Source organism: Humulus lupulus, chromosome 1, assembly GCF_963169125.1.
Source record: "Humulus lupulus chromosome 1, drHumLupu1.1, whole genome shotgun sequence".
NCBI lineage: Eukaryota > Viridiplantae > Streptophyta > Magnoliopsida > Rosales > Cannabaceae > Humulus > Humulus lupulus.
This window is the reverse complement of record NC_084793.1, coordinates 51,213,128-51,284,748: the sequence shown is the minus strand read 5'-3', so window position 1 is coordinate 51,284,748 and position 71,621 is coordinate 51,213,128. Positions and strand designations below refer to the sequence as shown.

At 38.7% G+C, this 71,621-nt stretch overlaps 5 protein-coding genes across 7 annotated transcripts; 4 read left to right on the top strand and 1 right to left on the bottom strand.

Annotated features, from left to right (window-relative positions):
- Positions 1-36,486: 36,486 nt before the first annotated feature.
- Positions 36,487-39,747, top strand: LOC133792319 (uncharacterized). The gene is made up of 5 exons (XM_062230225.1): positions 36,487-36,764; positions 37,152-37,332; positions 37,893-38,304; positions 38,656-38,736; positions 38,836-39,747. The coding sequence occupies exons 1-5, from the start codon at positions 36,672-36,674 to the stop codon at positions 39,332-39,334; spliced, it is 1,266 nt and encodes a 421-aa protein (XP_062086209.1). The 5' UTR covers positions 36,487-36,671; the 3' UTR covers positions 39,335-39,747.
- Positions 39,748-40,277: 530 nt separating this feature from the next.
- Positions 40,278-44,495, bottom strand: LOC133792310 (elongation factor Tu, mitochondrial). Its single transcript, XM_062230217.1, has 12 exons — positions 44,211-44,495; positions 43,781-43,856; positions 43,536-43,628; positions 43,325-43,399; positions 42,938-43,042; positions 42,733-42,823; positions 42,434-42,639; positions 41,982-42,065; positions 41,801-41,866; positions 41,651-41,713; positions 40,963-41,203; positions 40,278-40,700 (listed from the first exon to the last, which is right to left on the bottom strand). Exons 1-12 carry the CDS (start codon positions 44,390-44,392, stop codon positions 40,630-40,632), a joined length of 1,353 nt encoding a protein of 450 aa, XP_062086201.1. The 5' UTR covers positions 44,393-44,495; the 3' UTR covers positions 40,278-40,629.
- A 1,427-nt stretch (positions 44,496-45,922) lies between these two features.
- On the top strand, positions 45,923-48,036 carry LOC133792289 (GDSL esterase/lipase At1g54790-like). Its single transcript, XM_062230196.1, has 5 exons — positions 45,923-46,326; positions 46,462-46,662; positions 46,797-46,963; positions 47,062-47,332; positions 47,572-48,036. Exons 1-5 carry the CDS (start codon positions 46,083-46,085, stop codon positions 47,847-47,849), a joined length of 1,161 nt encoding a protein of 386 aa, XP_062086180.1. The 5' UTR covers positions 45,923-46,082; the 3' UTR covers positions 47,850-48,036.
- Positions 48,037-48,803: 767 nt separating this feature from the next.
- LOC133792295 (E3 ubiquitin-protein ligase SP1) lies at positions 48,804-52,643 on the top strand. 3 transcript variants are annotated; one of them, XM_062230210.1, is made up of 11 exons: positions 48,804-49,413; positions 49,549-49,601; positions 50,020-50,141; positions 50,249-50,344; positions 50,481-50,582; positions 50,710-50,775; positions 51,347-51,459; positions 51,545-51,655; positions 51,899-51,945; positions 52,037-52,145; positions 52,256-52,643. In XM_062230210.1, the coding sequence occupies exons 1-11, from the start codon at positions 49,340-49,342 to the stop codon at positions 52,356-52,358; spliced, it is 996 nt and encodes a 331-aa protein (XP_062086194.1). In that variant the 5' UTR covers positions 48,804-49,339; the 3' UTR covers positions 52,359-52,643. The 3 variants fall into 3 exon arrangements, with proteins under 3 accessions (XP_062086194.1, XP_062086187.1, XP_062086183.1); XM_062230203.1 differs by having other exon boundaries at positions 50,481-50,618; positions 52,043-52,145; XM_062230199.1 differs by having other exon boundaries at positions 48,805-49,413; positions 50,481-50,618.
- A 1,708-nt stretch (positions 52,644-54,351) lies between these two features.
- Positions 54,352-56,126, top strand: LOC133826138 (agamous-like MADS-box protein AGL75). Its single transcript, XM_062258790.1, has one exon. The coding sequence runs from the start codon at positions 54,865-54,867 to the stop codon at positions 56,023-56,025; it is 1,161 nt and encodes a 386-aa protein (XP_062114774.1). The 5' UTR covers positions 54,352-54,864; the 3' UTR covers positions 56,026-56,126.
- The last annotated feature ends 15,495 nt before the right edge of the window (positions 56,127-71,621 follow it).

The following is a 71,621-nucleotide window of genomic DNA, read 5'->3' as shown; positions in this document are numbered from 1 at the left end:
TGGATTTCGTGGGAGGTTTACCCAGGACAGTGGTGCTACATGACTCGGTGTGGCTGATAGTAGACAGATACACCAAGTCAGCTCACTTTCTACCAGTGAGGACGACCTATACTGTGGACCAGTACATGGAGTTGTATGTGAGGGAGATTGTACGTCTCCATGGGGTTCCTAAATCTATAGTATCGAACCGGCATCCCATTTTTACCTCCATGTTTTGGAGTGATTTGCAGAAGGCTATGGGGACTCAGATGAAGTTCAGTACGACCTTTCATTCTTAGACAGATGGGCAGTCTGAGAGAACAATTCATGTATTGGAAGACATGCTTAGAGCGTGTGTATTAGACTTCGATAGGTCTTGGAGTAAGTACCTTCTGTTGATTGAGTTTTCGTATAACAATAGTTATCAATCAACGATTGGAGTAGCTCCATACGAGATGTTGTATGGAAGGAGATGTAAATCGCCCATACATTGGGATGAGATGGGTGAGGGAAAGTATTTGGGACCGGAGATGGTTCAGAAGACTAACGAAGCTATTGAGAAGATTTGAGCTCGAATGCTTGCTTCGCAGAGCAGACAGAAAAGCTACACCGATCCTAAGCGTAGGGATGTGGAGTTCCAGGTAGGGGACCACATTTTTCTGCGAGTTTCACCATTACAAGGGGTGAGGAGGTTTGGGAAAAAGGGCAAGTTGAGCCCTAGATTCATAGGACATTTTGAGATTCTGGATAGGATCGAGCAGGTATCCTATAGATTGGCTCTGCCACCATCATTATCAGGAGTTCGCGACATATTCCACATCTCTATGCTTCAGAAGTACGTCTCGGATACGACTCATGTGCTGAGATATGAGGATCTGGAGTTACAAACGTATTTGTCATATGGAGAGCGACCAGTTCAGGTCCTAGACAGGAAGGATGAGATTCTATGGAACAAGACGATTCCTTTAGTCAAGATACTTGGAGGAATAGCAGGGTCGAGGAAGCAACCTGGGAGCTTGAGTCAGCTATGCGGGATAAGTATCCCAATTTATTCAGGTAAATTTTGAGGACGAAATTCTCAGTAGGAGGGGATAGTTGTAACGACCCAAAAATGCTAATAGGTTTAGTGCCTTTATTAGCGTGCCAGGAGGGCATAATTGGATATATGAGTGTTTAATTGGTTAAATGCATGACTATGTGGCATGCACGATATATGTGATTATGTGAATATATTATATGCATGTGTTATGAGTACTAGATATGCAAGTGGGCTTTAGATTGTTTACAAGGGCATACCTGTAAGTTTTGGCCTGTTAGGGCATAAATGCGATTATATGTGATAAATGGTTGAGACCATAGTATTATGTGGATATATCTGTAGTACACGGCTCGAGGCAATCCTAGAGAGCAGATTAGCGAAATAGTCACAACGGGGATTAATACTCGGCTCGGGGGAGCCTAGGGGTATTTTGGGAATTTAGAGAATATTTTGGGATTTATTGAATAATGAATAAGTATTTGGTAATTATTTGGACACGACAGGATTAATACTTGAGGAATTAGCGAGAATTGGGAAAATGACCGTTTTACCCTTAGAAATCTTTAGAGGGCTGAATTTTGTAGAGGAGCATTTCTGTCTTTTGAGGTTAAATTTATCCTTAGACACTTTAGAGTTTAACATAAAGTATTAGGAACCATTAAGTCTTCAATTCTCTCTCACTCCCTCCATCTCATGTTTTCCTTCCCCTCTCTAGAACTAAAGGAAAATTCTGAAATTTGAAGGAGAAAAAGTCAGGGAATCAAGCTTGGAGAAGCTGGGGAATTAAAGCTAGGACTAGCCAAGGAAAACTCTGAGGATCAAGCTACAATTGAGGTGAGAAATCTTGTTCTCTTCTGCTGGAATTTTAGGTTGTTAGGTTGAATTGTCTAGGTTTTAAGTTTGGTTTGTAGATGAATTGAGATGATAGTTTCAGTAGGAATTTTGGTGTTTAAATGTTTAAGAAATGCAAGTAAGAGACCTGGACTCGTTTCTGGGCTTGGTGTGGTTTTGGGTGTGTAATTGAGGTTGAACTTTGAGGTTATAGCTAGGGAAAAATGCTGGGAAGAGAAGGATTTTATGGGTTTTGGGGCTCGGGTCGCGACCCTGTTCTTCAGGCGTCGCGACCCGCATACTTGTAGAGGCTGGGATGCCTCTATTCGTCAGGCGCGCCGCGACCCAGGAGGGTGCAAGCCGCGGCCCGTGTAATGCCCCTAATTTCCTAATAAGGTTTAGGACCTTGATTAGGAGGTTGGGAGGGCCATAATTGATTTATTATGTTATTAAATGATAATATGCATGTTTAGGTGTATTAAATATGCATGTGAACTCATTTCTGAGTAATCGGGTGATTTTCATATTTTGGCCATTTCAGGCATATTTGGCATATTGTGATATGTGTGTGGTGCTTTATTATTATTTGGTTATGCCAGGGTTACTCAGCACAAGACGATCCTAGGAGGTAAGCTAGTGGGAAAGTCACAACAAGATTTATTCTTAACTCGGAGTGATTCAAGGGGTATTTAGAGCATTACCGAGTTATTGGGTAATGGGAATTAATATTTGGTAATAAATTGGGAGTTAGTAAGATCAGGGGGAAATTCTTGAGGTTTTGACTATTTTGTCCCCGGAAGTGTTTTCGGGACCCCGAGCGTTAGGTTTTGGTTGAGGCTACTTAAGCTTGAAGTAACCTTTTAAGAAATAAAAAGAATGTTCTGTACATTCTCTCTTCCTCAAAGTTCCATTTTCGTCTCCCAATTGCATTTTCGAAGGTAACTTGAGATCTAGGACTCGGATTCAAGCGATGATCGAGGCATAGCGATCCTAGGAAAGATTAGAGCTTATTGGTTGAAGGATTTAGTTGGAAACAACTCAATCAGAGGTAATTCAAGTTTTAAGTTTTTTAAAGTTTTTAAGCTTGAATTGGACTTTGTGTTTTGATGAGTTTTTGATTGAATTGAGGCTTGGGTTTTATGGGTTTTGGATCATGGGGATGTTTGGGAACTTTTATTCTTGAGTTTAGAGATGTTTGGATATGTTTTTGGAAGGTTTTAAAAGGTTAAAATCGGGTTCATGGCTAGTTCTGGGTGGGGGGTTGCGGCCCTGTTCTTGGGCGCCGCGGCCCAAGCTTGAAGAAGCAGCTGAAGAGGCTTAGAGCGTGCTGGGCGCTGTGGCCTTGGGTATGGGGCACTGCGGCCCTTGCTCCTGATGTGGTTGGGGGCCGCGACTCAAGGTGTTAAGGTTGCGGCTCAAGCATGGTGTTAAGCCCGTTTGAGTGTTTTGACCTCAGGAACTTGGTTTTAGGCCTCGGAATCATTCCTACTACCTGGATTAGTGGGGTTTGATGTCTTGGAGGCTAGGTCTTGGTTCCAGGATTGGTTTTAGAACTTGAGCTCATTGGATCACCATTTGTGGTTGTGACTAGGTTATCACTAGAGGCTTGGAATCAGAATCGCGCTTGTGGCTCATTTATTGGTAACCTGTGCTTGGACTAAAGGTAAGAAAACTGCACCCCATATGTGACATGCATGGTTATTCTTGATGCATGTTGGATGTTTAAATGTGATGCATGTGATGCACGAGAAATATGTGATTAGGGCATGCCATGAATATTGAGTATGAGATTGATCAGAGCTTGAGTCTCTGTGTTTGTGCATGATTCCAATTATGCTAGCAACTGTTAAGTAAGCATGTTGAATGCCCTGTATTTGGATATTTGACATATGATATATGCTTGGTAGCATTGCTTACTTGTGTGTGGCACTGACTCATTAGTCAGAATTGGCAAAGGTGTCAGTATCAACTGTGAAGCTGTGACTCATTAGTCAAGTTCGGCAGTGGTACTGGGCACCGGTCACACAGTGCTGACTCATAAGTCAGGAACAGCCTTAGCGTACTCAACGCAAGCCAACAAAGATTCGATTTAATCGACATTCTGCATTAGATGACTCAACAAGAGCATTAATGCCGGACCGACCTCAAGTTCGATGAAAACTAAAAGTGCTTGTGTGACTTACCCACCAGTCACTCATCTGTTTAAGCTAGTGACTACCCATCAGTCACTCATCTGATTAGAGCCATTGCAGGAAAGCCCAGGTAACGGTTCCGTTACACGGCTATTGTAACGCCCTGGTTACCCCAGAACCGTTACAGTGAACCAGAAATTTGACTCATTGCCCGAGTCCTTTGGTTAAAAACGTGTTCTAAGTGTTATTAACAGGCTAAGGTGAAAAACCAATAAAAAGGAAAAGATATATTTTATTTAATACGTAAAACTGTTCATGGGCCCACAAGATCATTTACAACTCAAAAAGGTCATTACTATTTCAAAATTACAAACCCGTCGACCTAAGCGGCAAAAATAGGGTAAACCCCCTAGCTCCTCTAAGAACTCCTTGGCCGTGGTGGTCAAGCGGCGGCATAGGTACACATCACCACCTAAGCTCTCCACTCAAGGTTGGGTGAGCTTCTCTTTCCCTTTACCTGCACCACATAGCACCCATGAGCCAAAGCCCAGCAAGAAAACACAGTATTGTATACAAACATTATCAAATGATTATCATTATAATCACACAGAGCTTATAACTCTTAAACAGATGAGTGAATATCACTTGAGGTTCTAGTAAACCATTCTGAGTGACTGACAAGCAAGTTACTAATTTAAACAGAAGAGTGGCTGCTAGGTAAACCACTAGCCTTAAACAGATGAGAGACTGATAGGTAAGTCTCTAACTTAACAGATGAGTGACTGATGGGTAAGCCACACAAGCGCTAATAATATTCATCGAACTTGAGGTCGGTTCGGCATTAATGCTCTTTAAGTCAACCAATGCAGATGTCGAGTAGATCTAATCTTTATTGGCTTGCGTTGAACATGCTAAGGCCGTCCTGACTTGTGAGTTAGCACCGTGTGACCAATGCCAGTACCACTGCCGAACCTGACTAATGAGTCACAGCTTCACAGCTGATACCGACACCTTTGCCAATTCTGACTAATGAGTCAGTGCCATACACAAGTGAGCAAGATTTGCTAAGCATTCAATAATCAATCCATGTCCACATTACACAATCAACATGCCTCAAGAATAACCATGCATGTCACATATGGGGTGCAGTTTTCTTACCTCTGATTCGAGCTAGAAATAATAATAATAATAATAATAATAATAATAATAATAACAATAATAATAATAATAAGAAGAAGAACGACTCCTGAGAACAATCGACCTTTGCTTCCTTAGCGGTTACCTAATCACAACCAATTATAACCTCCATTAATGAAAATCAACATGGATAGGGTCTTAACCTAAGCACCACTCTCGGGACCTCGAAACATGCCCACACGGTGAGTAGATTCGATCTCGGGCCTTAAGGATTGAAACCCCAAGTCAAAAACCCTTAAAAACACTCAAAACGGGACTTTGAAGGAACAGAGTAGCGCTACAGCGCTGATCCCTAGCGCCCCAGCACTAATCTCAGAACCCCCAACAGACCCCTGTGTAGTGCTGTAGCGCCCTAGGGTGGGCGCTATAGCGCTACCTCCACACCTAATGCCCCCCCTGAAACCTCTTTCTTCATCTCCTTCCATTCCAACCTGTTTCCAATGCTTCCAAATCCCATTTTTGATGCCAAATGAACCCAAAAACCATCCTAACATACCCCAAACATCACAACCATAAAAACCCTAGCCAAAACTCCCAACAAAACCAAGTATTCAACTTAGAAATCATAACTGTAAAACATAACTAAAACAGGGCAAACCAGGGATTCCAATGGTTAGAAACTTACCCAAAGCTCAGCTTATGATGCTCTTCAATGGAGGAACACACTCCCTAACTCCCAAGGCTTACTTCCCAAGCTTGAATCCTCAAAAATGATTCAAAAATCACAAAGAAAACTGAAGGGAAGATAGGTACAGGAGAAGCTTCAAGTATACTATGTTTTCTTCTTTTCTTTCAGTTCAAAAATGGTTATATCTATCTTAGGGGTGAAATGGCCATTTTAGCCCTAGGTCAATTAATAGTTTCTAAAGGCTCCCAAGGGAAAAATTGGTATTTTCCACCTATCTCGTTAATCATAATTAACGCTCTCCAATTCCCGCTATTCTCGATAATCTCAAACACCAATAATTCACATCTCGTTACCCTTTAATTCCCGGTAACGCTCTAATCATTAAAATCACCCCGAGACTCATCCCGAGCCCCAAACTCAAACCTGTTATGACTAGACCGCTAATCAATATTCCAAGATCATCTCATGCCGAATAGCTCGAACAAACCCACATTATAATGTGGTCTCAACAACATATCACCGACATGCATACAATTATACAATTATACCCTCAACGGGCCAAATTACCTTCACACCCCTGTAATTAAAATGTGGACTCACATGCATGCATTTAACATCATATTATAGTATAATTCACATATACATGCGTAATATCATTTAATGGCATAATTAAGCAAGTATGACCCTCCCAGCCTACTAACCCCGCCATTAAACCACACCGGAGAATTCGGGGCATTACAGCTATGGGCACCGAGCCCCATAGTGACTTGCTTGTCAGTCACCCAATATGGTTAACAGAACCTCAAAGTGATATTCACTCATCTGTTCAGGGCTATAAGCTCTGTATGATCATTCTGATCATCATTTGCATGGCTTTGGGTACTGAGACCCGTAGTGACTTGCTTGTTGGTCACTCAGTATGGTTTACCAGAACCTCAAGTGTTAAATCACTCATCTGATTAGGATTGACTTGATAGTCATCCAATCAGGAGGGCAGGATTTCTTATCCTTGATTCCCCAGTATTATCTGAGTTTATTTGCATGCTTGAATAGAGCGATGTTTGCTAGGCATGCCATATATGATTTGATATCATGATATGACTGTTCATGAGCATATTGAGTTTTCTTGTTGGGCTTCGGCTCACGGGTGCTATGTGGTGCAGGTAAAGGCAAAAGAAAGCTGGACCATCCTTGATTTGGAGAGCTTAGGTGATGATGTGTACATATGCAGCAGCTCGACCGCAACGGCCGAGGTTTGAAGGAGAGGAACTAGGGTTAAACCCTATTTTGCCGCTTAGGTCGGCTGGTTGTAAATATTTTCTTGGAATAGACTTTTAAATTATATTTTTGGGATCCCAATGTATATAGTAAACGTTCTAGTGAAACGTTATGTCTTAACCAAAATTTTTAATCCCTAAACCGTTAATCATACTTAGTTACACGATTTTGGCCAAATGACTCGATTAGCGAGTTTAGCACTATTTACAAGGCACACCGTAATGGTCCCTGGAGTTTAGGGTATTACAGCCCGTGCCCTCCAGCAGGGAGGACTGGGTCTTTGTCTTAGGGGCGGGCCGCGGCCCTTATGGGCAAGTCGCAACCCTAAAAGGGAAATTAATGGAAACCAAGGTTTTAGGCTCGGGGATTCAAACCTAAGCACTCGGGGCGAATTCTACTACCCAGTTTAGTAGAAATCGAGGTTCCGGAGGCTAGTAATTGTTTCCAAAACATTTATTTGAATTAGAGATTGATAATTATCCATGTTTATTTGTGACTAGGATTATCGTTAAGGCTCAGGACTGAGGATCGTGCTCGGGATTGCTTCTTATTTATCGTACGGGATTCAAGGTAAGAAAACTACACCCGTGTGGTTGTGAACGAGACTGAGATTCCCTATTATTAAATGAATGTATTATGTAATTATATGATTGTTATGCATTATATAAGTGTTCGGCCTAAGGGTGTCGGGGCTTATTATAAGCATACTGAACGCAGCTCTGCCTAAGCGAGCCAAGATCAGCTATATAACCAGAGGGCTCGGCCTAAGGGCGCCGACACCTAATTGTCTATGCTATTGATCAAAATATATGTTTATCGCTTTATATCTTTATATCTGTATTCTGCTAAATAATTGATTTAGTTGGATTAAAGTTGATTGACTGCTACTTTTACTATATGTGTTCGCTGTTTATGGTTTTCTTGCTGGGTCTTGGCTCACGGGTGCTACGTAGTGTAGGTAAAGGAAAAGGGAAACTGGACCAACCATGGCCGAGGGAAAGCTCTAGAGGCAGAGTGTACATCATCAACTACTCGACTGCCATGGCCGAGGGAAAGTTACAGAAATAGAGCTCTAAATTGTATTTTGACATTAGACTTGCTTTTGTTGTATCAGCTTTTGAGACTTGTATTTACCGCATTAACCCTGCTTTTGGGATCCCATGTAGCAAACATTTGTTTTAATGAAGATTAACCCTTTATGATCAAAATCTTTTAACCCTGACCTGTTAGTTAACTTTAGAATCACATTTATGTTTAAACGACTTGATTAGCAAGTCCTGCACTATTTTAAAGTACACAGTGTAACGGTCTTGGTTATCTAGGGTGTTACAACTATTGTGACAGTGAGAATCTCGTGATCCGCAAGGGGAAAGACTGGGTAAAAACTGTGCAATCCTACATCGCCTAGAGAAGGTCAAGTGTGATGATTCTAAGATTGTGTAGGTATGGGACTACACAGTTGAAGAGGGCTTAAATGGATTGATGAGTACTACCTATGCCAACAAGATGCATCTTCTCTTTGGTAGCCCATCACTTGAGAACTCCAAAGTTAAGCATGCTTGACCTGGAGTAGTCTCATGATGGGTGACCTCTTGGGAAGTTTTCCCATGAAGCGTGTGAGTGAGGACAAAGCACATTGGAAAGACTCGTGTTGGTTTGCAAGGCCAGTCGTCATTCCAGGAAGCATCCATAGTGACGTGGGGCGTTACATGAATACTTTATTTTTATTTTGAACTATTGGACCCAAACTTGCATGTTTTATCAAGACCTCACTGAGTTTATCTTTTAAGTTGTATTTTTCTATTATCTATGAGGTAAGTGACGTTTTTACAAAGTAATAGAATAGGGTGCTTTACAAATGGTATCAGAGATGGCCGTTCATGTTTCCAAGGACCTTCCCCATACATACTAAAGACGTGAAAATCTCACCTCACCGTGTTGTAAGTACTTGCTTTAAATGTTGTCTATATTTTTCCTACTTTTAAAATTTGTAGTTTTGTAATTGCAGTTTAGAAAGATGCCTCCTATTATTAGAACCACTAAGAAACAATTACTCAAAGAGATTCGCGCGATACCTAAGGTTCAACTTGACGAGGATCACGATGATTGGAGGATCACCGTACTGAAAACGACAGCGGTAGTTTGCGATCGTATCCAAGGATTGATTAACAAAAGAGGGGTGTTGCTGTGGCCCATTGAGCAATATTGGGTGCTAAGGGAATCATTGTCTAGATATCCCGAGGCTCTCCTCCAGTTTACCATGGAATGGCACGATGTCATCTAGGATGATTGGACTTTGACATGTTCGAATACACGATTTACGACCTCGTAGACAATTACGATTTTAGACATTTGGAGCCGGTCATGGTAAAGAAGGACGACAGAGAGATGGAGGAATGATTCGAGACGGTGCATGATTTGGAAGGGGAAATGGCGTGTCAAGAAGTAGTGCACGCCATACCAAAAGTGAGCGCTAGGATGAGGACATCGGCTAGTGCTCCTGATTACTTCCACATTCCATAAGACATCTTCGACTACAGCTCAGGGGACGAGTCCACGATTGAGGACTAGAGTCTGTCTCAAATTTTCTATCAATATATGTTCATGAATAAAATAGGACATCTTTTAAAACCCCTTAAGAACTTATGGATTGTTCTTATGGTTATTTAAACACTTTGTTGGATGTTTGAATTTTGGGATAATTTTGAACAAACTTTGGATATTATGGTTTAATATTTTCTCTTTTGCAAACTCTAAATGGTGTGGATATGGGAATGTATGACAACTTTTGTAAATTACTATAAGTAACCAAACCATTATGTGATTTATCCTTGCTTATGACTTTCTTTCGGTGCCTTAGAATTTCATAATGTCAATAAGAGGAGGCAATGGAAGAGGGAGAGGCCGAGGAAGAGGTGCCTCTACAAGTCCTAACACTGCAAGAATTCCTTATTTAGGAATGCCACCTGCCCAACCAGCAGCCCTAGCTGCACCAATTGTGGATTTGGCTGTAGAAATAGCGAGATTGAGGGAACAATTTAGATAGGGGGATGGGGAGTTGGCTCAAGCCAGGCAAGTACCCCAAGAACCCCAGGTTACGATGGCACAGCCTGAGCCTCCAGTACCACCACCTGCACCACTGCCTATGGCTTATGGATTTGAGTCAGTCTATGAGCGTTTCGAAAGGCAAGCCCCACCTAGTTTTGAAGGGAAATTTGAACATATGGTGGCAAAAGACTGGTTGAAGTCAGTAGAAGCCATCTTTGATCACATGGAGTTGAAAGATCATCAAAGGCTTTCATGTGCAGCTCACCTATTCAAGTTGGACGCAAGAATATGGTGGGATGTGGTGAAGCAGACTCGCGACCTGAACAATATGACCTGGGCAGACTTTGTTTAGGCATTTGGCAAGAAGTATTACAGTGCAGCTGTATTGGCAACCAGGGTGGACGAGTTTGTGACTTTGGTTCAAGGGAAAATTTCTATTACCGACTAAGCGCAGAAGTTTGACAAGTTGGCTAGGTTTGCACCTGAGATAGTACCAACAGAAGCCATGCGGGTCCAAAGGTTTATGTAGCATCCCAAATTTGATAATAAGACTTAGGGCCTTGATCAGCGTGTCGGGAGGGCAATAATTGATTTAATTATGCTAATATGTGAATTTAATGGTTATGTGATTAGAAATGCAAGTTTAGGTGAATTAAATTTGCATGTGGGCCCAATTTGGTTATTAGGGGCATATTTGTATGTTGTGCTTGAAACCACAAGAGTGTGGTGATATATTTGTGATGTCTGATCCGAGACGGTCCTAGGGACTGGAATAGTTAAATAATCACAATGGGATCGAATACCCGGCTCGAGAGGAGCCTAGGGGTATTTTGGGAATATAGTATGTGTTCGGGATTCACCGGGTAATGGGTAGTGGTTTAGTGACTGGTTAAGTATGCGGGATTAAATGGGGATCTATAGGCATAATCAAGGTTTTAGCAGGATATGGCAAATGATAGGATTGCCCTTAGTGGCACTTAAGGATTAGGATAGTCTTGAGGGCATTTTTGGTATTTTGGGACTTAGGCAGCTGGGATTAGGCTTAGCCACAACACACTCTAGAATCACTTAGAAGAAAACATTCTTCTCTTAGCTTATCACTCTCTCTCTCTCTCTCGAATCCCTCTCTCTCTCTCTCTCTATCTTTGATGCTTGAAAGTTTGATGAGTTTTGGAGGACTTGAGGCTAAGAAATTGAAGGATTGAAGGCTTGCTGTGTTGGGATTAGCTCAAAGATTGAGGATATCACAGAGGTAAGGGATTTCAGTTATTGTTTCTGTTAAATTCTGCTAGAACTATAAGCTTGCAAGTGAATGGACTCTAAGTTTGGTTTTGAGTGTTTGGTGAGTATATGAAACTATTTATGGGATTGTTATGATGCCTAGGTTGTGTGGATAGGAAATCTAGGCTCAACTCTGGGTTTAAAGGGTATTTAGAGTGTGAATTATGGATTTAGGCTTGGAGAAAACATAGGAAATGGTTGGTTTCTGGGTTTCAGGGGATCGCGATGCAGTCCTGTTCTACATGCGTCGCAACTCGTGTGTACGAAGGGGCCTGGGGAGCCCCTAAGATTTCCCAAGAGCCGCGACACAGGGCTTAGCGCTTCGCGGCCCATGTCCTTCAGCAGAGAGAGCTTTGCTCTCTGACTTGAGCGCGCCGTGGCCCTTAAGGGCTGGGCCACGACTCAAATGGGAAATATTGGCTATTAGAGGGTTTTAAGCTCGGGAACCCAAATGTTAAGGCTCGGGAAGGATTGTACTACCCAGTTTAGTAGGATTCGAGGTCCCAAAGGTGAGTATTTGTATTCGAAGTTCTACATTGATTAGAGATTGATGGATATCTATTTACTATTGCGTTGTGACTAGGTTTTTACGACAAAGCTCGGGTTAAGGGATCGTGCTCGAGATCACATTGACTTGTCATTTCGGGACACAGGAAAGAAAACTGTTGTACCCGTAGAGCAGGGCATGGCCCTATTATTTGTGTTTCAGGGCATGGCCCAACTGTTTGTGTTTTATATATGTGTGAATATCTATGAATGATATGTTGTGTTATGCATGTTTATGAAAGAACGGCGAAGGCCGGGAATGGCGAAGGCCGAGAACGGACAAGGCCGATAACGACAAGAAGTCAGGTATGGCAAGGGGCTGGGGTTGGCGTTAAGCACGCTGAGTGCAGGTCGCTAGGGCGAGACCCTCCAAGGGTGTTGTATCCACCTGCTCAGCGAAGACCGCGAACCTAGGGCCTGGTAAAGCACGTGGGTTGGCGTAGGCCTCTATGTGTTTAGTCTGTTGACTATTTTGCTACATATTGTGGATTAATATGTGTGAATTATTATGTATTGAGTTTTCTTATTGGGCTTCGGATCACGGGTGCTCTATGGTACAGGTAAGGGTAAAGAGAAGGTCGACCAACCATGAGTACGGAGAGCGTGGAGCGACAGGTACATGTTCGGCCTACCTGGCTGTCACGGCCACGGTTATTTTGGGAAAATGTATTGTAATGGTTTGTTTTGTCGCTTAGGTCAACCGTATTTATATGTTGAGTTGTAATACATTTTCTAAACAATATTTTGGGATCCCAAATGTATAACTTTCTATGATTTCAATGAATGTCTAAATCTTTATAATTAATGTCGTTAAACGAGTTTTATTTTAATTTAGTCACACTTTTAACCTAAAACCTCAATTAGCGAGCTAATGACACATTTATAACTCACATGGTAATGACTCTAAGGTAGTAGGGTGTTATAGTTTATGAGAGGACTTAAGCCGATGATTGCTAGAGATGTCAAGATGACCAGTGCTGGGGTGGTTAGTTATGCTATGGCGTTGGATAAGGCAGTTGAAGCAGAATACTTGGAGGACCGTATATGGAAGGATAGTGCTACAGAAAGGGAGGCCAACAGAAACAAGGGCTTCCATGAGGGAAATAAAAGGAAGACCCATGAAGGGCAGAGCAGTGGCAATGAAAAGAGGTCTAGAACCCCGACCACAAATAACAACAATCACAACTATCATAACCACCACAACAATCGTAATAGTCACAATAATTATCGTAACTGCGAAAATCACCAGAACAACAAAGTTGAGCACCCCAGCTGCCCTAAATGCTCGCGACGACACTTGGGAGAATGCCAGGCCGGCACCAACAAATGTTACAAGTGCAGTCAGGGAGGCCATCTGACGAAGGACTGCCCACAGTGGAAAACGGGGCAGGGCAGTATCAACAACCTAGTGTCAGCGAGGGTTTTTGCATTGACCCAAAAGGAAGCAGCCAACAGTAACATCGTGGTCATAGGTCAGCTCCCTATTTATGGTATGATATGTAGAGTCATTATTGATTCCAGAGCGACTATTTCTGGTATGGTATGATATCTCATGCAAATGCATTTTTTACATTCAAATATATGTCTATTGTTCAAACACATGGCTTTTACTCTGTAACCATGAAGCATTAATAGGTAGAATTAAAATTATTCTTTTATGATTTTATGTGGAAAATTGTATGTTTGCAATTATAGTGCAACTTGTGCCACATATGCATGACCCATGCACACATGGGGTATGTATGTTGGGCATGAGTAGTCTTACACGATTCTAAGAGACGAACGTTTGTTTATGATTATAGGCTCGTTGTGACGTATTCTCATTTTTGCTTTGCTCGGACCTGAGGTAAGGAAGTTAGATAGAAATTCTATGTTTATGCTATGAAATGGTAAGACTTGTATGTTACAAGAAATATTGTGATATGGAAAAGTATAATTCTATCTTAATATGTTATGACAAGTATAATGAAGCATGTAATTCTATATTTTGATGTGAATTGTATTACATGTGCTTGTATGATGAATGAAAAGAAAAGGTTGCTAGCGTGTTGAATGCAACACAACAAATGAGTTACTAAGGATATGACGCAACTCAAAGGGCGAACGCATCGGGGTTATTCAAGGACCTGAGATCATGTTTACCTCATAGAGGAGGTTTTACCAGCCCAGTTATATTGGTTACCTCAAAGATGTGACATGGACAACAAAGGTGTCATGATCACAAAGAGTATGCTTATGTTGTATGAATGTGATTGATGACTATGATTTCATTTATGATTATGAAATATGAGTATGATGATGTTATGAACTGTCCTGTTATATTATACATGTCTTTCTTGTCTTTTCTTTGATTTTATTGTACTTCCTTACTGGGCTTTTAGCTCACCCCCTTACTTTCCCCCTTTCAGGTAAATAATTGGTTTCTCTTTGGCACGTGCTGTGGTGTGGGGAGTTCCAACGTCTGAGTGTGTATGGCGTGGAGGGTTTCCTATGAATGAATAAACGATCAATATAAGCGCCAAGATTTAAAGAAACTATGTTATGGATTTCATTTTTTTAAAATATGTTAGTGGGACTTGATTTTTTATTTTTTTTCTTTTAGACATTGCATATGACTAATTTATTTTTATTTTAAACTATTGGGCCCAAACTTGCATGTTTTATCAAAGTCCCACTGAGTTTATCTTTTAAATGGTATTTTTTTATAATCTATGAGATAAGTGAGATTTTTACAAAGTAATACAATATGGTGCTTTACAAGTCTCCACTTAAATTGCACTAACCATCAAACTTAATTGATGCTAATCATAATTTGTTGATTCTCTTACGTCTATGATTTGATAACTAAATCTGCTGAAGAAATATCCCTTGTAATTAGAATGGAAATCCAAGGTTGGATCCAATTCCTTTTGGACTTTGAACAAGTTGGCCTTTTATGGGCCCAGTCTTTCATTGCATGCCTAGTACGTTAGGAAAAGTTGAGAACTACTCACTCTTAGGAGTAGTTAACTAAAATTAGATGCTAAATATATTTAGTTAAATTTTTCCTATTATTATTATGATACTTCCCAAATTACCTTTATTTGAGCATATAGTTCTAAGTGTTGTTGTAGTGTGTATTATATGTCTTATATTATAGTTAAATTATAAATGCATTCTAATTATTTTTTGAAATATCTAAATAAGAATTTTAGGCTCATAACAACTCATACTAGGCTTAAATAGTACTAGTTTTAAAATGCATTCTAAGTGTTTGTTAAAATAACTCATAAAAACTAAAGTTGCAATTGCAAAACTGAAACTTTTTATTTTGTTATATATATATGTGACAACTATATTCATAGGATTGTATTCAATCTATGAAAAATTATTCTTGAAAATGTAAAGATCAAGGCTTAAAATCTAAACCATAACTCTTTAAAATTTGAACCACAAAGCTTAAAATGTAAACCACAATCCTTTAAAATATAAACATCAAAACATAAAATCTAAACTACGACTCTTTAAAAGCTTAAGAACAAGTCTTAAAATTTAAACCACGACTCTTCAAAATATAAAGTACAAAGCTTAAAATTTAAACCACAAGACTTAAAATTTAAACCACGACTTTTTAAAATTTAAACCACAAGACTTAAAATTTAAACTACGCATTTTTAAAATTTCAACCACAAGACTTAAAATTTAAACCATGACTCTTTAAAATTTAAACCACAAGCTTAAAAATTAAATCACTAGACTTAAAATCTAAACCACGACCATATAAAATATAAATCATGATTATTTGAAATCTAAATCACGATTATTTAAAATTTAAATTATTAGTCTTTAAAATTTAAACCACAAGACTTAAAATTTAAACTATGACTCTTTAAAATATAAACCACAAGACTTAAAATTTAAATCACAACTTTTTAAAATTTAAACAACGACGCTTTAAAATTTAAACTACAATGCTTAAAAGTTAAACTACTAAGCTTAATAAAATAAAATGTATAAATTTTTAGCTATTAATTTAAGAAGAGTGCTAAGAGGACTCTCTAACACTCTCTTTTCTAATTAAATGACATGTGTAATCTATCAAATAATATCTACTTTTAAAAATAAATATTTATAATTTTTATTTATTACAATTATACCATTATCATCACACTACTCATTTTACTTTTTTATTTGAGAAAATTCTAAGATCCATTTTTTATAAATATTTTTTCTCCCTCTCTCAATTTCTGCATTAAAATAATATTTAGATTGAATAAGATTATTTGCGCAATATTTTTTTTGTCTTCAAAACTAAACTTATATATTAAATCAATTTTTTTTAAAAAAAAGAAAAGAAAAGGAATACAGTCTTTGTATCGGCAGTTAGAGTGAATCAATTTTAATGTTTTTTTATTTAAGAATTAGATAGTAAATAAAATAAATGTATGAATTATATGTGATAAAAATCATTGAGAAAAAACTATTTTTTTTTTAACGAATTAGGATATCAAATCATTTAAAATTAAAAAATTATGTTAGTTTATTTTTTTTTTCTTATGGTAAAATAATAAAATTAAAGAATACAAAACAACTATTAAATTCAAGATTGACCAATAATTATTGCATAACAATGAACTTGATATTTTTATTTTTAGAAATAACGAGATTGATTAAATTGTTAGATATAGGTTATTAAAATTAAACTCAATTAGTATTATATTGATTTATAAAACGAGCTAGTATTATATTGAATTATAAAACGAGCAAGTATGAATATTTTCTTTTTAAAATGCAACTTAAATTTTATATTTTTATTAAATAAGTAGTTTGATAATTGTGAACAATTTTTTTTTAAAAGTAGACATTATTTAGAAAATTATACATGGCATTCAATTAGGAAGGAGAGTGCAAAAGAGAGTGTGTTAGAGAATCTCTTTAGCACTCCTTTTAATTTAATCATGTATTTGTTGTGTTTATTTGTTATTATATATTATTCAAAGCTATTAATTAACAATAAAAAGAGTTTGACACTTGCCTCCACCAGTATGTAGAGAAATGGTATAAGAGGAACACTCATTATAAATCTAGATATAGAAGTAAAAAGATTAATAAATAGATAAAAATTAAAAGAGTTATCAAAAAGTGGGCACCCAACCTAATTTCTTCTAGTATGTATTACACTCAGGCCTCGTTTGGGACAATTTTTAAAAAAACTAAAAGTTGTTTTCTGAAAAAATTGTGCAATAATGATGTTTAGTAAACTGTCATAAATCGGTTTATTTAATAATTTATGTATAAGCTAAAGTTTTCAAAACTCAACTTTTAGTTTTTTCTAAAAATAGTTTTTTGAAACAACTTTGCAATAAACTTATTTATTATATATTAATCAAAATAAAAATATTTAAAATATATTAATATTATAATAAAATAAACAATATCTAATTCTTAAAATTTATTTTTGTTCAAAAAATATTTTTATAATTTATATTTATTAGATATTATTTTATTTTAGTAAATTTAAATTAACAAACTACTTTAATATAGAATTTATTATACACTTTATAACTCTGCAAAATAGAGTTATTTTACCATATTTTATATGCTAATTGTTGCTTAGTTCTTGAGTTTTTAATTAACTTATTAAGTTTTTATATAATTTTTAATTTATTAGTCTTATTGTAGTTTTCTTGATTTTTTATATGTTTTTATAGATATTTTATCATAATATGTTGTAATTTAATTATTTAAAATTTGTGTTGTTAGATTATAAGTTTAAAAAATGTTATTTTATTGATCTTAATTTCTAAAGTAGATTAAATTTCAATTAGTATTTTCATGGACTTAACTTGAGTTATTTTACAATTGAAAATATTTTATTCTAATTTAATATTTACTTATTTTGTAGATAAATTGTTGCATTTTAATGCTCTTGAGAAGAAAAAATGTTAGTTTTGAAAGAAAAGAAAGACAAAGTGATGTTTTTGAGCAAGGGCCCAAGCATCCCCTTCAAGCTCCACTCGGCCCAAGCCTTCCAAGCCCAACTTGCCACCTCCAATCACAGCCCAACAAGCTGCCTTTCCTTCCTACAACTCAACATTTAAATGCCCAGCTCCTTCACGCCAAGCATAAACGTACATCTCCAACCATGCACCAACAAGGCCAGCTGTCCTGCTGCCTTCAATCCGCCTGCCTCATCATTGAAGCCCCCAGCCGCATGAAGCCATTTCGCCTGGCTCCTACAGAAGCATCACTCATCAGCCGTGGGACTCCCATCTCCTCCCAGCAATTTTCATCAGCAATTCGGCCCAAGCCCAGCTCCCCAGCCGCCTGTCACTGCATTCACCAAAATCATCTTGAGCCCATCAACTTACTCATTTGTCCCCTATGACAAAAATGCCAATCTTTTTACCCTTTTGTCTACACATTTTTACCCCAAAATCATCATCACTCCTACAATTTAACCCTATTTACCATATTATTATTAATTTAATCAATTTACTTAATTTAAATTGATTATTTTAATAATGTCATTTTGGCTATAAATAAGGGTTTTGAAGACCATTTTTGGGTGCTTAATTTTTGGTTACTATCTTCCTTTCTCCCATTTTCTCTCTACCATCCTCTCTTCCATTTTGGGTTTTTCAAGAGCATTTTGCAAGTATGTATGTCATTTATTTTGTAATTTCTACTCTAGTTATGTGCTTCTAATTTTTTTCATAAGATTATTAAGATCATGATGAAGCAACTTGTAACTAGGTAATATTTATGTTGTATGTTGATTTCCCTTGTAATGCAACAAGTTTATGGATTTTTCTTCTTCATATATTTCTTTCATCTTAAATATCTTGTATTTTAGATTGTTAGAACATATTTACACTTTGTTCTTCATTAGTGCATAAACATAATATTCTTTGTGTAAGATGTGTCATTAAATTGTACACATCCATGCTTAGAACAAAAATATTATGTTTTGCCTTATAAATAATGTTCATTGATTTATTTGTTATTTCATTAGATTGATTTACACTAAATTCTTTGAGATTATAATTTTTAAAAGTGAAGAAAAATCCTATCTTTTTATAAGTAATTTGTGCTTAAAATTATAAATCTTTTTGGAAAATGATAGTTTGAATTATTTTAACTATCACTAAAACTTGAGAATCAATATACTAATAAATATTATTAAACTTACATTTTGTGGATTCTAGTATCTTAATAATATTTTATTTTAACACTTATTGTCAAATCATTATTGGTTTATTTTTATTCTCTTAAATAGCTTTATTTTTCAATCTTTTATTTTATGTTCATAATATTAAAACTCAGCAATCTTTGGAACTAGGTTAAAATTTATTAATTTTGATTTAAAATAGTTTTCTTTTTAATTTTAGACAACTCCTTTGGGTTCGATCTCGTGCTTACACGAAAACTATTCTATAAATACGATTCGTGCGCTTGCGAGTATAAATTTTTAAACATACCCGTTTTGGGGTCCATCAACACTATAACATTATTTTTGTATGTCATGGTATTTTCAAATTATAATTTATCAAAAACATATCAATTTCATATTTTAGGAAAATAAAACATAAAAAGTGAGAGTTTTGAGATAACTTAAGTTTGACATATTTGTGATTATATCACAAACAAGATTATAATACTATCATCATTATAATTTGAATCTATTGACGACGTGTTTTGTAAACGTAATTACGAAGAACACTAAACAATATTTCATAAAAAATAGAAGAACACAAGAGCTTTTTATGGTTCAACAGTTAAAATCTGCTGTTATCCCTAAAATAATAAATGAATGACATGGCAGGCATTAAGTACACGTGGCTGACACCTGGCAGAATCTGTGTTCGACTATCGACCAAGAAGACATCCAGTGTCATGCGATCGGTTTCTTGGTACGACCAGACTGGTCGTACGAACATTATACGCGGAGGAAATCTTAGGCAGTTATGATGGAATCCGAAATTATTTCCCATGATTTCCTGAGTATCCGATTATTTAGGAAAGAATATCTGTAACAAACCAATGTAAATCTTCCCTGAGCTTATAAATAGAAGAAGATGGCTCAGGGAAGGGGTCCCGATCCTTTTCTTTTGAGCAAAAAAAAAGGTCATTTGAGATTAGAGAGAGATTACACCAGAATAATTGTATTTTCTTCTTCAGAGGTTAGTGAAACTCATTGAACCCCAGTTCTTTGATCACCCCTTTGGATCTTATTTCAATAACAATTCAAGTGGACGTAGGTTATTACCATACCCTGGGGCCGAACCACTATAAAATCTTGTGTCTTTATTATTTTTGTCATCACATTCTTTTCAACGTTTTTATCCACGTCAAGCGTATTTTGACTCCGAGTCAGTTGGCCAAAATCTGGGTCAACATCTGCCTAGTCCACGAGTAAATATTATTGATATTGATACCCTCTCAAAGCTTTTTCAAAAAGCAATTTGGCAGAGTATTCTTAGTACAATTCTGTGTGTGCCTACAAATGAAATTCCCCAGGCTATTTATAAGCCTGGTTGACAGAATATCTTCCCATTCTTTCGGGAAGTTACAATCAATTATTCAAATTTCAAATAAATGCTAATAAATACATTAATTACATAATATCCCATTATAATTGAGATTTGATATCTGATAACAACAAATCCCTTAGGAATAGGGATTTCATAACAGCTGCCATGTGGAAAATGCGTTCTTGAGCTCGATCGTAAGGTGGGCACGCTTTTGAGATCGAACAAGACTTCGAGCTCGTTATTCCAGTCAGCCTCATCCTCACCTAGTGGTTTCATCGAACTTAATATTCGGAGATCAATGCCTTTGAGCTTGCAAATAAGGCTCGAATAATACCCACATGCTTCGGAGAAGATTCTTTCTTTCGAGCTTGAAACTTAAGCTCGAACCTTTCAACTTGTGCTCGATCGCCAACAACAACAAATCAGGAATCATGTCAATTTATACAAGTGTTCAGCCAATGCCTGTTAATTTCGAGCTTACGCTTTTTGAGCCTACATTTCAATGCTCATTTATTCATCCTCAAAATTTGGGCGTAAAATTTTGCCCCCTCGAAAGTGTTGGTTTGAATCCTATGAGAATGAAACTTTTGAACTCCACTTTCAAAAAACGTGCCCACCTACCTCACTCGAGTGCAGACATGTGTCGTTAGGGGATTGCATACCGAGTGTACTCGAGTTCCTCCCTATTCTACACACGTCCTTTCTTATGACCTTTTTGCCGCCAATTTCCATAATTAAATACGATCTTTTGGATCCTCTTTTAATCCAAATCAAGGGCCCAGATCATTTCGACCCTTGACATCCCCACTGGGATATATACATACACCTTCTTCTCCACCTTCATCACTTTCACTTTTATCCTTCAGAAAACACGAAATAGAGAAAAAAAAAATCAAGGTTTTCCTTTTCTTTGCATGTTCTCTAAACCCAAAAAACACAGTGCCCACTCCTCTTTTGGTTCTGTGAGATCATTTCTGCAACCACTCCTTCAATCATCGATTTCTTCATATCCACAGTCCACTTTGCGTAAGTTTTCTGATCTTTCTTTGGTATATATATATTACGTGTTTCTTCTGTTTGTAAGAATGTCTTTATGGTTTCTACCAGATTTTTAAGGCTTCCTTTTTGCATTAGGCAAGTCTTCTAATTTGGGTAGATTCAAAGTGATTAGAAACATGAATTTAGGCCACAAATTTTGGTAAAATCATATTAAAATGGAGTCTTTTTAGGTTATTGAGTATTCAGGTCACGAGTTTCGTGTAGCTTAAGAAATAGGGTTTTAATGCACATATCCCGAAAATATCGCCTTTTCAAGTAACTACCCACTTTTCCCCTAGAAATTTGGGATTCTTTTAAACTGGTAATAACCGCCCCACTCTCGCGTGGGTGCATTCTCAATGCCCTAAACTTTACAATAGTTCAGGGTGGCCATTCGAGTTAACCTCGCCGCTTCGAGCCTTCAGGCTCGATTAAGGCAATCTCGTTATCTCGAGCTTGCAAACTCGATTTATCAAGATAAACTTTTCCACTCTTTAAAATTATGGGCCTTCACCTTTTTCTTTCTTGTTAGATGTCGCAGTCTTCAGAGAATCGGTGGGGGCCTAAGCCTACTATTCCTTACTACCCACCATCTCCTCAGCCTGAGTCTTCGTTCACCCGAAAACAACGGCTTATCGGGGAGCACAAGGAAGAACTTGAATGAGAGGACATCCGAGCCCACCTTTGATGCCAGATTGACGAGGTCGAAGAAGGAAAAAGGAAAAGGCTTCAGTTTGCTGCATATTTGGATCTTGACCTCGAGATCCAGCCAATCCCTTTAGATCCTAACTATAGGGTCACCGTAGCCTTTCCTTCGGGCGACCTCTCATTGACCCTCACGGAGAATATTTTGAAACAATCAACCACCTTCCAAGCCCTTTCAATCTTCACCTCGAAGGAGGATTTTTTCGAGGCTGGGCACTACTGGAGCTCAGTTACTTCTACTAGCCACATCTCCGATCTAATGGCCTACCATGGTTTAAAGCTATCCGGCAAGCTGATGTGCCGACCTGCAACTTCCAACAAAAGGAGTTTCTATGCTCTGGGCGATGGCAATCCCGACATGAAGGTTAAGCTCGCCGCCTGGAGTCGCGAGCACATGAGGGCTGGGGACTTATTTCCCCTAAGGGATTACTTTAAGAGTTTTCTAGATTATTCTGGCATCGCTCCTTTTCAGCTCCAGACCAACTCTTTTAGAGTCTTGTCAGCCCTGAGGTCGCTGTACCACAAGATGAAGTGGGACGGGCCTTCGGTACAGGAAGTTTTATATCTCTTCTGCTTGAAGAGCAACCCCTCTCGAGCCCATGGAGGAGATGAGTTTTACTATCTATCGAGCTATTTGAAGGAGAAGTGCTTGTTCAAAGAAATCCCAAATCATCCTCCAAATTTCAAAACCATCTTCTTCTGGACAGATGGGCTCACTCCTTCCCAATTCTATTCCTTCCAACACATTCGTAAGTATCTCACCATGCTCATTTTTTCTCTTTTCCTTTGATTTGTTAAGCTCAAAATGTTCATTCAACTCTTGCCTACAGCCAACTATCATCGACCCACTCCGACCAAGGCTATGAAGGAACAGAGGGAGGCAATCCTTCAGCTCCCTTATATTCAAAGATCCCTCACCTATCTTCTCCACGAGGACAAGCTCCGAGCTTGCGGTCTCTTGGGCGAAGGTGAGTCCACAAACGACTCGGAGATTCGCAAATATGTGAGGTGGGAAGACGTCCCAATCCCCAACGCCAAACTTCCCCCTAGGAGGAGGCCCTCGAGCTCGCAAGCCCGTGCCACTACTCCCTGCCTACCTGAGAAACCAAGCTCGGGAAATGAAGCCCACGACGAGGCTGCGACAAGCTCGACGGATGGAGGTAAAGTAGTGTTGGATCCATCCATGTGGTCTCCCACTCTCCTTAGATTCAAGCCTGATGTAATGGTTCTTTTTTAAGGACCCCATGAATAACTTCCTGGCATGGTCGAGGGTAGACCTTAGATTCCACAGGTTTGATAGTTGGCTAGGAAAATACCAGACCATGTATAGTCTAAATGAGGGCTGGGATGGGGTAGTTGTGCAATAGGGGACCAATATCTATATGGCTCTAACGAGACTATCCCCCACCTATAGAGAGGGGACCCCCTTAGAGTCATTAGAAGACAGGGGGTTTCTTGGTCTCCAAGCTCAAGCTCGACAGAATCTACCAGTTAGGTTTCTTTTGACTTGGAGTCTCATTACTTATGGTAACCTTAATCGACTGCTGATATACTATCTTTTGTTTTCTCAAGTGATATGGATTCGGACCTGGACAACCTCCTCAATAAGCCTGTTGCCTCGAGGGAAAATAAACGCAAACATGCATCTCAGAAAGGAGGTCGCTCCTCCAAACTCACCAAGAAAATAGAGGTGGTCCCTCCGACATCGAGGCCATCTGATTCAGGCCAGGTTACCGAACTCTCAGCACCCTCAGAAATTGCGCATCCCCCTCCTGCAGCTCAACCAAAACGAGCCCAAGCTCCCATTTGAGACAACTTCCTTTCAATCTTGACCTATGTGCCCGAATTTGTGGTCGATAGTGCTGCTGGAACCCCTGGGGTCAACCTTGGTTCTGATACTTTGACCCGCATTGGTCAAGGCTTTAGCAACCTCGGGGCTCCCCAATGGGAATTTCTGACCTCTTGCCAGGATGCCAACCCTCTTTTCAACAAGAGTGGTGAACTATTTTCTTCGATTAGTTACTTTCTGACAAGTTCCCCACTTCTGCGCCAACTATAAATTTGCGCTTTTGACATTGGTTTTTTATTGCAGGCATTCATATCCTTTGTTCAGCATAATTTTATGTTGAATCGCGAGGTCACAGCAAGCAAGGCACTTGCTCAAGAGGCCCGAGATGCCCAACTTAGGGTTGAAGACGACCTTAAGAAGGCTCGGCTGGAAATTGAAGCAAGGGATGCAGAGATTAAGAGGATCCTGGAGCTTGAGACCAAGCTAGAGGCGACCGTGAAGGAAGTCGAGGCCAAGGACTCTGTGATCAAAAGGATTCAGGAGCTCAACGCCAAACTGGAAGAGGAAAAGAAGATGACCTTTGAGTTCATCGAGAGCGAGAAGGCTCGTCTTCTTGAGGAGTTTAAGACCAAAAAAAATCGTCCCATAGACATGGCGATGTATCGAATTTGGCCTAATAATTCTGACCTCGATACCAGCTTCCTTTCTGACCAAGAGACCGAATTTATTGCTAAGTGGCAGGCTTATCTCGAGGAGGAAGAAGCCAGGCTCGATGCTGAAGAGGTGGTGGAGGCTTCCAAACAAGCTGGGACTATGGCTGACGAGACGACTAATCCTTAAAGTTCAAGTCATGGGCTGCGACCCATTTTTGTTTCCCATTGTAATTATATTTTTACATATATAACTTCTTTTCTTTATGCCCCTAAGGCAAAAACAATTACAACTCATGGATGGTTTATGTTTGTAGAATATGGTGAATGAAATTATGTATATTATTCATGTAAATAACATATATTTATACAACACTAGAGAAACTAAATTAGGAAAGTAGGAGAGAAAATAGGAAATAAAATAATTACAATTGATCCTAATTTCTAGCTAATTTACAGCTAATATTCTAACACTCCCCCTCAAGCTGGAGCATAGATGTTAATCATGCCCAGCTTGTTACAAGGATAATCAACTCGCACCCCATTCAAAGCCTTTGTGAAAATGTCCCCTAATTGTTCTCTAGTCTTCACATATTCTGTGGGATTCAAGCCTTGTTGAATTTTCTCACGAACAAAATGACAATCAATCTCAATGTGCTTAGTTTGCTCATGGAACACAGGATTTGAGGCAATATGAAGAGCAGCTTGATTATCACACCACAATCTTGCTGGTACTGAAGTCTTAAATCCTACTTTAGTCAAAAGCTGATATATCCACATTATCTCACACACAGACTGTGCCATAACCCTATATTCAGATTCTGCACTGGATCTAGACATAACATTTTGCTTCTTACTCTTCCGAGAGACCAAATTGCCCCCAACAAAGACACAATAACCTGAAGTGGATCTTCTATCCACCTTGGAACCAGCCCAATCTGCATCTGAGAAACACTCAATCTGGGTGTGCCCGTGATCCGTGTAAACAATACCTCGTCCGGGTGCTCTTTTCAAGTAACACAAAATTTGCTTTAATGCTGCCTAATGATGAATTGTTGGAGATGAAATAAACTGACTGACAACACTAACTAAGAATGCAATATCTAGACGAGTCACAGTAAGATAATTCAACTTTCCAACTAATCTGCGATATTTCTCAGGGTCTTCAAATTGTTCTCCATCACTCGTTAGGTGCACAGCAGGATTCATTGGAGTACTACAAGGTTTTGCTCCCAATTTTCCTGTCACAGTTGACAAATCAAGTACGTACTTTCTTTGAGATAGAAAAATACCTTGTTGACTCCGAGTGACTTCAACTCCCAAGAAATACTTGAGCGCCCCCAAACCCGTCGTGTGAAACTGGGTATGAATGAACAATTTAAGGGATGTGATTCCTTTAGTATCATTTCCAGTAATAACAATGTCATCCACATACCAACCAACAAAATAATATCAGCATTTGATCGTTTATAGAACAAGAATGGTCAAACTTACTTTTCAACATACCAAATTTCTTAATAGCCTGACTAAATTTGCCAAACCAAGCACGAGGACTTTGTTTCAAACCATATAAAGATTTGCGAAGACGACAGACTCGCCCTGACTCCCCCTGAGCAACAAACCCAGGAGGTTGCTCCATATACACCTCTTTCTGAAGATCTCCATGAAGAAAAGCATTTTTGATATCGAGTTGATACAAAGGCCAATGATGAGTAGCTGCCATTGAAATGAACAGCCGAACAGATGTCAGTTTAGCAATAGGAAAAAAAGTATCACAATAGTCTACTCCATAAGTTTGAGCATAACCCTTAGCAACAAGATGGGCCTTTAATCGAGAAATTGTGCCATCTGGATTAACTTTAACCGCGAATACCCATTTGCACCCGATAGCCCGTTTTCCTGAAGGTAAATCAACCAAGTCACAAGTACAATTCACATCTAAAGCATTCATCTCTTCTGACATTGCATCATGCCAACCAGGTTGAGATATGGCTTCACGAACAGTTTTAGGAATCGAAATAAAATCAAGAGAAGCAATGAAGGAGCAAGAAGAAAAGGACAAATGATTATAAGAAACAAAAGAAGAAATAGGATAGGTACATTGGCATTTACCTTTACGTAGTGCAATGGGAAGATCATCGCGGGGGTCCAGATCTGATGACGAAGAAGCAGATGCAGGTCATGAAACAGGAGGACGCCTGGAGTACACTTTAATAGGAGGCGGAGGAGGTGTAGGCATGTCAGGAGCTATGATCGAGGCAGGTGGAGGAACAAGAGCCTCGTCAGAACAAGTTTTAGGCGTAGAAGATGTGATAGAATATACTAACAAATCATCATCCTCCCCCTGACGAGGAGGAGTAGGTGAAGATGAAAAATAAGGTGTATTTTCCACAAAAGTAACATCAATAGAAACAAGATATTTGTTAAGATCAGGACAATAACACCTATACCTTTTCTGAAGACGAGAATAACCGAGAAAGACACACTTTAATGACTTAGGATCTAATTTAGTGACATGTGGACGAACATCTCGAGCAAAACAAACACTGCCAAATATCCGAGGAGCAACTGGAAACAATGACTTATTAGGAAAAATAATTTTATATGGGATCTCACCATTAAGACCAGAGGATGGCATGCGATTGATAAGAAAACACGCTGTGGAAACGACATCGGCCCAAAAAGGTTTAGGAACTTGCATTTGGAAGAAGAGGGCTCATGCAATTTCAAGAAGGTGTCTGTTTTTACGTTCTGCTACACCATTTTGGGATGCATTATCAACACAAGAAGTTTCATGAAGCATGCCATGAGAGATCATATAAGATTGAAATTGAGCAGATGTATATTCTTTGGCATTATCACTTCGCAAAGTACGAACAGAAACATTAAATTGATTTTGAATCTCAGCACAAAAAGCAAAAAATATAGAAAAAAAACATAGAACGATTTTTCATTAAATATAACCAAGTTACACGAGAATAATCATCCACAAAAGTAACAAATACCTGAATCCAGGTTTAGACAAAATATGAGAAGGACCCCAAACATCATAATGAACTAACTTAAAAGGAACACTAGCACGTTTATTGACTCGAGGACTCAAACTAACACGACGATGTTTGGCAAACTGACACGACTCACAATCTAATGAAGACACCTTACTATATTGGGGACAAAGATTCTTGAGCAAAGGAAGGGATGGATGGCCCAAATGACAATGAGCTTCAAAAGCGAAAGCGACACTCAGACAAGCAATAGAGGTTGGTGACAATGGATCAAGAACATACAGGTCGCCAGATTCATGTCCTTTACCAATAGTCTTCTTCGTTATAAGATCCTGAAATAGACAATGATCGGGAAAGAATGAGATGCAACAATTTAGATTACGAGTGAGTTGACTAACAGAAAGAAAATTAAAGGATAAATTAGGTAAATGTAAGACTGATGACAAAGTGAGCAAAGGTGTAGGAGCAACAGTGTCAGATCCAAGAATAGAAGATGGTGATCCATCAGCTAAGGTAACGGTAGAAGTGGGACTATGAGACTGAAAAGTGGAAAAGAGACTGGAATTACCTGTCATGTGATCTGTGGCACCAGAATCAATGACCCATTTTAAGGATGTGGAAAGAAAGCATGCATTAGATTTACCTGAATCAACAATCGCAGTGATAGAAGGAGATGAAGAATTAAGTGATTCCTGATACCTTGAGAACTTGGCAAATTCATCAGTAGAAATATGGACCGATTTGTCAGATGCATCACTAGTGCTTGCAATATTAGCATAATGTTTTTGCTGATTTTTGAACTGTAACTTCCTACACTCAAACTTGGTGTGGCCTGGTTTCTTACAATAGTTGCACATAATGCTTCCGGAATTCGATGTTCGATTGTCAGGTCCTTGTGAATTACCTCCTCTATATCCACTTGGAGTAGAGTTTTTCCATGGTGCAGAATTGTTACGACTCCCCAAGGCGCTATTAAGAGGAACCGAAGAGGTATTTTCTGTGCGAAGAACACGGGTAAAAACATCTTGTAAAGAGGAGACATTAGAACCAGAAATAACCTGTGACTTTGCAAAATCAAAATCAGATGAAAGTCCTGCTAAAAAGCTCATAATAGCCATCTGCTCTCGTTGGCGCTGTTGAACCTTCATATCAAGACTAAATGGCAGCAACACATTAAGCTCTTCGTAGGCTTGGGGTACCAAAAACGTCCCCGGAGGCAAAACGGTAAAATTCCCCAGTATTCCCACCTAGGCTTCCTAACCTCAAATATATCTCCAATTATTTATTTTCATAACCCAAATAAATGTCCATTACCCAAAATACCCCTTGACTCGCCCCGAGTCAAGTATCAGGTCCTGTTGTGACTTTCTTGCTTCTTGCTCCCTAGGATCGCCTAGTGCCGAAAGCTGCAAACACACATATATCCACATAATAATGTAGTCTCAACAGTTTATCACAAATAATCACGTTTATGCCCTAACGGGCCAAAAATTACAATTATGCCCTTACAGACTAAACAGGGCCCGCATGCTTATCTAATACACATGAACATGCATTCTCACCATTAATCCACATAACCTCCAATTATGCCCTCCTGGCACACTAATCAAGGCCCTTAAGCCTTATTAGTAATTTTGGGTCGTTACAGGCCTACTGCCTCAACTGTCGAAGTTCTTCCTCTGTTCGTTGCAGTCTTGCTTCCATTTCGGAAAACATCTGTTGCTAATTCTGTGGGGCAGGTGGAGGGTCCTGACCCTGATTTTCATCCTCGGCCCTACTGCCACAGAGTCTAGATGATTGTCGAGGCATCTCAACAAATATGCCTGCAATCAACGACGCCACTCATTAGGCATGATAACAACATCCAAAACCACCTCCCAAATCATACCAGTCAACCACAAACAACAATCCACGTAACATACAGATAGCATACAACACTCAACGGGCCATGCCCTGGCATCATGCATATGTTAACTCATTCATCATGCTCTATATGAAATAAGCAGGCAAACATGGCATTCAAGCACATATTCAAGCATATAAATCAATCATTACCAACCAACCCTGAGTTGAGCTTGTCAGTGAAAGCGAGCGTACATGTTTGGTCATTCTCCAGAAACCATAAACCTTGGCTCGCTCTAATACCAAGTTGTAACACCCTACTTCCTTAGAGCCGTTACTAAGTGAGTTTAAAATGTGCATTTAACTCGCTAATCGAGGTGTTAAGACAAAAGTGTAATTAAAAAATAAATAGAGTCATAAACTTTGAAAATAAATCCATTTACTGAAAATCATAAAGCGTCTAACATTTGGGATCCCAAAATACTGTTTAAAAATATTTACATCTAAAAAATATAAATAAAGTCGGCTAGACGACAAAATCTGGGTTTAGTACAACCATCTCCCAAAAAACCCCTGGCCGTGGCAGCCAGGCAGGCCAAGCATGTACGCGCCGCCTCATGCTCTCTGTACTCATGGTTGGTCGACTTTCCTCTTGCCCTTACCTGCACCACAGAGCACTCGTGAGCCGAAGCCCAGCAAGAAAACCCTCACAAGCAGTTAACATAAGCATATTAAACACTTAACATGCAAACAAGTCATCATCAGGCTAACCACATACGGCCCTGCCGTCCCAGGCGCTTTACCAGGCCCTGGGTTCGCGGTCCACCTCGTGAGGATGTAATGCCCTGAATTCTCCGATGTGGTTTAATGGCGGGAATAGTAGGCCAGGAGGGCTATACTTGCTTAATTATGCCATTAATTGGTAAAATGCATCTATATGTGGATCATATTATAATATAATGTTAAATGCATGCATGTGAGTCCATATTTTTAATTACAAAGGTGTGACGGTAATTTGGCCCGTTGAGGGTAAATTGTATATTTGTATGCATGTCGGTGATATATGTTGAGACCACATTATAATGTGGGTTTGTTCGAGCCATTCGGCATGAGACGATCATGGTATGTTAATTAGCGGTTTGGTCATAACAAGTTTAAGTTCGAGGCTCGGGGGGAGTCTCGGGGTGATTTTAATGATTAGAGCGTTACCGGGCATTAAAGGGTAACAGGATATGAATTATTGGTGTTTGGGGTTATTGAGAATAGCGGGAATTGGAAAGCGTTAATTATGATTAACGAGATAGGTTGGAAAGGACAAATATGCCCGTGGGATGACTTTAGAAACCTTAAATGACCTAGGGGCATTTAGGTCATTTGGTTTGGATATATATGAGGCTTTAGTTGGCTGTAGAAAAACAGAACAAAATAGAGCAAAGAATTCTCCTTCCCGTACATCACCTTCTCTTTGTCTTCCTTTGGAGTTTTTGGGCTCAAAGTGAGGAATCAAGCTAGGAGATCAAGGAGCTGAGTTCATAGGGTTGGTTCATCCATTGAAGGGGGTTTAATCCCAAGTTTGAGGTGAGTTTCAGCCATTAGTTTTCTGGTTTTACTCTATTTTGGTTCAAGTTTTCAGCTTGTGATCTTGTTGTGGATAGTTGAATTGATGGAAGTTTTAGTTGGGATTTCACTTGGGTTTTGACGAGGGAGTGTTATAGATCAAGTTTAGGGGTCGTATTGGAGGTTTGAGTGGTGTTTAAGCTTGGTTTGAAAGGTTGGTTCCAAGAGAAATCGCAAGGGAAGAAAAACAGGGATTTTGGCTGAACTGGAGGTTGGGCCGCAGCATGGCCAGGGAGGGCCGCGGCCCTTGAAGAGTGCTGAAGTTGGCCGCCTCTATTTGAGGGGCGGGCCGCGGCATGGCCAAGGAGGGTTGTGGCCCTTAGTGGCTTTTTGCCCAGAAATGGCTTTTTGGCTTAGGGATGTTAGTCTTAGGCCTCGGGGTCGATCCTACTACCCGGTTTAGTAGTGTTTGATGTCTCGGAGGCTAGGTTTGGATTTGGGAACCCTTTGTTATTCATTTTATTGATGGAATCCTATAATTGGTTATGACCAGGTAACCGCTAAAGGACCAAAAGGTTGATCGTTCTCAAGGGTCGTTCTTTTATTCATTCTAGCTCGAACCAGAGGTAAGAAAACTGCACCCCATATGTGACATGCATGGTTATTCATGAGGCATGTTGGTTGTGTAAATGTGGACATGGATTGAATATTGAATGCTTAGCAAATGTTGCTCACTTGTGCATGGTACTGACTCATTAGTCAGATTTGGAAAAGGTGCTAGTATCAACTGTGAAGCTATGACTCATTAGTCAGGTTCGGCAATGGTACTGGACACTGGTCAAAAAGTGCTAACTCATTAGTCAGGACGGCCTTAGCGTGTTCAACGCAAGCCAATAAAGATTAGATCTAATCGACTTTCTGCATTGGATGACTCAAAGAGCATTAATGCCGGACCGACCTCAGGTTCGATGAATGTTATAAGCGCTTGTGTGGCTTACCCAACAGTCACTCATTTGTTAAAGTAGAGACTTACCCATCAGTATCTCATTTGTTGAAGGCTAGTGGCTTACCCAGCAGCCACTCTTCTGTTTGAATTAGTGACCTGCTTGTCAGTCACTCAGTATGGTTTACCAGAACCTCAAGTGATATTCACTTATCTGTTTGAAAGCTATGAGCTCTGTGTGATTATAATGATAATCATTTGATGATGTTTACATACAATATTGTGTTTTCTTGCTGAGCTTTGGCTCATGGGTGCTATGTGGTGCAGGTAAAGGGAAAGAAAAGCTCACCCAGCCTTGAGTGGAGAGCTTAGGTGGTGATGTGTACATATGCGGCCGCTTGACCACCACGGCCAAGGAGTTCTCAGAGGAACTAGGGGGTTTACCCTATTTTTGCCGCTTAGGTCGGCGGGTTTGTAATTTTGGAACAATAATGACCTTTTTGAGTTGTAAATAACTTGTAAATGTTCTTGTGGGCCCATGAACAGTTTTATGTATCAAATAAAACATATCCTTTCCTTTTTATTGGTTTTCACCTTAACCTGTTAATACCACTTAGAACACGTTTTTAACCAAATGACTCAGGCAATGAGTCAAATTTCTGGTTCACCGTAACTGTTCTGGGGTAACTAGGGCGTTACAGAGGATATCCTAGGTATCCTTTAGGGTCTCGCCCTGGAAACTTGCACTCCTCGTGCTAAACGCTGCTCCCGGCCCCTTGCCGCTCTCGGCCTTCGCCATTCCTGGCCCTCGCCGTTCCCGGCTCTTGCTGCTCATTCACAGATACACATAGAATAATTAAACATATACTTAAACATGAATAAACTCAATCAAAGGGGCTATGCCCTGCAACACAATCATATAGGGTCGTGCCCTGTAACACAAGCTCTACGGGTACAACAGTTTTCTTACCTATGTCTCGAGCCTTCCAAGCACCGATGTCTCGAGCACAGTCCCCTAGTCCGAGCCTCGCCGAAACCCTAGTCACAACGTATCAACAATATTCATCCATCAAGTTCTAATCCATTAAATATCTTTGAATCATAATTCTAATCTTCGGGACCTTGAATTCTATCAATCTGGGTGATAAAATCCATCTGATCCTTAACCTTTGGATTCCTAAGCCTAAAATCTCTCTAAAGCCCAAAAATGCACTAAGAGCCGCGGCCCGCCCCCAACCAAAGACCAACCCCAAAATAGGGCAGGCACGCCGCGGCTCAAGCAAGGGCATGCCGCGGCCCGCCCTCCTTCCTGGCCACCAAAATGCTTCAGAGGGCCGCGGCTCAGCGAGAACAATGTCGCAGCCCGACCCTTCGAACCCAGAAAAATCTTCCATTTTTGCCACAAAAAGCCAGCCAATTTACCCCAAAATCAACCCAACAACTCAAGCTAACCATCAGAGAAGTTATACCATGGTCTTAGTAACAAAACCTAACAAGAACTCCAACTCAAATCCTCATCAAATTCAAAGATGATCCTTCACCCAACACACATGCAATACTCTAAAATATCAACAGAAAACCAATATAATTCATCAAGTTAAAGGCTTACTTTTGCTTAATCAAATCTCTGAGCTAATCTTCTAAGTTCCAAGCTCCAATCCCTCCAAGCTCCAGCCTTGAATTCTGAGTTTCCTAGCTTAATCTCCTCAAAGTTTCCCTTAGCATGGTTTAGAGAAAAAGAGAGAGAAAAGAAGAAGTTTGGGTCGGTTTCTTCAAGTTTCTAAGTGTTTCTTGAATTCTGTTTTATTTAACTTAGGTCTTTAAGGTTACCTCAAGGGCTTGGGGTACCAAAAATGTCCCCGAGGGCAAAATGGTAAATTTCCCCCATATTCCCTCCTAAACATTCTAACCTCAATATATCTCCAAATATTTATTTCCATAACCCGATAACCCCATAAAACGTCTAATACCCGAAATACCCCTCGACTCGCCCCGAATCAGATTTTCGACCCCGTTGTGACTTTCTAGCTAAACTGCTCCCTAGGACTGTCTCGGATCGTGCAACATAGATATATCGCAAATATATCACAATTATTACAATTATCAAATTTATGCCCTCAATGGGCTAAAATTACAAACATGCCCCTAATAACCAAACGGGGCCCACATGCATATTTAATTCACCTAACACATGCATCTCTAATCACATATTCATACAAATTCACATATTATAATATTAAATCACTTATTGCCCTCTAGGCACGCTAATCAAGGCCCTAAGCCTTATTAGCAAATTTGGGTCGTTACAGAAACCAACAATTGTCTCTGGTTGAGTGGCTCGATGGTTGCGAGGTGGATCTTCCATTGGACCCCTTGCTCCAGTTGTTTGTGACCTCGACATGTGACTTCCTGCTGGCTGGGATGCCCTATGTCCTCGGGGTGCCTCTCGCTCGCCCCAGTGGCTGGGTTGAGCTCTGCAGTTCTTGTCTCAGCTGCCACTCTGAGAAGGTCTTTGAGGTGCCCGCTCCCCTGTCTGATTCCTATTAGGGGCCGACTGGGGTACCTCTCGAACCGGAGATGGGTGCCTTATTGGAGACGGAGGATGCCTTATAGGCAACGGTGGGGGCCTTCCATTGTTGGGCCTGGAAGGTCCATAATTGGCTCGGACAGGCTCGAGATTAGTGTTCCGAGCTGTTGAGGGAGCGTTGTTATTCCCTGTCCCCGCAGTTACACTCACTGTAGGATTACCAACAATAGTAGTTTGAGTATTCCTCCCAGGGCGATCGTTGTCGGTGTTTTCCCTGGGCCTTGGCTGGGTCTGCTGGGCCCTTTGTTCGGCCATTATGGCGGTTGTACTCCCGCGGGGACGCCCTCTGGTCCTCCGAGGAGATGCCTGGGCCTCTGCGGCCTGCCTGGCCAATTCTTCATTACGTCGTGTGGCTTCGGCCAATTGTTGGCGCAGTTGGCGATTCTCCAATTCCACAATGGGCACATACCTCTCGGGGTTATAATAGAGATCCTCATCGGGCTTAGGGGTTGGAGCAGGTGCCCCCCTGGGGCAAGATGATGCGCTTCCCTCATCCGGGCCCTGATTTGCCATAGGTTGCTTCCCAGGCCTTCACGGATAGTTCTCAGTTTGAGGAGTTCGCTCCTTAGGGATTTGTGGCAATGGTCGTCCACCAGTTCCTGGATTGTTCGCGGCGACCATTGATGCTATGCAAGAGGTTTCTGATTAAACAATATAGAGATTTGCTTAATGCTCTCAACGAAAAGCACCAAACTGTTGACGCCATTTTTTCGTCAATGTAATTACGAAGAGTACTAAACAATGTTTCAGAAAAAATAGAAGAACACAATAGCTTTTTACGTGGTTCAACAGTTAAAATATTCCTAGTCTACGAGTCGATATTTTTTATCTTGATACTCTCTCAAAGCTTTTTCAGAAAGCAATTTGGCAGAGTATTATTAGTACAATTTTGTGCATGCATACCAATGAAATTCTCCAGGCTATTTATAGGTCTGGTTGACAAAATATCTTCCCATTCTTTCAGGAAGTTACAATCAATTATTAAAATTTCAAATAAATGCTAATAAATACATTAATTACAAAATACCTCATGATAATTGAGATTTGATATCTGATAACAACGAATCCCTTAGGAATAAGGATTTTGTGGAAAACACGTTCCTGAGCTCAATTGTAAGGTGGGCGCGCTTTTGAGATCAAACAAGACTTCAAGCTTGTTATTCCAGTCAGCCTCCTCCTCACCTAGTGGTTTAATCGAACTCAATATTCGGAGATCAATGCCTTTGAGCCTGCAACTAAGGCTCGAATAATACCCACATGCTTCGAAGAAGATTCTTACTTTCGAGCTTGAAACTTAAGCTCGATCCTTTCAACTTGTGCTCGATCGCCAACAACAACAGATCAATAATCATGTTAATTTATATAAGTGTTCAGACAATGTCTGTTATTTTCGAGCCTACATTTCGAGACTCATTTATTCATACTCAAAATCTTAGCTACATCGATTAGTTATAATATATATACACAATAATATATTATATAATATAATATTTTTATTTATGATCAATTTATTAGTCTTTTATTAAAAATATATTTAATTTAAACTTACAAATTTATTTTAATAAAATAAAATAAATATGACATGAACAATTTATAATTTATAATTTACCAAAACCTCGTCAATTTTTTTCATTCAGCACAACTCCATTTGTTTTTTCCACAATGGAAAAGTATCTAAAATAAACGGTGTGGAGCTTTCTCACCATCGAATGTAGCAAAGATGAGACACACAGAAACAGAACCCAAGTCTTTACCATCCCAACGAGGAAGAAAAGGACCCTTTTTTTGTCTTCTCTTGAATAATCCAACCTGGATTCTTGAGGCCCTATGTGCCAACAGCCACACAATATTCAATAAAAATCAGATTTTTCTAGATCGGGCAATTGGGTCTCATAAATCCCAGTTTTTTATTTTTGGAATTTTCTGTTTATTTTTGGGTGCCACCCAAAAGGCTTGAACTATGAAAATCTTTGAATTTTGAGGTCCAGGGATGGATAAGTTCAGGGTGAGATGAGAAAAAGCCACATAAGGGTAGAATTTTGGTTTCAGAAACTTGTTTTCTGAACTGAGTTCCCCTTCGGCAATGGTCGTTAAGTTTTGTTTGATGGCTTCTCATGGCTACCCTCCTGCTGGGGTCGTTTTACACCAAGAGCAGGGCATGAGCAGAGCCATCCATGTAAAGACTTTAGCTTAATGGGTTTTTGTTTCCGTAGATTATGGAAATTGTTCTGGGTCTCTAATGTTGGTGCTTAGATTCTCGTTATTCTATCTGGTTGTTGTGCTGGTTTATTATCTGATTGCTTTTACTTGTTAATTGGGTTATGTACGAAGTATTTTGTTTTCAATGTTAGGTTCATATGTTCTTACTATTTTGGCTTGCCAAATGGGCGTTATTATTATCATCTTTTAACAAAACATGTTTTGCTTTATGTTTGTGTGTATTTATGTATGCAAATATGTAGAAGTTTGCTATAGGAGCCTGCTGGTAATCTGTTTTGTCTAGTCCGTGATTTATTGCTTTCTTTCTGTATTGAATTATTCTGGTTTTTTTTTGTTAACCCAGGATTTTCAACCACTTTTTTCGAATTATGGACCAAAACATGAGGCCATGAGACTTGGATCCCTCAGTCTGAGATCACAAGAGTCTGAGGAGCCATGGAAATCCATAAGCGGGTTATCTGAGTGCAACAAGTATGTCAAGATTGACTCTGTGGGTGAAAGGCCCCTGGTTTCCGATGTGCAAGGTATGAAAATGAATCACTGTGTCATCTGTTAAATGTTATCGTTGTTTGAATCTCCTTTTCCATAGTATAATTTATCTAGAATACCACAAAATCTACCGACTTACTTCATGTACCGTGCTTAGTATATTATTGTTTATTGAGGCATCTATTTTGTGGTTAAGGTATGTAGAAGTAACTTTAGAAATCTCAGTACACTCTGCTCAGCTATGGAAGTAAGAATGAGCCAGATGGATGACTGATTAGGATTCTAAGAAAAATAAAGAGTAGCCAGACCTGCAAGGTTGATTGCTTATATGATGTCCATCATAGTACCACAATGATTTTAGAGGCTGGCGAAAGGAAGATTTAAAGTAGATTTGAAAGCTGAAGAAAAAGAACTAAATGTGAGAAACATTGTTGGCAAGTTGTCTCAAAGTATTTCAATATTTAAGATTTGACTGGCTGCCTTGCGATTGATTTAGGCAGTTATTTGCTATTTTCATATTTATACTATTATTATGTCTTCTTGCATTGCCATATTTATTTATTTATTATTTATATTTTCTTACTTTTGGTTGCAGATGGCCGTCCAGGTTCCATGCCTTTCAGCTTTGGAATAGCAGAACATTGCAGAAAACACGAAACAATTTTGCAATTCCTCATGAGTGCAGCAAATGAACCAGATGGAGGTGGAGTGGATTTAACTTTACTTTCTGAGGTCATGGGCTTACAAGCATTAAAAATTGATTCACATAAACAAGTAACACCTCTTATCTACCCTGGTTCTGAATTGTATGCCCAAAAGCCTCTTTTGGACTTTGTTGGAGATCTGGTGGGTAGTTCAAAAATTACAGCTCACCCAGATGGCCAAGTCTTATTCAATGTTACGGGGACTGAGGTGAAGGATCTACTTTCAGTTGTTGCTGAGTTTTACTTGCCCAAAAACCCAGCTAAGTGGAAAAAGCAGTCAATGCTGGTCCCACACTATAATAGGTATGTATCATTTAGCAAACAAAACTGGATTTCTGCTCAATGCGGATATTTAATCATGCATATGTGATGCACCTGGTCATGGAAATGCATGATTTTTCATATCTCCCTAGTATGTGGATAGATGAAAGGCATGCGTAACAATTAGTTAAATGAATCAGGCATTACTTGTTTAATCAGTCACTTCCAACCCCTTTCTTCAGGGAATATTTTCCGGCAGACTTTTGATGATAACAATTGTCTTGGTTTTCTGTATATTTTAGTTTAAATGTTTACTGTTTTCTGGGATTTTTTTATTTCTCTTTTTTTTTTTCTTTTGTAAAAACCTCACCGGCAATCAATTCTACGAACCAGGCTGGACAGCACTGCAGTGGGGGTTATTCTTGATGCGCATTCTTTAAAGCTCCATGCAACAACTGTTGCTCCTATGAAGAGGTAGCAACATATACTTATTTTCTTCACTTCTGCCAATCACCATTGTTGGCTTTAGTTTTGAGATTCTTACTAATTGATTTCTTGTCATGTACTCAACAGTCCTGGAAAGAGAAAGGTCAAGTCACCAAAAGAGAAGGCTGGAAAAAGGGTGGGCAGAGAACGAGATCTCTACAAGAAGAACTATTTCCATGCATGTGAGAACCTCCTATCTATAATGGCTAACAAGAAGAAGCATGGAAAAACAGCCTTCCTTTCATTGAAAAAATCCGGTCCCGAGCTTCCTGAGCTCCTCACTCAGTTCTCAGCCGGCATTGCTGGCACTGGCTTGGCTGTTCTATTCTCTGTTATCTGTAAATTAGCTTGTGCAAGGGCACCATTTTGCTCATCGAGACTCGTGAGCACCGGATTAGGATTTGGCCTGGTTTGGCTTTCTTGGGCAGTTAATAAGCTGAGGGACACGGTTGTCTACGCCAATAAGAATGCAGGCAAGATGGGGTTGAAAGAAGATGAAGTGATGAACAAAGTGGATAAGAGTGTGGAGGAGATCTATTTCAGAGCTGCAACTTTGATGGCAGTCGCGTTGTTGAGATTTGCTTAAGCATCAAAGGAAGTAATATATTCAGGCTGAAGGTGAATGGTTTGATGAACTTAGAAGATCAGGATGACTAGCTGTGTATGTGAGAGTAATTGTATATGCTACGGTATATATGTATAGCTGGTTGATGATTAGATGGGGGTGAAGCTCATTTGGCTTTGATGTGGTGAAGATGGAGAAGCCCAAGTTAAAGTTTTTACAAAAAAAGAAGTGGAAGTAGGATTCGAAAGAATCCTAGGCAAGTTTGAGATGATGCAGAGTTCAATTGGGTATGACCTCTGTCTGATCAGCAGTCAGTCAGCACATATTTAGATATTGTGTATTATTTAACAAAACAGCAACTTGGATTGATTAATAGTTTTGTTACAGACCATAAACATTACTATCAATTTTGAGCTTGATATTCCTCTTGATAAGTAGAGCATGTTGATACATCTTTATTAACTAACGACATTGTTTAAGGGTGAGATGCTACTCTAATAATGTGATGGTGTTAGATCACAGGTAAAAATAAATACAATCACAAGCCTACTTTCCTCTAGTAACTTGCGATAGAAATTTGATTGGTTAGTAGTTAAATATTATCGAACAAATTTCCTTCGAAAAAAAAATTTAAAAATAGTTAACTATTTTTAAAATTTTAATTTATTTACGCATCTCATATACTTATCCAGTGACTCATAGTCCAACACACCAAACACACACTTACACTATCACCTTATTGAAAACATGTTTAACTTTTATTACCAAATGTAGAAGAGAATTTTATAATCTTCCAGATAGGATTATTGCGAAGACAAGTGTTTCATTATAGTACCAACTCCAAAAGACCAAAAAAAATATTGTCCTTCATAATCACTAATGATGATTGATAATCCAAGCCCGCGAGAGTAGTTCTCAATTTCAGATGTCCTCTTCTCACATGAAAACGCATATTTCAGGAAAGTAAAAAAAACATTATTTGAATCTTAAATTGAATTCAGATCCCATGCCACAAGCAGGTACAACACTGGTCAAGTACCGGAAAATTATTTATGACAAAAATAACCAAAAAGAAAATCAGATGCAAAATGGTCAAAACCATGCCTGAAGATTCCTCGTTCCTTCAATTTACTCGAATTTGTAACATCAAACATCCTCTTTTGATAATGCCTAGAACTAACAACCGCATCAAATGTGGACTATATAAGCAATTACCACATGGCATGTTGTCCAACTGAATATTCCATTTTGTTCATCAACCCCTTTTTGCTAATGAAAATACAAACAATATAAAAGGATCGGGCACATCAAAATTCTTAGCTCAGTACTTTTGATACTACTCCTGCACCAACTGTTCTACCTCCCTCTCGCAATGCAAATCTTTGTCCTGTCAGTCCAAAAAACAATGTTTCAGTTCAACATTCAACTATCTCTCAATGTCAACATGGTATATAACTAGTATTCTACTAAGTCACAGCATGGAGAAGCACCCATACAGTAATTAGTGTGAACCAATTTAACAATAAGATACACAATCAAGCAGAGTGTAAATTTCAGGTAGTTGATGCATGGATGAAGTAGACAATGATGCAGGGCATGTATTAGAGTGCAAGAAAACTCCATCTTTTTCAAGGAGCACGCAAACATACCTCCTTCAAGAGGAACAGGTTGAATCAGCTCAAAAACGGCTGTCACATTATCACCAGGCATAACCATCTTAACATTTTCAGGCAATTCTACTTTTCCAGTGATATCTGCGGTCCTCATATAAAACTGAGGCTTATAGTTTGAAAAAAAGGCAGTATGACGTCCACCTTCATCCTTTGTGAGGACATATATCTCTGCTTCAAACCTCCTGGATGTTTTCAAAGACCCTGGCTTGGCAATTACCTGTGCAATAAATAATCTTACAAAGTTTTACAATCCAATATTGAAACCAAGATTAGAAACCAAAGATATTTCAAACGGTAATCCTTTTCCACTACGTATAATCTTGAAATATTAGTCATAATTGGACCAGAAACCTTATTTTCATAAACTTTTAACAGAAAACAAACTGATGACTAGTCACGGCTCAAGCCAAATAACTACCATAACCAAAACCTGCCTTACAAAAATTTAGAGACAACCAAATGAAATCAACAATATCTCTGCAATTTAAAAATTATCAAAGTAGGCAGCTTCTATAACTAAAATTTATAGACAACCAAATGAAATCAACAATATCTCTGCAATTTAAAAATTATCAAAGTAGGCAGCTTCTATAACTAAAATTTTATGCGATACCACAACAACCCAAGATAAATAAATTCCTGAGGTGTAATTCATGCCGTATACCTGTCCTCGCTGCACATCTTCTCGTTTTAGACCTCGAAGAAGAAGACCCACATTGTCACCAGCCTATTGAATTCCAAAAGCAATCATTAAATGGAACCACATGCAAAAGATAAACTTTAGGTATAATAAATATCTTATTTAGCCACTTACCTGTCCTTGATCCAAGATTTTCTTGAACATCTCAACACCAGTAACCACAGTTTTCAAAGGAGCACCCTAAAATAGGAAAATTATGTCAGACCAGCCATTCTTAAAGGGCACAGGGCTCATGGAGATATTAACAGAATGCTTGGAAGCCTCAAAAATACCAGAACTAGTTGTAAATATGTACCTGCCTTAACCCCAGAATCTCAACTTCCTCACCGACTTTAATTACTCCTTGTTCAACACGCCCAGTTGCCACAGTTCCACGTCCCTTTTATACAAAAACAAAACCAATACTGCAAAGTCAAAAATACATAATATACTCAACCACAGACGCCATAAAAAAAGTCCCAAGAAATGTAGGGAGCGAGTTAGAACCATGCATACCCCACCCATTTCTCAATTGCAAGCTTACGATACAAATTTAGAGGAAATTTGTGATAGAGTTCACTAACTATTTTTCAGAAGTGAACAGCAGCATTACAAATAGAAAACTAAATATGAAGGAATATTACACCAAAATTTAAAGGAAACTACCTAAAGATTATGCATCGAACTTACGAACAAAGAATTACTGGGCTGCTACTTTCAAGAAAAGCCAGTATATACAAGCATAAATAAAGCACATGCAAGTTTTACCTGAATTGAGAAAACATCTTCAATTGGCATTAAGAAAGGTTTATCCAGTTGGCGGACAGGATCAGGAATGTATTCATCAACAGCGTCCATCAATTTTAGAATGGCTTTCTTCCCAATCTCTTCATTTGTACCTTGTAAGGCCGACAAAGCCGAACCCTGAATAATAGGAATCTCATCCCCAGGAAACTTGTAGAAGCTCAAAAGCTCTGCAATAACAATAAGATGTAAAATGATTAAAGCAAAAGCATGGCATTGAGTCAGGATAATCTTTTTTTAAAAATAAAATAAAAAATACCCACCACGCAGCTCCATTTCAACTAGCTCCAACAATTCTGGATCATCAACAGCGTCAACTTTATTCAAAAAGCACACAAGTGATGGCACGCCAACCTATTGAATACATTAAGAAAATCTTTACATGCATTGTTGCACATCATATTTCCATTACCAAAACATGTAGCTAAACTATCCTCTCCAATAAGGAGATAATGATAAAATACCCACCTGTCGGGCAAGCAAAATATGCTCCTTAGTCTGGGGCATGGGTCCATCAGGGGCAGATACAACTAGAATACCTCCATCCATCTGGGCTGCTCCAGTAATCATATTCTGCACGGTAATTATACTTCAATAAATAGTTCCACAGGTGAGCATGAGAATGTCCAGCAGTAGGACAAGTTTAAATAACTAATGGCACTTGTAAGTTGTAACATCACAAACAAATATATATATATATATATATATATGAATTCTGTTAGGAAAAATTTATATTCAACATATCTCAACTTTTGATCCCCTGACATAAGTTTCGGTTGCATGTAAAAAAAATATTAAAAATAAATCTAACGCTAAAATCATACACATTTCAGTTATTTCTAGTATTCAGATTACCTTGACATAGTCAGCGTGTCCAGGGCAGTCAACATGAGCATAATGTCGCTTAGAAGTCTCATACTCCACATGGGCCTACAAAATATAAAACACACATGTTGCAAGAGAAAAATAATTACAGAAAAATCAACATATAAAAACTACACTAATATTCAGCCTAACAAAATGGCAGTCATATAGATAATATCATTATCAGCAAAACAATGCTAACCGTTGCAATCGTAATTCCTCTCTTTTTCTCCTCAGGAGCCTTGTCAATTTCATCGAAAGCAATAGCCTTGGCTTTGCCTTCTTCTGACAGTACCTAAGGTAAATCACATAAATATGTTAGGTAACAGACGACTCGCTAATGCGATCCAGCTGTTGTTGATTTACACAAGTAACACAACACAACACAACCCAACACATCACATACAATTTCACAGACCCACACAGGGACGCTATCAGAAACCAAACCTTTGTAATTGCGGCAGTTAGTGTAGTCTTTCCGTGATCGACGTGTCCAATTGTTCCAACATTCACATGAGGTTTTCTGTTCGAAAAAAAATCATGCAGATTTAGAATTGGCCACTAATCGATATTTCTTCCCGAAGTTGGATTCGGAATGCAATAACAAAGGTAACATTGACCTTGTAAATAGTATTTGGGTAATTCTAGCTAGTCAAACCAAGAGAAAAATTCACAGTACATATCCAATCCCCCATTACAAGCAACTGTTACGAGACCGTACAATACCGATCCCATTCTACCATTAACGCGAGCTGATTCTAGTTACACCTACCAAAAATCAAACAATTGACTACAACTAGAACATCAAAAACGTATAATCCTATCACCACGTCGATACGATTGGGTAGAGGATTGAAGAGTCAGAAGTTGAACTTACGTTCTGGTGAAGGTGGCCATGGATCTCCACCAGGGCATCGGAGAGTAAGATTTGTCATTTCCAGAGATCGACTCGGACACAGAGAGACCGGTCTGAGCCGATCCCCTACAGTAGGAGTATATTTGAGATGAAAATGGGAGAAGGCGCTTGGTGTTAGGGTTTCGGAGAGCGACCGAAGCCATTGTCGAAACCACCCTGAACCAAATGGAAATGAGTGAAGGTACGCGCGCAGAGTGGCGGATGTGAGACTGAGAAGTTGGATGGTTAGGGGTTTAGGGCTTATTGGGATTTTTCCAGGGTTTTACACACTGGGCCTTTGTTCCAGAACTAAATGTACAATTACCAAACTATCCTTCGTTTCGCTTCCTCCTCCTATCTTCCTATCCCATGCAAAAATGACGTGTCACTCCCGATATTAACCCCCAAAAAAATGCTTTGTCAGCAGAAATTTTAAGTGGAGAAAATCATTTCTTTAACGGAATAATATTAATATGTAATAGTAACTATGATCATAAAGATTAATATTAGGACACAAAATTTGTACATAAAAATTAAAAATTAGACGTTGATATATAATTAACAATTTAAAATAATGCTTGTAAAAAAATATATTTAATATATCACACAAATTAATGACGCTATTTTTAATATTTTCAACAAATAAAACACACTGATTGTGTGATTTTTATGAGTATGTCACACACACAGTGTCCCTGTCCCTCTCTCCCAATAAAGATAATGTACTTACAAGTCTTTTTGCATTGTTTGTTATATAAATGGCAAGTTAAACCAATAATTAAAGATTGTCTTTTTTTAGTTTGCAGAGATTATGAGATTACGACGGTGTTTGGTTTGGCACCTTAATTAAAAATTATTTTTTATTTTTAAATCTTAAAAATTATGTTTTGAAAATAAGTGGAGTGTTTGACATTGTTTTTAAAAAATAATTTTTAAAAACAAAATTATAAAAGATAGAAAATTTGGAGAACAATAAAAAGTTGTTTTCTGTTGTTCTCAAATCTTTTTTGTCATTCTTTTTTTTCTTTTTTCATATCACTTTTATAATTATTATTATTTAAAATTATTTATTGTCATATCATTTTCTCTCTCTTTACTTTCTCTCTCATCATTTTATCTCTCATTATTTTATCTCTCGCTATTTTCTCTCTTCTCACCTTCTATATATTCATTTTCTATCTCCTTATTTTCTCTTGTATAACTTATTATGTCATTATTTTCTCTTTCATCACTTACTATATCTTCACTTTCTCTCTCATCACTTAATATATCTTTATTTTCTCTCTCCCGTCATTTCCTCTCTCATCACTTTCTCTCTATTCATTTCTCTCTCTTCACTTTCTTTCTCATCACATTCTCTCTCATTTTTTCTTGGATCAATTTCTCTCTTCTCAATTTCTATTTCTTCAAATTTTCCTTCCTTACTTTCTCACTTCTTATTTTTCATCATTTTTTCTTTTAAATTATTTTATCTCATTATTTATTACAAACTTTTAAAATATTTTTCTCTTTTATTTAAGATTTAAAAAAAATAAAACTAATTTTTTTAAAAACAAAAATTTAACCAAATGCCTTTTGTTTTTTAAAACTACAAAAATAATTTTCTTTTATCATTTCTAATAACACAATTTTACAAGGCCAAATAGGCTAATTTTTTGTTTTTGTTTTGAAGTAACACATGCCTTGTACTTCTCAAATTTTATGATTGTAAGTTTAAAAACCATACCTTAATATGTTTCTTATAAACTTACCTGAACTTGCAAGGCACCCATTTTTCACCAAACATTGTCTGTTAATCACTATAAGAAAATCTACGAGCTCAAATGGTTTCAGGTAAAATAATCACCTGATTCCATGGCTACTACAAAATTCTTAACCCTTTTGATTCTAACATTGGCATTAAGCTTTTCGTACTTCCCTCTCGTAAGCCCCATTGATTTCAAATATCCGGCGGTTTTCAACTTCGGCGATTCCAATTCCGACACCGGCGGCATCGCTGCCGGAATCGCTTTCCCTTTTGGGCAACCCTATGGCCAAACCTACTTCCTCAAACCCTCTGGGCGTTTATGTGATGGCCGTCTCATTATTGATTTTCTCAGTAAGTTTATGTTTTTTATTAACTTTTTGGGATCACTCTGTCTCAATGCGGTAACTGTTTGTGGAAATGCGTCTGAGACGTTACAAATGCATGTATGTATATCTAATCTATTACTTCATTGATTGCATGGTGCAGTGGATTCATTAAAGCTACCTTTTCTAAATCCATACTTGGATTCAATTGGTGCACCAAGCTTCCAAAAGGGTTGTAATTTTGCCACTGGTGGATCCACCATACTTCCAGCCAATGCAGCTTCATTAAGCCCGTTCTCCTTTGGGGTTCAGGTGTCTGAATTTGCTAGATTCAAGGACCGTGCTCTTCAGCTACTGGCCAAAGGTATTTTATATATATATATATATATATGTAGAATACTATTTCAAATCCTAAACTTTATCCAGTTTCTAAAATTTGGTAGCATATCTTTATGTTACGTGTGGTATTTACTGGTATCAAATTAAGTATGGCTTTAGACAGTAGGTTTCGCAGATATCTTCCTTCAGAAAGTTACTTCAGGCACGGTCTCTACATGTTTGATGTGGGACAGAACGATCTTGATGGTGCATTTTATTCTAAATCAGAGGACCAAGTAGTTGCTTCAATCCCAAGTCTCCTATCAGAATTTGAGACAGGATTAGAGGTAGTCTGTCTTCTCAAAATGCAGAATTAAGATCTTCATTAGAAGCAATTTTCATCTCCATCCCTAAACTTTATTTTGCCTTTTTTCCATTTTAACAGAGATTATACGGCGAGGGCGCTAGAAATTTTTGGATACACAACACTAGTCCCCTCGGATGCTTACCAAGAATTGTTGATAAATATGGAAAAGACCCATCAAAGCTGGACCAATTTGGATGTGTTACTTCTCACAACAACGCTGCCAATGCTTTCAATTCTCAGCTACGTGATCTTTGTCAGAAGTTCCGGGGACAATTTCCTGAAGCCAAGGTTACTTTTGTTGACATTTACTTAATAAAATATAACCTCATTGCAAACTATTCCCAATTTGGTAAGCTCTCTCAATAGTTATTGCATAGTGTTTTCTTATTTAATTTTGTTCTTTCTTCAAATATGCCATCTTCTAAGCTTAAATATACCCTTTATTTTCAGAAAAGAACTAATATGCCTTCTGCTATGAAATTTGCTGAACAAGGAACCCTTGTATAGTACATACTTATTTAGAGCTGTATTTTATTAATTTTATTTGGGTTAGTTATTTATGCTGTTGTGAATTTGGATGGAGTACAGGGTTCAAACAACCTATAGCAGCTTGCTGCGGCTATGGTGGTTTGCCATTGAATTTCGACAGCCGGATTGCTTGTGGTGTAAGCAAGAGCCTGAATGGGAGCATGGTGACAGCAACACCATGTAGTAACACTACAGAGTATGTTAATTGGGATGGGAACCATTACACAGAAGCTGCAAATCAGTATGTTTCATCACAAATATTGACTGGAAATTTCACCGATCCACCTCCTTCTTCCAATTTACACCTCCTTATGGGTTCCGATGTTTTCAGTTCATAGCTACACTTTGTTTTTAACATAAAAAAAAATACATAAAAGATATGTGTGTATGTATGTATATATATCCATCTCAAATACATCATTTTCTCAAATAAATTAAAAGTATTTGAGATTTACAAGCATAGACTGCATAGGTTGTATACATCTAAGTGTTAATTCTGTATTTATATATTTTTAAATTCCTATATGAGCTGTATTGTTTATTTATTTATTTTCTAAGGAACATAACTAAGTGCGTTAAATTTAATAATGGCCCAAAACTCAACATTATCCATAGAAAACATCTCACCAAAAAAGACACAAAACTGCCTTTAACTTGCCGCATGTATATTTATCCTCGTAATAAAATTTAGAAAGGAAGGAAAATAAAGGAGTTTTGGGTGATTATAGGAACATTTGATAGTGGCTAAATTAATTATTGTTAAAAATAAATTTGATACAAAGTTAAGTTACATGTGTTATTGTTGACAATTATAGAATGAGATTTAAAAAAAAAAAAAAGGAATAACCGAATTAGAATGAGAATTTGATAATATAAAATTAGTCTTTATTAAGACTAAATTATTTTTGTAATTAAATTAATTTATTCAATATACTCTCTAATTACATGACTAAATCTTTTCATAAAAAAATATTCAATCTAATCCAAATCTATCATAATATATTCTAAACATGATCTTCAAAAATTATAGAACAAATAACCCACCACAAGACAAGAATATTTGAAAGTACATAGAATGGATAAAATACTAGTACAGGTCGTCTTAGAAACGAAACTAAGTAGTAAAAAAATTGTCTTTTATCCTTGGTTGGTTGGTTCATTATCGTGTTCGTGGTATATAATATATCTATATATATATATATATATATATAAAAAGAATGATTGGCTTAAAATAGAAAACGTAGCACAAGACAAATAAACCTCATAGTTGTAATAAGTTGCTGTTATTAAAATAAAAAATAAAACTTTGTTTTGTGAACTGATGGCCACTCCTCCAAGCCCAGCAGGAGGATAGCTTCGTAACACAGACTACGAACGGACGAGGCTTCGAATCTCTTCTCCTCTTCTTCTCTTGAATTGAACACCATCAACAGCTCAAACACTCCTTCCTTCGAAATTCGAATCCAATTCTCTTCTATTTTCACTTTTCATTTTCTTTCCCCAGAATCAAACACAAAATTTCACAATTAATCCAACAACACAACTCCTCCCAAAATACTCGCCTAGCATTCTCCTTTCTTCTCTCTGCCTCACAAATTCCCCTATTTTCTCTTTACCCGATTCGCTGCAGCAGAGCAAGATCAGAGCTTTCTTTTATGTAAATATAAACATATATATATATATATATATTACTTTTGGAAATCTATCAGTATCAGATTGTGGCAGTTTTTGGATGAAAATCACCATATCTATTATACCTGTAACATATGGTGATAAGCTTTAGTTGAAAGGCTAGAAAGTTAGGGTTTAGAAATTGAGCTGATCGAACATGCTTCCATGGGGTGGATTAAGTTGCTGTTTGAGTGCAGCTGCCCTATACCTTCTCGGAAGGAGCAGTGGCAGGTAAGTTAATTACTACTAAATTGCCAATGTCATGCTGAATTATAACGCTGAAAATCTTTTGTATTGTAATGTTATAACTTGGATACTTGGAATTTCTTTGTTATGGTTTTGTTTCGCATTTCTGACCTTATGCAGGGATGCGGAGCTTCTGAAATCGGTCACTCGGGTCAATCAGTTGAAAGAATTAGGTATTGGGCCTTTTCAATTTCTGGTTTTAATTGTTTACACATGTTTATTATTATCATTATTATTTCTATTTTGCTGTAATGACTAGGTAGGTAGTACTGGAACTAAATTAATCACATATAGAAGTTTTGAGTTTCACAATCCTGGCAATGGAACTTATACTGATGTTGATTTGTGCCTTACATTTGATAGTTTAAGTTCTTCGTGTTTGCTTTTCAAGCCTGCCATCAATCGGGTAATATGTGAAACTCATCACACGTACATGCTTACGTTTTAGTCCTGGCAGTGCATCCACAAACTGCATATCATATCATCTTTAGAATTCATTGCATTTTGAATGTAAACAGAAAATATTTGTTTGCTAATGGTGGCATAAATCAGTTTGAATACTATTCCTAAACCAGTATTTTTGTTTCTCAGCACAATTGCTAGATGCTGAGTGTGTATTACCTTTGGTTGTTGCAATTTCCGGGAGAGTTAGTGCTGAAAGCCCTATCAACTGCGAGTTCAGCGGTTTACGTGGAGTTATTGTGGAGGAAACAGTAATTACAGAAAAACAACCCTGTTATATACAACATATGTTCTCATTTTGGTTTTTTATTCAGTTTTATCGTTGTATCACTAACAGTCTCATTCATATCTTTCTTAGGCAGAACAACATTTTTTGAAACACAACGATGCTGGTTCATGGATACAGGATTCTGCTCTAATGTTATCCATGAGTAAAGAAGTTCCATGGTATCTGGTGAGAAGCTCTCTCTCTCTCTCTATATATATATATATATATTGATATCCCATTCTTTTATGTTTGTGTGCTTTGCTTCATTAAAGTAGTGTTGTTAGATGTAGTAAAAAAAAATTCGTCAAAATCTTTGGACCAGGATGATGGGACTGCTCGTGCTTATGTGTTGGGAGCTCGTGGTGCTACAGGTTTTGTGTTGCCAGTAGCAAGTGAGGTGTTTGAAGAATCAGGGAGATCCCTTGTACGTGGGACATTAGATTATCTCCAAGGCCTCAAGGTCTTGTTAATTAGTAATTGTTTATTTATTTTGTCACACACACTCAGACCCCCTTTCGGTTGACTGAATTTTCTGCTATTTGTGCTTATAGATGCTTGGAGTTAAACGTATTGAGCGGGTACTTCCAACTGGTACTTCTTTGACTGTTGTTGGTGAGGTATGCTGTAGTGTAATATAAAACTGTTGAATGGTTTTCTTTTTTCTTTGCTTGGAGTGAAACTCAAGTTCTTGTAATAAATACATAGAGAAAACCAAAAAAAAAATTCTGAAAACAAATTTGATGTCTTCAACGGCATAGGCATTAACCTCTTAAGAGGTGATCTTTAATCCTTGTTGCTGCTTTCCAAGGGTTCTGTTACATTTCATGGAACAGTGAGTGCATTATACCAATGCCTTTAGTTCTAACATACAAATTCTAGTCCAAGTTGCTCTGCTTGGTGTGGTATCCCTTGTGTTGTTGATTATATCTGAGCATATATGGATTTTCCCGATATCACATAATAACATCAAGGATGTCCATATGAGAGAAAAAATTAAGTATTTTGAAGATTGTAATGTTTGTTAAACTTTAATTCCTCCAAATGATTGGTTGAGTATGTTTCTGCTCAGTTATATAATAAAACTTCTTTAGTGAATTTTCATATTAGTTTATAATATAAGTTTCTGATGTAAGTATAACTTCTTAACCATTGCGTGCCTCTATCTTATCCAATTTAGTCTATTCTCAGGCTGCCAAAGATGATATTGGAACTGTTCGAATTCAGAAACCCCACAAAGGACCGTTTTACGTTTCTCCTAAAACCCTTGACCAACTCATTGTAAACCTAGGAAAATGGGCAAGGTTGACCTTTATTCATGCCTGTACAAACTTACTTGTGCTAAGTACTTTTTTGTGTTCTTGTAATTAACAAAGATGCATTTACCAGGTGGTACAAGTATGCATCTGTGGGTTTGACAGCCTTTGGTGCTTATCTCATTGCTAAGCATGCCGTCCAATACATTATGGAAAGAAGACGCCGCTGGGAACTGCAGAGAAGGTAAGTTCAAGTCATGTTTATTAAGAGACCAAGTACAGGTTAAAGGAACTTGCGTATGGTTAGAAAAGTAAAAAATTAAATTATAAATAGATATTTTCTAATGAGTCGATAGCTAGTCACCTCGTATCACAAAGCTGTATTTCTTTGGTATGAGCCCTATAATCAACTTATATTGTATCCGTACACCATGACTGCTGCTACTCTCATTTTATGAAAGGAAACATTTATTTCTGTTCATGTCAGGGTTCTTGCTGCTGCTGCTGCTAAACGATCTGCAAATGATGATGAAGGTAGATTGACTATTGTAGTGTCTGCCATTTATGAAAACATTTGGTCTATGCTTAGATATCTTTATTAAAATGCTGCAACTCTTTTTCCCAGGTTCAGAAGACAAGGCTGAAAGTGGATCAGATGGTTCTAAGAAAGATCGTCTAATGCCAGATTTATGTGTGATATGCCTTGAACAGGACTATAATGCTGTTTTTGTCCCGTAAGAACTATGTCTATTTCTTTCTAGTTTTGAATAAACTCATGTCGAAATGCCTTTTTGTATGAGAATGATCACGCTTTCCATTTCTTCTCTATTAAATCATTTTGCAGGTGCGGTCATATGTGCTGTTGTACAACCTGCTCCTCACAATTAACAAATTGTCCTCTTTGCCGGCGTAGAATTGATCAAGTTGTGAAAACCTTCCGCCATTGAGGTTCTGCTTTTCACACATCTAGATTTGGTTTACCACATTCAAAATCAGAGTATTGTTGTATGTTTAATGGTGTCGACCACCATTATCTTTTGGCTTTAAGCTATCAAAATGCATCTTATTATAATTCTTTCTAGAGATATTGATATGATGACTTCTGGTTTGAGAGAGATTATCTTCTTCAGGACCTTTAATTGTAGATTGTAAATGATTAATAGCTTGAATCCTTATCCTTGCACCCTTGTAAATTAGCGTGGCTTATAGAATTAGTTTATTTTTTCTTCAAAGTTTTATATCACACTGCTTCAGTCTACCTCTTACATAAGTAATTGTAGAGGGAAATTTATAATAAGAATAAATAAAAGTTGATAAAAAGAATTATTCAATTTTGTCTTATTATGCATTAGAATGATATTTTAATATTTTAATTTGCAACCAAACAAATAAATGAAATGAAAATAAATTTATTTATGCTCCATTATCACCAAACAAACATATCCAGCCAAAGGTACCTTAAGTGGTCATTTGATTTTGAATTATATCTTATTTTTTGTCAGAGTGCTGAAATTGAATGAAATGGAAAAAAAAAATATATTTTTCATTCTATTCCTTGGTAGTTTGTATGTGTGCAATTTAAAACATTTGAATTTTGGAGTCAGTGTTCTTTTATAAAATAGGAAGAAAGATCATTCCGCTCCATAATGAAATAAAAAAAAATATTTATATTAAATTTTATTTCATTCCTATTTTTATTCTTATTTTCATTCTCATATGTTTTCAATAATTCCAACCAAAACATAATCATCTGATTTTGAATTACATCTTATTTTTCATGAACGGGTAAAAAAGAAGTGCTTGCTCAGACTTCTATTAGCACTAGGTGCTTACTTTATATACATACATGAGAAATACTTTTAAGGGTTGTTTAGTAATGGGAAATCTTTTAGAAACTTTAAGGGCTGTTGGATAATTTGGGGTCATTCAAAACTTTGTTAGTCTTTCGGATTTTTCTTTCTCAGCAAACCCTACCTTTGAACTCTAACTAATATGTCAAATTTATATTTGATTTTACCATTAAAGTAATTGAGATATGATGATGTAAATTGTTTGATTTATTTAATTTTTTTAGTAATTAAAAATAAAATTCTAGTTCTATTTTTTTGAATAAAAAAAATTAATAATCTGTTCCTTTATTTTTCTAAACATAAATGTGGCTTTTAGATTATTGACATTCAAATAAGCGACACCCAATTAAAACATATATATGCCTATAATAAATGTTATATTGAAATGGTGGATGGAAATATTTGTGCAAATAATAGATTTGTAGTTAAAAACGAATACAAGATAAAAAGATGGGAAGTTGTTGTAATTAACAGCTAAAAATTGCTGCTGAAAAAAAAAGGTGAAATTGTTACTATATATAATGGGAGTTATATTTACACCTCTAATTAGTATTAATATATTTTTTTCTTAAAAATATTAATTTTAAATTTATCATCATGTTAAATGGCTAAATATACAATTTTAAATCTTAATTCCATTATAAAATTTAACCTTTTTAAGTACACCCCACTTATCTAAATTCTAATATAATTATAAACTTAAAAAAGAAGCTTCTTCCATCACTAAAAATTATACATAATTTCATAAATTAAAGAATCATCTAATACACAAATATGTTAATTACATACATATATTTTAATTATTTTATTTATTAAAGTCTGTCTTTTTTTTCTTTCTACTAATTTGTTTTCCTTGACTATATTTACATGATTTATATATTAATTAATGTATTTTTTTCCTATTTATCTCACCGTTATATATATAATATGTACTAATGAAAGAAATGCATATACTAATAAATTTGATACTTTCTTGTATTATATATATATCTGTGTATAAATATATAAATTTGTATAGTGATTTTGTTGGTCAAATTTTCTTCAATAATCATTGCTTAATTCGGTCGAATTTATATATTATATAAATTATAACGAATGCATATCTATATTATACATTTGGATTGATATCTTTCCCTTTTATATCTCGTGGATATGGGTGTATGATTTCTTTTCAAAGGCTACAAAGTTTGAAATCTGATTTCGGAAATAAAATATGGTGTGATTATAAATTAATGAATAAGGTGAGGAACATTTAGTTAATTTGGGTGTAAAAATATAGTCAACCCGCTGGAGAATATTAATTAATTAAAAAAATCATTCCAAAAAATAAAAACGGTAATATGTAATAATGAAGGATAACGGAATGAGTTGCTTTTTTAATTTTTTTCTGGAAACAAAAAGAGTTATTTTTTTATTATTATTATTACTCAAGGTTATTAATTAAATCAACTAGGTTACCATTTTGATTAATAAGTAATGGGTAGTCACAGATTGCTTGAACCAAAATCTTTGGCTATATAAATCTGGGCACATACGGACCATCACCCTCACCACTGTCATTATTTTTTCTAGCTTTTGCCATTACTTTCTTGGAAAGGAAAATATGGAGAGCAAAATTTTCCAAAGGAGAAGATTTACGTTGAAGAAGAAAGCGAGTGAACTCAGTAATCTGTGCAACTCAGAGGTTTGTTTGGTGTGTTACGATCCCAATGGCAACGTAGAAGTGTGGCCGGAGGACCCCACGAAGGCTCGTTCTATCATCACAAAGTACTACTCCAAACTACTTGATTCATCAAGTAATAACAAGAAGAAGAGAAAGCATAGTGAAGTGAGTCTTTCTCATGTGTTGGAGAAGAAAATGAAGAAACTTCAGGAGCAAGTAACCAATACTTGTTCTTCTGAGAATATTCCTTCTTCTAATGTTAATGGGTTTTCATCATCACCGTTGGTTTGGGATGAAAAGTTGGCCTCTCTGTCCGAAAATTCTTTGATGGGTTTGGCGAAATGCTTGGAGGCTAAGATTCAGGCTTTGGATGAGAAAATTGAGATAGTCAAAGGAAAAGAGCAACTGATTATTTCAGAAACCCTAGTCCAGAATCATCAAGATTATGAAGATGAGTTTTATCATACTCTTCCACCACTGCCGCCTCAACAGTATGAACCACTCTTGTTTGAAGATCCTTGCAATGTTATTCATGAGTTGTTTAATACTGAAAACCAAAGCCAAATTCAAGACTTCTACGACCTAACTGATCCTTTAATGAACGCCGTCATCAACAACAACAACAACAGGAACACTCAACAGTACTACGAAGATGATAATAAGCATTATTATCAAGCTCTTCCACCACCACTACAGCCGCCTCAACCACAGTATGTACCACTCTCTTTTGAAGATTATTCTTTTAATGCCTGTGAGTTGTTCAATACTAGTACTGAAAACCAATGTCATGATGATGATCAGTTTGATGGTCAAAATCAAGACTTTTATACCTTAACTGATCTTCATCTTATGAACGCCACCGACAAATACCCTCCTCAACAGTGCTATGAAGATGAGTATTATCAATCTCTTCCACCACTGCCGCCTCAACAACAGAATGTACCACTCTCGTTTGAAGACCCTTTTAATTATTATTTCATTGAAGACTTCAATACTGAGAACCAAATCGGTCAGTTTGGCCAAGTAATACGAGACTTCTATGATCCAACTCCTTTTGTGAACTCCACACCAACAACTACACACCTGACCCGCGCCCCATGACAAGAGAAATAGTGTATCATCATCAAGTATTGAGGCAGGAGCAGACTTAGGATTATCAATCTCTGTGTAATAGCACCACCGAATGAAATAGCAATGTGGTTATATATAATACTATATTTAAGGACAATTATTATGTACTAGTTTTTCCATTTTTTGACGAATATATATATATATATACATTAGTTTTTAAAAGTTAAACTTTGGAAGTGTCTGTCAGTTAGGCAACTATACTTGTTTTGTTAATTTCCACTTACACTCCTACTACTTATTATAGAGTACTGCATAGTTATTGAGATAATGCACATTCGCTTACACTATTTTTCCTCCTTTTGTCTTATTTTTTTTCTCTGTATATATTTTGTTTTTGAACTGCTTTCTCAGAGAATTTGGAGATGAAAAAGCACAACTTTCTATTACTTATATAGTAAGTGTGGATGAATAAACAGTACAAAATTCTGCAAATTTTTTTTTTAAAAAAAAAAAGAAAGAAGAAAAGGCAATTCATTAGACCACGCAAAACGTGTGAAAACCATGGGTACAAAAGTTAAGACCACAGGGCCTATTGGTAATTTTGGCCACCATACTTTGGCCTGCCCCATCGTGAGTGCAAGTTTGGCCAGAGCATGTGCCATGAAACTTCAACCTCACAAGTTAACATCACACTAATAGATCTCAACCATCAATAAAAATTTTAGGGTGAATTTTGTTCTTTATTTTATTCCTTTTTTTATATTTTTCTATTTGTAAAACCATCTCTATCTTAAGAGCTCTAGGGAAACGTGTTAGATTCTCAATATTTCATTATTATTATTATTATTATTATCAGTTGGATTGCTGTGCAAAGTTAGTTAATTTAGTTTTATCATTTTCCTAAACGTGGCATGCCCTTTTTTTTATTATTATTACAACTCATATAATTCTTTGTTTAAGTTATTTGAATTTCTCTTTTCTCAAAAATAAAAAAGAAAAAAGTTATTTGAATTTCCAATGTCGATTTTTTTAACATAATTATCTATACAAATAATTTAAAAAAAAACTGAAATATATTCCATATTCAAAGGTCTAATTTCTAATTTTTTTTTTTTTTAGAATTCTACTCCCTTTTTTTTTATATTAAACATAATAGAAAAATTAAAGACTACCTATTAATGAATGGGTAAATAACAAGAGTATAAAAATAAGAGTAATGATTAATGATATGTGCATACATAATTTATACTAAAATATCACTCACATTTAATTTTTAAATAATAAGAGTAATGATATTTGGTGTGCTTAATTATTACTCTAATAATAATATGAAAACTAAAGAATTTGTCAATTTATATTGTTCAAAGTTCATAGACATTTTTTTTTTTAATTTGGTAGCAATTTATTTATATATTTAGTATGTATGTATGTATGTATGTATAGAAAGTAGAAAATGTTTGCGTTTTTCTTCTCCAATTATTTGAGAGGATAGTTGAAAAATTTGTTCAGATTATCGAGCAAAGTGATGGAATTTGAAGAGATTTTAAAAAAAATATATGCATAAATAAATAATAAGACAAAAGTTTGTTATATATGAATGTGACATCTTAAACGCAGTGAGGAACAGTGTTAAGACTAATTAACTATTATTGTGTTTATTAGTGTATATTTATTTTAGTCCTTTATTTTCTAATACCTCTATATTGAGTTTACACGTGTATAGGCTAGTAGTTGTACAGACCCTTTCTTTTGTATATATATGTACACTGTTTCATTGATGTTTTCTTGAGCAATAAGATACAGAAATAGAATTCTCTCAAATATTCTCTCCCAATCATATTTCTCAACTTGGTATCAAAGCTTTAGTCGATCCTTCAATGGCAAATGAACATACCCCCAATTCTAGCACTGGGTCTTCCATTCCTACAGTTATTGCTCCACCTTCTCTGTCTTCCCCAACTGGTTCTACAGCTTCTCAGTTTACCTTCCCCTCTCTCAATCACTCTCTTGCAGTGAAATTGGATTTCGATAATTACATGATCTAGAAGAATCAACTCTTGAATGTGGTCATTGCGCAAGGATTGGATGAGTATCTCGACGGCACCGCAGTTGCTCCGGAGAAGTTTCTTGACCCACCCACGAACCACTCGGTGAATCCCGCCTACACCTTGTGGCAACGGTATAATCGCCTCCTTATGTCCTGGATCTATGCTTCCTTATCAGATAATATGCTTGCCCATATTGTATCTTATACTACTGCAGCTGAAATTTGGACTGCTCTGGCCGAATACTTTGAGGCTGTCACTATGTCTCGCCTTAGTGAACTTCGAACGGCCCTGCAGAGTTTGAAGAAGAACAACCTCACCATCACTACGTACATTCATAAATTAAAGACTATTTGCAATAGTCTTGCTGCTATCGGTGAACCCGTTTCTCGTAATGACTACATAATTGCCCTTCTCGGTGGGCTTGGTCGAGACTACAATCCCTTTGTTACATCGCTGAAGATGCGAACGGATCAACCATCTCTTGCTACTATACACAGTCTGCTCATAAGTTTTGATGCTATGATTCAGTCCCAGAATGCTGTTGACACTTTGGATCTCACTCAAGCAAATTTGGCCCATGCCAATCGACCCAAGCGTCCCTTCTATCCACACAAATCATCTCCTCCCAACCCCTTTTCTTCACCCAGATCCTATCCCCAAAACTCCTTTCTTGTCCCCAAGCCCTCTCCTCCTTCTCGTTCTTCTAGTGTTCTGGGTAAGCCTCCTGGACCCGTGGGTCCTTGGCGCCCCTTCTCCTCCTCAACTCCCTCTCGTTCCCAATGTCAGATTTGTGGTAAAATGGGCCATACTGCACTTGTCTGTTATCATAGAGCCAATTTCTCTTATCATCCTTCCCATTCTCCCACCAATCTAAACACATATATTCCATCTTCTGAATCTTATTCTCTGCCTACCACCTATACCGCTGCTTCCTCTACTCCTCCTGCTAACGCGTCTTTGGATGCTTCTTGGTATATGGACTCTGGTGCAACTCACCATTTCACACCAGATTTCAACATGATGGATCTTGCTTCTCCTTATCCTGACTCTGAGCAAGTGACTGTTGGTGATGGTAAGCAATTGCCTATTTCTCATATTGGTCATACACGCTTACTTTCTGTTGGTTCTTCTGTTGTTCTATCTAATTTTCTTCGTGCTCCTTCTCTTTCTCATAGTCTCATAAGTGTTACTAAACTATGTCGTGACAATTCTGCTTACGTTGAATTTTATCCTGATTGTTTCCTTGTGAAGGATCGGGTCACCAAGAAAGTTCTCCTTCAGGGTCTACTTGACCGTGGTCTATATCGTGTGTCTACCCAGCCCGTCCTTCCAGTCTCTTCTGCTCATGCCTCGTCTCCACAGCTCTTTCTTACACGCACATCCCACTCTTCTATTTGGCATCAACGTTTGGGCCATCCCTCTTTTACTATTGTTAACAAAGTTTTAGATATATGTAACCTTGCAAAACCAAAGCTGAGCTCTGCTCCATTTTGTTCTTCATGTCAAATGGCCAAGAGTCATCGATTACCATTTCATTTGTCAAACTCAAGAGTTACTGCTCCTTTTGATTTAATACACATGGATTTATGGGGTTCCTCCCCTGTTACCTATATTGATGGGTTTAATTATTTTTTGCTAATTGTTGATGATCATACTCGTTTTACCTGGTATTATGCTTTGCGTTCAAAAGATGATGCTTACAATAGTTTTTTACATTTCCATAAGATGGTTGATACACAGTTTTCTCGTAAGATTAAAATGGTCCAATCCGACTGGGGTGGGGAATTTCACTCTTTAAGCAAAGTTTTACAGAGTTTGGGGATTATCCATCGTCTCTCTTGTCCACATACTTCCGCTCAGAATGGATGTGTCGAGCGTAAACATCGCCATGTTGTTGAACTCGGGCTTGCCATGATTGCTCACTCTTCTCTCCCTCTTACTTTTTGGAACTATGCTTTTCACACTGCTGTTTATCTGATAAATAGACTGCCCAATTCTGTGTTGTCCTTTTCTTCCCCTTATTTTACCTTGTATGGTAAGCATCCTTCATATTCCCAGTTGCGTGTTTTTGGGTGTGCTTCCTTTCCCTTCTTACGCCTCTATAATCAAAACAAGCTTCAGTTCCGTAGCTTGGAATGTGTCTTCATCGGCTATAGTTCTCAGCAAAAAGGCTATTTGTGCCTCCATCGTGATACTGGTCGTGTCTATGTTTCCCGTCATGTGATTTTCAATGAGTACTCTTTCCCTTTTCGGTCTGCTTTCCCTTATTCTCCTTCCTCTTCCTCTAGTCCCTCATTTTCTATACCTTCATTCATGCCCCCTATCCCTCTTCCTCTTGCTCCTTTTCCTTCTGTTTCTTCGTCCCCTCCTTCTACCACTTCATCTCTTCCTGCCTCTTCTTCCTCATCTCCTTCCATCCCTCCCACCCCTTTTTGTCTCCCTATTTCGACTCCGCCACATGAGTCCTGGGCTGCTCCGCCACCTCCATCTCCCTTCCCCTCCAATTTGCATCCTATGGTGACAAGGGCTAAAGCTGGCATTCGTAAACCTCGCTTGTTACTGAGTGTATATGCTGCCTCTCCTCCTGAACCCACTTCCTATCATGAGGCTGCTAAATCTGAGGTGTGGTTACATGCTATGAGAGCTGAAATTGCTGCTTTACATAAAAATCAGACTTGGCATTTGGTTCCTGCCAGTGAAGCCTCTCATGTTATTGGTTGCAAGTGGGTATATAAGTTGAAACTTAAGCCAAATGGTGAGGTTGATCGATACAAGGCTCGTTTGGTTGCCAAGGGATATAGTCAAACGGAGGGCCTCGATTATTTTGAAACCTTTAGCCCGGTTGTAAAGCCTACTACAATCCGCATCATTCTTTCTTTGGCTGTACAACATAGTTGGTGTCTTCGCCAATTAGATGTGCAAAATGCATTTCTTCATGGTGAGTTGACCGAAGCTGTTTTTATGTCTCAGCCACCGGGTTTCATTGACTCTACACACCCTGATTTTGTTTGTGAATTGGACAAATCTATCTGCGGATTGAAGCAGTCACCTCGCGCCTGGTATACTAAACTGAGTTCTTCTTTGTTGGCAAAAGGTTTTCTTAGTTCTCACTCCGAATCTTCTATGTCTGTTCTTTCCAAACCTGGCTGTTATATAGTTGTACTTATTTACGTTGATGATATTATCGTTGCTGGCCCAAATGCCTCTCATATCTCAGCCTTGCTTACCACTTTGGGTCGTGAGTTTGCTATTAAAGATCTTGGTGATCTGCACTATTTCTTGGGTGTTAAGGTTCAGCGCACTTCTACTGGTCTTCATCTTAGTTAGTCCAAGTACATCATGGACCTTCTTGCCCGTGCTCAAATGTTGGATTCTAAACAGGTGGCCACTCTTATGTCTTCCTCTCAGAGTTTATCCATTTCTTCAGGTGTGCCTCTTGTTGATGGCTCTCAATATCGGTCCATTGTTGGTGCCTTGCAGTACTACACTTTGACGCGTCCTGATATTGCCTTCTCAGTCAATAAGGTCTGCCAATTTATGCATTTGCCCACTGATGTCCACTGGCTTGCGGTCAAGCGAATCCTACGTTATTTGTCAGGTACTATAGATTATGGCCTTCACTATCAATCCTGGGCAGATTCTAGTGTGCTATGTTATACAGATGATGATTGGGCCTCCTTCCCGGATGATAGGCACAGCACAAGTGCCTTCTGTATTTTTCATGGACTGAATTTGGTCTCCTGGTCTGCTAGTAAGCAACGAGTTATCTCTAGGTCCAGCACGAAATCAGAATATCAGAGTCTTGCTAATGGCACTGCTGAACTATTGTGGTTGCAGGCTCTCTTTTCTGACTTGTAGTACCCATTGTCTTCGCCTCCTGTACTACTCTGCGACAATATTTGTAATGCCCCAAATTTCCTAATGAGGTTTAGGACCTTGATTAGGAGGCCGAGAGGGCCATAATTGATTTATTATAATATTTAATGGTTATATGCATGTTTACGTTAATTATATTATTATATGATGGTGAATGCATGCATATGGGCTCATATGTTAATTATAAGGGTATTTTGGTAATTTGGCCGCTATGGGCGTAAATGTGTATTTTGGGTGCATGATTGTGATTAACTAATATAGCCACATTATAAGGTGGATTGGTTCGAGCTTTTCGATATGAGACGATCATGAGATGTAAGTGTTCGGTCTAGTCATAACGGGCTTAAGTTCGGGGCTCGGGGTGAGTCTCAGGGTGAATTTAATGATTAGAGCATTACCGGGAATTAAAGGGTAATGGGATATGATTTATTGGTATTTGGGAATATTGAGAATAGCGGGAATTGGGAAGCGTTAATTATGATTAACGGGATAAGTGAAAAGTTCCAATTCTACCCTTGAAATGGCTATAGAGACTTTAAGTGACTTAAGGGCAATTTGGTCATTTGGAGTTTGGATATATATGACTTAGGAGGGCTGTAGAAAGAACAGAGCCAAAACAAGGGTTTTCTTCTTCAACCCGTACATCATCACTCACCATCTCTTCTTTGGTGTTCTTGAGGCCATCTTGAGGTTTTGAGCTAGGAAATCAAAGGTGGCAGCTAGGGAACTTGTTTCAGCCATTAAAGGGGATTCAAAACCATGTTTGAGGTGAGTTCCAGTTATGAATTTAATGGTGAGCTCTGTTTTTAAGCTATGGTTTTCAGCTTGTGAATCTCTTGTAGGAAGCTTGGATTAATAGAAGTTTGGGTGATGTTTTCTTTGGGTTTTGATGAGGGAGAGTGGTAGAGGATGTTTGGTGGTTGAATTAGGTGTTAGGCTGTGATTTGAGACAGGTTTGAGGGGCTGGTTTGAGAGGAAAAACACAGGGGACGAATTGAGACCGCATGCTGGTTTTTGCCTGGTCTGGGCTGAGCGCTACGACCCTTGGTGTTTGGCAGAGGGGAGCCCTTTCTGTTTGAGGGCGCGCCGCGGCGCAGCAGGGGAGGGCCGCGGCCCTTAAGGCCATTTTGACCAAAAACATGTTTTTAGCTTGGGGATTCAAGCCATAGGCCTCAAGGTTGAACCAAGTACCCGGTTAAGTGGGGATTGATGTCCCGGAGGCTAGACATTGGTTTGGGAACTTAAGTTGATCATTTTTATTGATGATACCTTATATTTGGTTATGACTAGGTGACCGCTAAAGGACTAAAAGTTGATCGTTCTCAAGGGTCGTTCTAGCTCGACTTTGAGGTAAGAAAACTGCACCCTGTGTATACGTGACATGCATGGCTATTATGATGCATGTTGGTTGATTATTGAGTATGACATGCATGGCTATTCTTGATGCATGTTGGTTGGTTATTAAGCGTGACATGCATGGCTGGTATTGATGCATGTTGATTGCAGAATATATTGCATATGATGCATGAGAAACATGTGATTAGGACATGCTTTGTATACTGGGTATGATATTGTCCAGAGCTTGAGCCTCTGTGGTTGTACATGGTCCTAATTGTACTGGTATCTGTTTAGTAAGCATGCTAAATACCTTGTTTATGAATATTGAACATGTGGTATATGATTGGTGGCATGACTTGCTTGTGTATGGCACTGACTAGTCAGGGACCGACTCTAAAGTCGAGAATCATGCATTGAATGGCTCTATGGCATTAATGCTAGACCTACCCTAGGGTCGAACAACTTATAAGCGCTTGCCTGGTCTAAGACCAGATGATTTCAGCCAAGGTATATGACCCCGGTGACTGTTTGTCACATGGTTGGGGGACGCAGTCCTTAGTTACGACTCTAGAGTCGAGAGGATGGTTATGTTGGTGACTAATCACCATGCACCTATCCTAATCAAGCTTATGAAGGAACCACCTATCAGTTAAGCCCTGGTGACCCTATCGTCACATGGCTTGAGGAAGCTGTACCCACTTTTGTGACTTTTGGCTGTTGTCACCTATCTGTTTTGGATCGTTGGTCCTGAATGGCTGTTATAATTACTGTTGATATTATATCATGTTATCTATTGGTATTATACCATGTTATCTGTTGATATTATATTGATATTATATCATGTTACCTGATGATATTACGTCATGTTATCTGTTGATATTATATCATATTAGATTGTGTTTTCTTGCTGGGCTTCGGCTCACGGGTGCTATGTGGTGCAGGTAAAGGCAAGAGGAAGCTAGACCATCCTTGAGTTGGAGAGCTTAGGTGATGACGTGTACATATGCAGCTGCTCGTCCGCCACGGCCGAGGTTTAAAGTGGAACTAGGGTTGAACCCTGTTTTGCCGCTTAGAACGGCCTGTTGTAAATATTTTCTGTAATAAACTCTGAAATTATATTTTTGGGATCCCAATGTATATATTAAACGTTCTAGTGAAATGTTACATCCTAACCAAAGTTTTTAATCCCTAAACCGCTAATCATACTTAGTTCACGATTTTGGCCAAATGACTCGATTAACGAGTTTAGCACTGTTTACAAGGCACACCGTAACGGTCCCTGGAGTTTGGGGCGTTACAATATTGGTGCTACTTATCTGAGTTCCAATCCTGTTTTGCACTCTAGAACTAAGCATGTTGGATTGGACTTTCATTTTGTCCGTGAAAAAGTTGCTGCCAAACGTCTCACTATTTGTCACACACCTTCCATTCAGCATATTGCGGATGCCTTAACCAAGCCTTTACCTACTCAACGATTTCTATCACTAAGGTCCAAGCTCACCGTTCTTCCCAGACCAATGAGCTTGAGGGGGGCTGTTAAGACTAATTAACTATTACTGTGTTTATTAGTGTATATTTATTTTAGTCCTTTATTTTCAAGTACCTCTGTATTGAGCTTACACGTGTATAGGCTAGTAGTTGTACAGACCCTTTCTTTTGTATATATGTGTACACTGTTTCATTGATGTTTTCTTGAGCAATAAGATACAAAAATAGAATTCTCTCAAATATTCTCTCCCAATCATATTTCTCAACTAACAGGAAAAGAGACAGGAGGGGATTTGTATTCTAATGCATATGGCCTTTTTATAAAATAAGGGATAATAATAATAATAATAATAATAGCATAAAGTTAGAAAGAATTACACTAAATATGCAATGTGTACCAAAATTTCTTAGGTTCAAACCAAATAAAAAATGGTATTTGCAGCATAAATACCACATGTTTTCGGTTTTATAGACTTATATACCATATTTTTTTTTCGACGGATTAAATATCGAACATTATTAATTGGCATATTCCGTCACTACTACTCCGTTAAGTTGGAAAAAAAAAGACACGTGTCACAGATCTGAATAAATCCGTTTTTTGGTCAAAAACTAATAAACAAAATTAAAATATAAAACAAAAATAAAAATAAAAAACCGAAAACTCAAAAACTCAAAAAACTGAAACCCATTCCTTAAAAAATAAACCATTTTCTTTTGAAACCCATTCCTTCAAAAACAAACCATTTTCTTCTGAAACCTTCAAAAACTCAAATTCTCCCTCTCTCTCTCTGGGTCAACACCAAGGGAAACACAAACCATTTTCGACAGTCATTACCAGAGGAAAACGAAGACTCACCAATGCATATTCGGCGCCTTCCTGGGGAAGAACCCCCTGAGTATGGTAAGTTAGTTTTCTCTTTGTTAAATATGTGATAAAATGGTTTTTGTTGCTTTTTATGGTGTTTAGTTTGTAAAGTGTTTGGTGTAGGGTACTGGTTTTTGGAAGTATGTGTAGGTTGACATGTGCATTGACTGTGATGGTATCTCTTTGGAATATTTTTGACTGAGTAAAAGGGAAAATAAATGGGTATTGTAATGCTTTGGGACGTGGGATTTTGTCACTGTTAGACTAAAATAATGCATTTTTTACTTAGGCTAAAACAGAGCTTATAGAAACAAAATATGCACTTAACTATAAATAATCAATGTATTTTTTTTTCTTTATTGGCAGATTTGAAGTTTGAGTTATTCACAATTAGTGTGCATCATGGTGGGAGGTGGTTCATTCATTTTGATGAGAAAAAATATGAGGGGGGGGGGGGGGGGATTGATTATTTTGATTACTGTGATTGGGAATGTTTTAGCAGGTATGATTTGGAGAAAATTGCAATGGATATTGGGTATGAGCTGCCTATTTGTGACGTCCCACGTCACTATGCTGCTTTCTGGAATGACGACTGGCCCTACAAACCAAGACAAGTCTTGCCAGCGTGTTTTGTCCTCACTCGCACACTTCCTGGGAAAACTTCCCAGGAGGTCACCCATCCCTAGATTACTCCAGGCCAAGCACGCTTAACCATGGAGTTCTCAAGTGATGGGCTACCGAAAATAAGATGCACCTTCCTGATATAGGTAGTACCTATCAATCCATTTAAGCCCTCTTCAACTGTGTAGTCCCATACCTACACAGTCTTAGAATCATTACACTTGACCTTCCCCAGACGGTGTGGGATTACACAGCTTACCCGGTCTTTCCCCTTACGGATCACGGGATTCTGACTGTCACACTATTGGTTTTTGGTGGAGGCCATATGGGAACTTTGTACACAAAGGTGCCATGTTAGTTTCAAATGAAGATATTAGGGTAATGATCTTTGATATGAAAACAAGGAGGTATAGGGTGGTTGATATCTTCTTGGTCTTGCCTTACAAGGATTATGTGGCTCCTGCTGTCAATTACTGTGAAACTGTCACTCTACCAAAATGTAGAATTGAAGAGTTACCAGATGATGCTGAAGTGGATGTGGATGTTGTAGTAAATGCAGAGGTTTTTCCTGATGGATTTGTCACTGATGGTAGTGAAGAGGATGTGGATGTGGATGATGTTGAAGAGGTAGATGATGCTCCTGATTTGGTTGTTTTGGATAGTGATGAAGAAGAAGAGTTACCCTTCCCACCCCAAGCCCAAGTACCACCCCAAGCCCATGAACCCAACTTCAAAGCCCATGAAACAGAGTTACCCTTCCCACCCCAAGCCCAAGTACCACCTCAAACTCATGAAACAGAAGAACCATATCAAGAAGACCAAGTAGCACTTGAATTAGAAGATAACACTACGGTTGAGACTAAAAGAAAAGGCAAGCAGCCCCTGAGGAAGTGTAACCAGAAGAGGAGAAAGGGAAAGAGGAAGGTTGAGAAAGATGATGATTTTCTGTTGGAAGAGGAAGATTATGTTGATGATGGTGAACATAAAAAAGATTTAGAGAACACAACTGATCCAAGAAAGTGGTGGTCTTCAGTGATAAACCATTGGAATGAGCAAGATTATGTTGATTCTGAAGGAGTAATATTTGAGGATGATCTCAACAGCCTGTGTAGTGATGATGAGCACACTGTTAGAAAGAGTAAGAGTGAATACAACCCTGCTAACAAGTTTGAGAAATTTGAGTTCAAGTTTGGGATGAAATTTCCTACCATGGAGCATCTAAGGGAGGCTTTGAAAGATCAATTTATTAACAGTAATAGAACATACAAGTTTGTTTTCAATGACAGATCGAGAATAAAAGCCAAATGCAAGGGTGAAGGTTGTGATTGGTTTATTAATGGAAGAGTTCATGGTAATGATAAGAAGACTATTAGGATAAACAAGTACGAGTCCGAACACCACTGTGGGATAGTGTTCAACAACAAACTTGTGACAAGCACATGGTTAGCCAAGCATTTCTTGGAGCAATTCAGACTTAATCCAAACATGGACTACAATGGATTCATGGGAATGACCCAGAAAACAAAATTCAGCAATGTGTCACAAACCATTTTCTACAGGGCTAAGGCTTATGCAAGAAATATGTTGGAGGGTTCGGTTAAGGATCAATATTTAATCCTTGATGACTACTGCAGGCAGCTAATGGAGACAAACCCAGGTAGCACAACTTTACTTAAAACTAACCTTGTTGATGGCCAAAGAGTATTTGAGAGGGTTTATATTTGCTTGAAGGCTTGTAAGGATGGGTTCAATAAGGGTTGTAGGCCTTTGCTATGACTGGATGGATGTTTCTTGAAAGACTATTGCAGGGGTATTTTATTGGCTGCTATAGGTATAGACCCAAACAACTCACAATTTCCAGTGGCATATGCAATTACTGAGAAGGAGAACACTGAAACTTGGACTTGGTTTTTGAATTTAATAGTTAAGGATGTTGGCATTGAAAACCCAAGTATTTTCACAATGATGAGTGACTGACAGAAGGGTTTGGAAAAAGCTTTGGCTGACATTATGATTGGAAGTGAAATCAGGTTGTGTGTAAGGCATTTGCACTCCAACTTCAAAAAAGAACATCCTGGTTTGATATTAAAACAAATGTTATGGGGCTGTGCATGAGAAACTACGCCTGTGGAGTTTACTCGAAGAATGAATGCTCTGAAAGAAGTAGATGAGAATGCTTACAAATGGTTGCTGAAAAAGGGCCCAAAAGAATGGAGCAAATCACATTTTAGAGAAGCTGTGAAGTGTGATATGTGTCTTAACAATCTTTGTGAAAGCTTTAACTCACCTATCATGCCTGCAAGAGACAAGACAATTGTAACAATGTTAGAGAATGTCCGATTCTGGCTTATGTGCATATTCAACACCAAAAGGGAAGAAGTTAAGAAATGGGTAAATCCAGTTGGTAGAAGGATCTTTGCGTTTATTGAGAAACACAAGAAAATGGCCATGGAATGTTACTCAATAATGGCTGGTGTTATCCCCATTTTCTCTCAGGGTTTTGGGCCCTCGCCCCGGCCCATGGTCAGAGGGGTCGGTTCGGTATTCGGGCCCAACCCGCGGACTACGGACTGGGCCTGTGCAGGAAGGTCCGCGAAGTATCTCCGGGTTCATGATTCGGCTCGAACGGTCCCGGCACTGTCCAGAGTGCCCCGGATCATCGCGGCCATCGCGTCCCGCTCTCGGACCCAGAATGGTCCGGGTCCGAAGTAAACACAGCGGGCCCAAGGTAAACTAACCTGGACCGCTTCATCCCCAGGCTATGGGCCAGGCGTCCAGGACACTGTAGCCGCCTCATTTCGCGTGGGTCTTGTCCCCCCACTTTTCACCTGCAGAAAGGGTCTCCTTGGGATTGTCTGCTGGCGTGTCAGGACTGCGCAGCCAAGTACTCTGACCGGTCTTGTCCCCTGAATCTGCCTCGTGATTCGAAGTGGTCAGAGCCGAAGTGCCGTTTTGTCGGGAGAATGCTTGCATCTCAGGGCAACTAATTGGGCCTGAGCTGGTTTGGGCTTGATGTACTATATATCTTTTTAGCTCGGACCTCTACTAGGAAGGCCCCCTGTACGCATATTCCAAATGGGCCCGGGTCAGGCCCGGCCCAAACCTGGTGTCCCCCTCATTCTATAAATATTAGTTGTAATGCTCCATAGAAAAGGGGCAGAAACTCTGCTGAAAGACAGTTAGACAACTCCATTGTAAAAGCTTATTCTAGCTCTAATACAGATTCATATACAGACTCGTGGACTAAGGCTAGTTAACGCCCCAACCACGTAAAAACCTTGTGTCGATCCTTTATTCTCTTTATTATAATCAGTAAATATCCTTCTTTAGGAGAGTTGCCGAAAATCTCGGTTAACAGTTTGGTGCTTTCATTGAGAGCTGAAGGAAGCTAGCGCCAACGTCAGGCCTTTACTACGATGGTGAACACTCGTAACACCACCTTCGACCCTGCCAACCCGGAGCAGGGCAACGGAGACCCACTGCCTTCTCAGCGCGCCCCTCAGAACCTGCCTGAAGACGTGCCTCCTCAGACATCTCACCAAGACGAGTCGCAAGACTACGAGGGTGAGACGGAGTACGAAGTAGGAAACGAAGAAGAGTACTATGAGGAGGAGAACGAGGGGGAGTATCATGATGAAGCCGCGGATCCCGAGGTCCCTCGCGACGATCAGCAAGACCCGGAGGTGACTAGACTGAGGCAGCAGATCCAGGATCAGGAGGCCAGGATGGCTGAGCAGGCGAGGGCGCACCGCCGGGTGCAAGAGTCTCTCCATGCCCTGCAAGCGCTGATGGCCGCGCAGGGCTCGGCGGCCAACCCCGCAGGTGGCCCGCGCCCAGAAACGCAACATCCCGCTCCCCAAGCGCAAACCGAGGGCCCCAGGGGGGCCAGCTCGATCCGTTTCCCAGAGCCTCCCCCCGACACGGCTCCGAAAGTCCCGGACAAGGAGCGACGGGCGACTCGGAAAAAGACTACCCCCGTCAGTAAAGCCGGGGTACGTTCACGACCGTTACCTAGGAAAGAGAAGGTGTGCCCCGTCCCAGGACGAGGCCACCCAATCGATCCGCAGGGGGTACGGCTGCAGGACGATCAGCCCCGGCCCGCCCCAAGGGCGAACGGGAGGGAAAAGTCTTTGCACCCGAGTGCCTCGGTCAACAAGAACCATCGGGAAAGACCCCGCCGCGAGGATCGTGACATTCTCAGCTCCGGGGATGACACTTCCCAGGTAGATTTACGTGACAGACTGAATGCCCGGAAAGATCGGGCCCGCAAGCAAAAAATCCTTCCTCGAAATGGAGATCTCAGAAACGACATAAACGACAGGCGGAACGATAGAATCCCCCTGGAGGACAGCGCGGCCAGGCAGCTCATGGAGAAAATGGCAGCATTAAAAAAGGTCACCGACCGCTTGGTCCGCAAGCAAGAGGGCGCGGACACTGACTCCGACGAAGAGGACAAGGAGCCGTGCGCGAGACATATCTTAGACGCCGTGTTTCCCAAGGGGTTCAAGATGCCAAATCTCACCGCCTACACTGGAAGCACGGACCCTAGGGATCATCTGTCTCGGTACAACCGACTCATGACCGTGGCTCACGTCAGCGACAGCGGAAAATGCCTCTGCTTCTCCATCACGTTGGGCGGTCCCGCCGAAGAGTGGTGGAAAAGGCTCAAACCGGGGTCCATCCAAACATGGTCCGGGCTACAGTCGACTTTTCGGAAGCAATTCGTGGCCGCCATGAGGATGGATATGCAAATCAGTGCCCTCGCCAATATTAAGCAAATGCCCGCAGAAACATTGAGGGCCTACATCCAGCGCTTCACTGAAGAGGCCTCCAAGATGAAGGTCGACGACGGACAGCGCCTGGTGGCACTACAGTCTGGAATCCGTGCCGGTTCCCCGCTCTGGGACGACATGCAGCGCAGTAAAGCCGCCACCCTAGAAGAATTTATTAGGAGGGCCCAAGGATTCATCAACTGGGAGGAGGCCCAGATCCAGGCCTTCGGGTGGCCCTCGGCCCCTCACCCAGTCGCTCAGACGATTCCGGGAGGTGCGGGACATTTCCCTGCGCAGTCCTACGCATCGCCCCCCATCGTCCCGGGGGGGGAGTCGCGCCCGGCATTAGTTACACGCCTGCGGTGTACGGTCCTGCCGTTTCGGGGTACGCCCCGGCCCAGTCAACGCCCTTCTCCGGGTATGGTGTCGCGTCGGCGGGGCACAGCATGGCCCCCGTCGTGGCCTAGCAATCGCAGACCGGGGTAACCGAGGCAAGCGTGAATCCCTCCCGGAGTAAGCGGGCCGGCAAAGGCCAGAACCGGCTGGAAACGGCCAAAAAAGGGAAGAGGGGCTATGAGCCCCAATACTCGGAATACACTAACTTGGTGGATACTC

Coding starts and splice junctions, on each gene's coding strand:
- LOC133792319 (XM_062230225.1), top strand. CDS start 36,672: ATGGTCGTTAAGTTTTGTTTGATGGCTTCTCATGGCTACCCTCCTGCT. Junction 36,765..37,151: donor GCATGAGCAGAGCCATCCAT/GTAAAGACTTTA, acceptor TTGTTAACCCAG/GATTTTCAACCACTTTTTTC. Junction 38,737..38,835: donor ACTGTTGCTCCTATGAAGAG/GTAGCAACATAT, acceptor TGTACTCAACAG/TCCTGGAAAGAGAAAGGTCA.
- LOC133792310 (XM_062230217.1), bottom strand. CDS start 44,392: ATGGCTTCGGTCGCTCTCCGAAACCCTAACACCAAGCGCCTTCTCCCA. Junction 43,857..44,210: donor ATGGCCACCTTCACCAGAAC/GTAAGTTCAACT, acceptor TTTTTCGAACAG/AAAACCTCATGTGAATGTTG. Junction 41,204..41,650: donor AAGATGTGCAGCGAGGACAG/GTATACGGCATG, acceptor TTTATTGCACAG/GTAATTGCCAAGCCAGGGTC.
- LOC133792289 (XM_062230196.1), top strand. CDS start 46,083: ATGGCTACTACAAAATTCTTAACCCTTTTGATTCTAACATTGGCATTA. Junction 46,327..46,461: donor TCTCATTATTGATTTTCTCA/GTAAGTTTATGT, acceptor TGCATGGTGCAG/TGGATTCATTAAAGCTACCT. Junction 46,964..47,061: donor AATTTGAGACAGGATTAGAG/GTAGTCTGTCTT, acceptor CCATTTTAACAG/AGATTATACGGCGAGGGCGC.
- LOC133792295 (XM_062230199.1), top strand. CDS start 49,340: ATGCTTCCATGGGGTGGATTAAGTTGCTGTTTGAGTGCAGCTGCCCTA. Junction 49,414..49,548: donor CTCGGAAGGAGCAGTGGCAG/GTAAGTTAATTA, acceptor GACCTTATGCAG/GGATGCGGAGCTTCTGAAAT. Junction 50,619..50,709: donor ATTATCTCCAAGGCCTCAAG/GTCTTGTTAATT, acceptor TTGTGCTTATAG/ATGCTTGGAGTTAAACGTAT.
- LOC133826138 (XM_062258790.1), top strand. CDS start 54,865: ATGGAGAGCAAAATTTTCCAAAGGAGAAGATTTACGTTGAAGAAGAAA.